The sequence below is a fragment of the Balaenoptera musculus genome, chromosome 11, assembly GCF_009873245.2.
Source record: "Balaenoptera musculus isolate JJ_BM4_2016_0621 chromosome 11, mBalMus1.pri.v3, whole genome shotgun sequence".
Lineage (NCBI taxonomy): Eukaryota > Metazoa > Chordata > Mammalia > Artiodactyla > Balaenopteridae > Balaenoptera > Balaenoptera musculus.
Window position 1 is genome coordinate 60,548,408 of NC_045795.1, and position 72,089 is coordinate 60,620,496.

The following is a 72,089-nucleotide window of genomic DNA, read 5'->3' on the forward strand; positions in this document are numbered from 1 at the left end:
CTTATCCCTTATCATTCTACTTTCTGTTCCTTCACTTATTTTTTTATAATTCCTTACTTTTAAAATCTCCTTAGAAAGAGAAGCTCAGTTAAAATTTACATTTTTATGGCACATCTTCCCTTTTATTTTATCTTTCTTCTTTTACTTTTTAACTAGCTTTGATACTTCTTCACCACATCCTTTTTTTCTGTTTGATATTGCCCACTCAGAGTTGTCTGTTGGTCAGGGTCCACTTAACATTTTGTGACATCTACGAGATTTTCTCCTCTCGTAGTGAGGCACAGTGAGGTCTACCGCAGGGAGAGAGGCTGCTTCTGATTTGCCATCTGAGGCACACAGCCACGTGATAATAAAAATAACATAGAAATAGGATGTAGAGCCCCCACCTGTGCAAAGTGAATCATTGCTGAGTAAATGGTCATAGCAACATGATATAACCTGCAATACTACATGCGTGCTGGCTACTTTATAAAACCTCAGCAGCTTTCAGGGGATGCCTCTATCTGCTGTGCAACCACTGTTGGCAATACTTAGGAAAGATGGTAATTTATTGCTAGAAAGGTAAGAGAAACTACTCTTAAAGGTCATCCCTGGCATCACCAAAAATCCTGATTCCCTTTCGATCCGCTTGCATCCTTTTCTATCAAATAAACCAGATGTCACAGAGATCTTTGGAATATTGATATTGTCCTATGACTGTGTCCTGCTGCGGGTTCATCTCCTTATAGAAAAAGACAGCATGCTGCATTTTCAAACTGTTGCTTAGAAAAACTTAAGTGTAGGCTTCACATAATTTTTATTAATTGATACACAGCCTTTTCAGTAAACAATTTCAGAGACTGTATTTTTCAGGCAATTCTGTTTTATCTTCTCTTTTGCATCGTTATGGATTTATGACTCTCTGATACCTTAATGCAACCTTGTTTTCGTTCAACATCTAGAATCTACAAACTAATCCTGATTTTTTTTTCCCTGCCCAGAAATATGGAGTCAACTGTCCTCCAAGGGCTTTGTTCCTTTCGTTGGAGAATAGTGTTAGAACCCACAAGCACTAGTTCCACAATTAAGCTTGTCCCACATTCCAACTGGAATTTGGCAGATGGCAGCAAAAATATCCAACGGCATAAATCACTGTAGGGGCGGAACAGATAAAGCCTCCTTTAAAAACATGTCCATTGATATTTCCAATTCATCTCAATTTTAATAAGTTCTTCTTGGCTTGCTCTAACAGAAGAGTTTATCAATCCATTCTTTTTTTTTTCAATTTTTGAACAACTGATTTTTCTTGTTTCCATGAGTATTAATTTCTTAAAAGCAATATATTATCATACCAAACCAGAAGTCTAAATATCAGTGTTGCCTCCCCAAATTCAGAAGCCTCCACATCTTTTCTTCTGTCTCCACCCTCAGCTCAGCCATCCTGAAACTAGCTTCACGGTGAGCAGGTCCCATCGATTCTTTGGTCAGCATCGTCTTAGCACCAGTATCTGAAAGGAGAGAAACCCTAGCCTCCATCTAGGGGAACACCAAAGAAACTAAGATTTCGGAACACTCAGGGTGACACATAGATGGCTTGTTTGCTTAATAAAAGATAATAAAATGTAGAATACAAAGTTAAAAAAATCCTCTGTCAATTTTTTCCATTTGAGCTCCTAATTGGAATTTATTTTCCCATTATATTTTTTCTTTCACTAGTGCCTTCGTATATTTACAGGGCAACATTTTTAGTAAAAAACTGTAGTTTCACACAGGCCCATAGGTATATACAGTGTCCTGTACCGACTCACAAGGGTCAACTTTGCACATCTCTTCCCAATTCTGCACTCAGTGATATCATGTTTGTAGCTTACAATCAGCCATAATGGAAGTATTTACACCATGGAAATTGGCAAACACTATCAACCAGGACTTTCCACCCAGAGGGCCGGTTTTTAAGCATATATTAGGACAACTCTGGGTACACACCTCAGTTTTACCAAAACCGGTCAAAATGTCAGAACACAAAATCAATTGATATACTATACAATTCTATATTCTGGTATAGAATTATCAGAATAATATGCCAAACATTATGGTTGAGAATTCCCACTCAAGAAATTTACATAGAGTAGCTTTTGGAGCTTTATGTAATTTTTGTAATATTCACTGCGTAGTGCTCCCCGGAACCAACCCTTGAAAGACAAAAAGTACAATTGGGTTATAGTACATTTCAGTTATAATTCCATTTTGTTATTCACCAGTTTCAAGTAATTTCCAGATATTTTTGATCCATTCCCCAGAGGCCTTTATTTCCACAACAGACAACATAGAGAATTCAGTAATTTCTAGTTATTAACATTTCTGTGCTGATACTCAATTTTTTACATGAATTAATACACATCATGCTCGCTCCTTGATGTCATATTCTGTAGTAACTGTGTATTATCTGGATGATATGGAGGATAGAACCCAGCAAACTTGGAGCATGGGGTCTGGCTTTACCAAAATCTAAAACGAGCTAAAGGAATGTGAAGTTTCCCCATTGGGTCTGAGTGGGGCTGGCCCACTAATTTGTTCTTTCAGGTGGTCTGTCATGGCACCCTTGGTGTTATTCCCAGTAATGTAATGGCCTCAGGTATCTCATCGTTGGAAACTGTTCATAGTAGAGGTTCTCTTTTTGTTGTTCATTTAGCACCTGAATTTAGGCAGGAAACATTTCTACTTGAAGGCTCTGTGTAGTTCGATTCCCTGCCTTTTTATTGCCACTTCTACAGAGAAGTGGCCTCCCCAAGTGAGGAAGCCAGGACACTCTGTCCCTCCAGCTGCCTTGGGACAGTACTTGTCCTGCTTCCTCTTTTCGGGAGTATGGCGTTCTGAGCTACAGCTCATCTGAGTCTAGCACGCTTCCTCCCTACTTCTGGCACTCCCTCTCACCCAGCCCCACACCTCGAGCAGGACTTCCCCTGGCATTGCCCCCAGATTCTCACTTGCCCTTTAAGCTTGGCTAGGTCTGGCTGTGCTCTCTCAAGGACACAGATCCATGGCCTGGTTGGTGCTTCAGGCATCTGCCTGTGCTTGGCCGCCCCAGCTCCCAGCAGAATGCCGGCCCCGATGCCCTCGCTCTCCTGTGCTCTGAGTTTCCCTCCACCTAACACTGTCCATTTTACATCCCTCCACATTCTACTACGTTCCATTATCTTCTACTGTGCTTTCCTACCTGTTACCAAAGGAAAGTTGGGAGAGAGGGAGGGGTACATTCTAACTCTTCCCCCTTTTGCCATGTCAGAAACCAGCAGAAACCACAGTACAACCCAGATAAAAAATTGACTCTGAACGAGTATCTTTGTTTTCTAAGACTTGTAACCTTGGAGAGACCCCAGGTTGATCAGTAGTCTCCCTTACCTCCCCAAGCATGTTTGTGTCTGGCTAATACTGTTGACCATTTCCATATAGCTTTTAATTCCGTTCTTTCTTCAAACCAGGAATTATTTCATATCTTCTTTTTGATTTCCAAGACGATAGGTATTTCTTGGATTATATTTCTTGGTTATATTTTGTTTTGCTAGTACCCCGAGATTGCAGCCCAGAAATGTTGTAATAGTTTATAAATTCTCATAAGTAGCTTATGAGAATTTTTCCCACATCCTTGCCAAAACTTGATAATTTTTAATTTTTGCCATTATGGTGGTTGTACAACAATATCTTTTTTCTGCACATCCCTGAAGAAAGATACATATCTTCGGGTTGAAGAAACTTGAGTCCTGAGCAAAATAAATAAAAATAAATCCATACTTAGTGATGTCATAGTGAAACTTCAGAACACCAAAGACAACATGAAAAATCTCAAAATCAACCAAAGGGAAAATACAGTTTACTTACAATGGAAGGACAAGCAGACTGACAACGCATTTCTCATTGGCAATTATAGAGGTCAGGAGACAATAGGACAATATCTTCAAAATGCTGTTGGGGGGAAAAAAAAACCTGTCAAACTAAAACTCTATATTATTCTCCCAGTGGTTGTGTCTGTGCATCCTCAATTGACCTCCCCCACCTTCTTCAGAAATAGATACTGAGGGTAGGTGTCTGAAGCTGGGCAAATCCTAGAACCTCATGCCTTCTGGTCATATGATTGTTCCCTTCCTTTGTCCAGAGCCTTTTAGCTCTACCCTAGGATTGCAAATACCACTTGGCAAGGCAAAGTGCTTTGGTTAACCAAATATTTCATGTTCCTAAAGCCTGCCCCACCTCAGGGAGCTTTGTTCAATTTGCTTAGCCCTAGTGCATACATGGTTCTAGGTCCAGAGACGGGGACCAACATATCCTTTTCTCAGCCCAGTTTGGCTCCAGACCTTGTTCTATATCAATAAATAGACGCCTAGACTCTATCTGATCACAGTAGTCATCACAGCGGTCAGGTTCCTAGAGTTCTAGATGACTAAAAAGTGGTAAGCTGACCTCTGTCAACTAGCCTCCTTTACAATAGCCTCTGAAAATTTATTTCCATCTAAGTGTGCTAAATCTTTTAGATTCAAAAAGTTTATCTTCTTTGGTCTGCACAGTAGCCCTGTGAGAAAGGGAAGGTGAGGTAGGCGTCATCCTTTCACTCTCACAAATAAAGAAATCACAACACAGATGGGTCAAATGACTTGACCAAAGTCATACAGCTAATGAGAAACAAAACCATGTCTGAGCCCAATTTTTGTTATAATTGCCCTTTCCAGAATCCAGGGATTTTTGCCCATTTTCCTGAAACTTTCTTTGACCTACTACTTTCAATGCCAACAGTTGGAAAGCTTATTAATTTACTATATTCGCTCTTATGTGAAGGTATTATATGTTTGCAAAATAGCCAAGATGTAGATAGCAAGATAGGAAATATCAAGAAATTAAGTGTATGTTTAGAAATCAGCTAATTAATTTTTTAAAAATCAAGATGTATATTATACTGAGAGGTTAGCATATTCAAATGAAATCTTATTTTATAAATACTCATTGCAGATAAAGCTTAAATAGGAATACTCATAGAAATATTGCTCAGGGCAGAGGAAAAAAAGATTTGAAAAATCAAAGAATTTCAGTTCAATAGATTATTATTTTCTGAAAGCTTAAGTAAAATCGAGTACCTTGATCATGAGAGTTACTCTCTGGAATAGTGGCAAGGATCCTTGTGGGATCCTGACATTACATCATTATCTACTTCTAGATACTCTGACAAATGAAGGCAGAAGACCCTGCAACAGAGGAAGGACTCTGCCCATTTCTTTTTTCTGAGTGGATAACATGAGTTCACATTTGGTCTTCCCCTGGCATAGAGTCTGCAACTGCAGCTCCTCAGATGAAATGCTTTATTCCTCACTAGGGCCAAGGTATGGAAAATAATCACATTTTTCTCTCAGACACAGATGTAATCCCTGAGTAAATGAGCTGGAGGATGAGAGCAGCCTGAAACTTTTAGGAGGAAGTGTCTTACAGGAAGTCATACAGCATAGGGGACCTTTTGTGTACAAGCTGTTACTAAGCGCATCTTAAGAAAGACAATGACGTACTTATTTTAATGATGATGCTTTTCTTACTATTATTATTATCTTTTAAAAAGGAATTGCAAACGTGGCACATTTCTAGGTAGAGTCTGCTCACCACAGCAGAGTGGAAAGTAGACCACATCCACTCTCTGCCAAGTCAATAGCATGGTGGAAATGAAGGTTGAAAAAGGGGCCAAAAGGAGATTCAAGGCCATGTTTTCAAAGCTGTTTCCATAAATCCCAGAAAATGACAGTTGTCCATATCATGTAATCGAGGGGAATGAGAAACAACACAGGGATATGAAACCATGGTCCTCGCCCTTTTCAGGACTGCATTCTAGGGGTAAAGACAGGGGATAAGTATACAAATAAGTACATGAGGTAAATAAAAGTAGTGAAGAGAACTATGACTATGAGAATGAGTGTCGTGTTTCCCTGTTTTACTGAGTGAGTACTTTGTACATGCCAGCTCTACGCTGCTTCCTTGCATGTTCTTCCTACTTAATTGTCCTTATCTATAAAATGAAGCCTAAAGAGCTTTCATCACTTATCCAAGTTCACACAACCAGTAACACTCAGACAGGGGTTTGACCACAGTTGTGTTTGTTTTCAGCTCCCTCACTCTGAATCACTGCACACACCACCTTTCCTAACAATGGTAAAGTAATAGCTGCCATGGCCAACTCCCACCTCTGTGGAGAGTGTGAGAGGCGCCCTGATCTGTGCCCTTGGCCCAGACCCATCCCTACACCCTCCCACCCATGAGCCCATCAACCAATAAAGCAAGCGCTCGCCGACCCAGGCTGTGCTAAATGCCCCTGTGAGTCTAGGCATCCAGCCCCATATGGATGGAGGAGATGGTAGCGTACTCTTAGGTGTGCTCAGCTATCCTCTGGAATAGTTGTGTGACCTTGAGCACCTGAAGTTGTCATCTGGACCCTCTGCCTGATGGTTGGAATTCTCATTTCTGAGTCTTTACTTACATACTACTCAATAAATCTCTAAATAATTTTCTCTTCAATATATTTTCATTATTTACTCAGTCAGCAAATATTGACCTTGTTGGCCAGTGACACTGGTGATGAGCAGACTTGTCCATGAACTTGAGGACAGACCCTTTTGTTTTGATCTCTTAGATATAAATTAAAAAGTGCTTACTGCTCCAGGGTCCCATGTGAAAGGAGAGCTCCTAAAAAACTTGGGTGGAAAGCAAAGGTCAGGTAGTCCTCTAAAAACTTGAAATGGGGCCTTAGATTTTGAGACAAAATGAGTTCTCTATTTCGAAAGGGAAAATACACACACACACACACCTGATTTTTCTCCCCTGTGTAAATAATGTCCTGGGTTAAACAATTTCATTGGCCTAATGAATTCCCTGTATGAGAAAGTCACCGTATAACCCTGTTCTAAATCAGTTATATCCCAGTAGGGGTTAGAAGTGTTCAGAAAACAGAGCTGCCTTAAGAAGCAGCTTTATAAAGCTTTGTTGGGTGATACATGTACACTAAAGCTTTTCCATTTTCATAGCAACTGGAGTTTCACAAGTCGAAAGAGAGAGGAAATTGGAATGACATGCCAACCAAACCTTCATGCTGTTTGGGCAAGGAGCACCGCTGGGTTTACCCTGCCAGGAGCCCAGTACCTCCCATCTGCATATGATTTTGCATACAGGGATGACAGGGAATCAGGGATGGAAGGAAGGGAGACGACCTCCCCCAGAGCACATGAAGCAGCAGAAGGAAAGAAGCCACAAAAAGGGAAGAATCTCTCTCTCTCTCTCTCTCTCTCTCTCACACACACACACACACACACACACACACACACACACACACACGTGTTTGGTGCTAAATACTCCCAGCTCTTCAGTAGGACTCCAGAGACTCTCTTATGAGGACTTCAAAAGCTCACTGAAGGGAAACTTACACCAGAAGAAAAGGGAAGGTATGACATGAGAAGCTGCATTCAAGTATTTGAGGACTTTTGGAGACTTGAGTCAATGAAAGTAGCAGCAAATTAAAACTGTAGGTGAAAGCAAGTTACAGAGGTAGATTCAGCAATGACGCAACCATCCTAACTCAAGAGAACGCATCTGCGTGATGTGATGGTACCTTTGCACCAGACCACTTGGGGAAGCAAAGAAAATTGGAATTGGAGAGGCCTGGAGCCAGAATGCACCTGGATGTGGGTCAGCACCCCTCTCAGGGTCATTCTTGGTCACCTGACCGTGGGGACCTGCATGAATCATAGTGGTGGTGGTTTGGGTGGAATCTCAGTTAGCAGCTAAGAACAAGATCTGGAGAAGGCAGCAAAGACAGTGTGAAACCCAGAGCAATAAAAATGCATAAAATTGTTAGTAGCTCTGCTAGAAATCTAAACACCAAGATCTTCTGTGAATTTAAGCTGTGGGAAAACAGATGAGTGAGGGAAAGAGATGGAAGGAAGACAGGAGCTAGAAGGAGAGGAAGGGGTAGCAGTTTGACGGGGGCAGAGTGGTCCCCTTCTGCCCCTAGCTTTTTCTGTGTTCCCAGCCCTACCCACTAGGATGGGTGAGCGAATCATTTAAGATCTCAAGTCTCGGGAAGAAGCTGTGGCTTAGAAAAATAATGGAGTTGAAGTTCTCAATAAATACGCTAGGCAGCTAAAACCATTTAATCATGATCTTTGCATCAGAGGAGGAAAATCATAGGGAATGAAATGAGCAGGATCATTTTAAAAATAGAGATTTGGTTGGCAGATTACCACAGTAAGAAGACGAAAAGTCAGGAAAGTCAAATGCGACCAAAATCCACATTAACAAAAGTTGAAGAAAACAGACACCATTTACATTCCAAGCCAAATAATGAGGTGTCAGCAAGGCATCAGCTGGAAGAAAAAAGTTGGAAAATGATTCTTTTTTTTCACTGCTTGCAGCCAAAGCTCTAGTTGAAAATAAATGCAAAATCTTGCAGCTGGCAATAGAGATCATTAAGGATCTCTTCTGTTAAGGGGTCTGACTCAGAAAACTTATAAGCCAGAGAGAAAGAACAGAAGCTGTCAGCTGCAGAAGGGGATATTCACAGAGAATTCAAGAAACAGAAGATAAATTATAGTGAAGATAGATTATGTAAAAATCTGTTGGATCACCTTGTGGGGAAAAAAAGCCCAAGACACCAGGTTTTTTCTTTTTGATGCATCAAGATTTCTTCCTGGAGAGAAGAGAGATGCTGCCTTCCAGAGACAGAAATTGCAGATAGCAATCCCAAAGATTGGTGTACTTCAGAGATCTCAGAAATAAACCAAATCCAGGAAGATCATAAAGTAAATCCCATCAGTGAGAGGTCCTGGGAGACAGGCTGGCTCCCTGAGCACACTCCCTGGGAGTACTGGGGCCCTCGACCCCACTGTGCCCTTCACCTCCTTCTTGCTATGGAAGAGGCATGCCTACAAGTGAATGCGTTGTGAATAGGCTGCCACCTGGGTAGAGGGACATATGAGGTGTCAGGAAAAACTTTACCCTCTGATCTGCAAGCATGACTTGATGAAAAACTGCCAAAATGTCTACTGAATCCCACGCCCTCTGAATGACAAACTACCCAACCTTCCCTGATGGTGGACACAATCAAGATATCTCCACTTCATCATTCATCAAACAGACTTGCCTGGAGGTCAACACAGGGCTGTACATGGATCACCACCTGGACCAAAGGACTATTTTCAGGATCTGATCAAATATCTGCCTCTAATATTGGCCTGGTATGGTTTCATTAACAAAGAATGGCTCTAAGGGCTCTTACTTTCTCCAGGGAGCGCTGGCTTAGCTAATGCTGATGCCACTAACTTCCTATCTTTATCAGGAATATCTGTCATAAATATAAACCACATAAACCACTAACACTGCCATCAGCCACCTTCTCAAACATGGACCCACACATTCCCAACCTTTCTTCCTGGTGAGCTTACAGCTCCTTGCTAAAGAAAGCTTTAGAAACATAGATCCTCTTGCCCTAAGAAAGTACCTTCTTTCTTGACCCTAATTACTTGAGATTATCTACCTTTCTCTCTCTACAAAATACATACAACCTTTGGGTTCTAGAGAGGAGCTTCTCCAGATATCACTACCTGCTCCCCCAGGCTTACAGCCTCAGGTTATGAATGGACACTTGGGATAGTTCAGGTGCTTCAAAATCCAATGTGAATGTTACTTTGGTAATTAGGTTAACGCTCTTAGATATTAGTTTTGTTGTTAAGAGGTCTTTTTGAACAAAATGACTCAAATCTGATAGGTATTTGATTTACTATAAAGTATGACCACCACTTGAGCTGATGCCTCTCACTTTCTCCACTCGCCTCAAACCTGTTTTATGTACTAACGTAGTTTATACAGTTAATGTAGCTTGCACAACAGATGGGGTTTAATATAATATATGCTGAATATAACACTTTTTCATAAATTTGCTTAAAAGGAAAAGTGTAGGAATAATTATCATGACTGTTTGCTAATCTATGTTCTTTTGCTCATCCATACTTTGCATAAACCTTGATCAAAAGTCAAAACACTCACCTTGGTGGTAGGTGAACTGTTGCCTAAGAGGAAGTAAGTAGTCACTGAAATACCCATCAACTAAACCCAAACCTGCAATGTGATGCCAAAGAATACACTCTTCAAGAAATCACTTAGAAAATTACTAACATAAGTATTCTATCCATGTTTGGGCATTCCCTGGTGGTCCAGTGGTTAGGACTTGGCACTTTCACTGCCAGGACCCGGGTTCAATCCCCTGGTCAGGGAACTGAGATCCCATAAGCCGCATGACACGCCCCCCAAAAAATTTCTGCTCTCAGCCGTGAAAGTGGATTTTGTTGGACTCTTTTACCCCAGTGAGACCCTTTATCTATATAAAATTAGAAGTCAACATAGACCCTGAAAGCTGCCTTAGTTGACATGGAGGTAGCCTGGTCCCCTGTCAGCTCCACATGCGTCTCATCTCATAAGGTGGCATCTTCGAGTGCCCCAGGGCTCCACCAAGCTCAGTTTGGCAACTTCTAGGTCACAACACAATAGCAATAAGGTCAAGGTCATGGTTTCAATGGCCACGGAGGCCATAACCAACTTCTCCCATTTACAAACATAAAACACTATGTGGTATGGGATAGATAACAGTTGATACTCAATAGAAAGAAATTTTTATCAGTATTCTTAACCAGCATTCTTGCAAGTGTGTACCTGTGTTACAAATAAGAAGAGTGAGTACGCAAAATCCCTCCAAATTGCAAATATACACCCTACTATTGGGTCAACAGCATCATCTTTGTCTGTTAAAAACACTTCATTTTATTTCAGCAGAGATAGTAAGTACCTGTTAGTGATGTTATTAATGGGGCCGAGACATGTGCTATGGAGTCAGGCAAGACGCTCTCCTGGGAGAATGAGTTTTCACATTTCTCTGGTGTTAGAACGAACAGCAGCCCAGATGGACGCTCAGCAAATTACTGTCTCACAGCACAGCCCCATCTCGCTGTGATCTGTCAGCATTTTTGCAGCTTCCCACAGTGAAAGCTTCCTCATGATTCTGTATTCCTTGGGAAGATTAGACTCTGCCTTTTTTTTCTCCAACTCTTACATCTTCCATCTGAGACCATGTGGGTCTCAGATTTAGATCTTAGATTTACATTTAAATGTGAAGTTGTAGGCAACGACTTAGTGGCACAATATTGCCTTGAGCTGTAAATTAATTAATTAATGAAAGTCATCTGGAGACAGGTTTTTTTAAGAAGATTTCAAAGACCTTAGATAAATTGGTTTCTTTATAACCCTCTCCACCGTCCTCATATCTCTGACCCCTGCCGCACCGCCACCACCGCCACTCCCATTTGTGAACAGGCCACTTCACCTCCTACTTTAAAAGAAAATCAAAGCCACAGGCAGGAACTGCCTCTAGCTCCTGCAAACCCACAAGAATCTGTGCTCTCCTTTCCTCCTTCCCTTTTTTTCCAATGAGAAGGAACCCCTGCTCCATGCCTGATCTCCTTACCTGTGTCCCAGATCCCTCCCGCCAACCTCCTCAGTCCCTGACTCCATCAGTTATCTCCTCCTCCTCCTCTTACACCCACTCCGCTGCCTCTTTCCCAGTAGCATTCAAAAGGCCCAAGTTTCAACTGGGTTCATGGAGCACTCCAGCTATTGCCCCATCCTCTGCCTCCCTTCATGGTCGAGCTTAGTTGAGGGAGTTGCATCTACCTTCACAAATTCCTCTCCTCACCTCCCATTGACTCCCACGGAGGATGCCCTACAAGGTCGCCCTTCAAGGTCGTTGCCCTATGAGATTCCTTGTTGCTAAACACAATAGACACCTTTGACTTCTCAAAAGTATCTAAACTTTTTGGAAAATTATTCCTATTTAAAAAATAACAAACAAACATCCATTCAGTCAACAAGCATTTATTGAGTTCTGACTAGTGCTGGGAGCTTAGAATGTGGCAGTAAACAGGTGTTGGCAACTGTGGAGTTTACATTAGGAGGAGATGGGGACCCAAGCCATAAACAATTAAACATATGAACAAGATAATTCCATAAGGTGATAAGTGCTAGAGTGATGGGATAGAGAGTAACTATGGAAACCACATTGAGTTCCAAAGGAAGCCTCTCTGAAATGATATTTGAGCTGAAGTCACGAGTACAGAGATCTTGGGCCAGAACGTCACAGGCAGAATAAACAGCAAGAACGGAGCCCTGAGGTTGGCACAAGCACTGAATAGATATGACAACGTATCGTTTACACGTACAAAAGGAGAGACCAGAAAGAGGCAAGAGAGTGTGCTCTTGCTGGGTAGGGAAAGGGCTTCTGAGCCACAAGTGAAGTGGACCAAGTCTGGAAGAACAATGAGCTTTGTACCCTTTTGGGTTGGGGCCTGGCTCCACCTCCCCTCCACGGGCCTCCTGAGTAGAAGTGTTGGAGGAGTGGAGGAGGGTCTGTTGCCCGCCTCCTCCACCCTTCAATCCCAACTTTAGAAGCCAATAAGCAAATCAGCCAGCTTAAAACAAGCTGGAAGAGCTTCTGGAATGGACCCCGCTGGAGCCTGAAGAGAGATGGATCCCCTCACCCCTCTCCTTCGATCCCTCACCTCTGAGCTGGGTAGGGAAAGTAGCCCAAGAGGGGCTCCTACAAGGCCACTGCTGGCTACACAGTGGAACCCAAAGTCAAGGTCAGCCCCTGAAGAGAGTGTGTTAGAGTTCAGTCTTCTTGTGATCAGCTTCAGTGGTCAGGGTCCTGGACTTGGAGGGGCTCTCCAGTATTTGTGCCTGGGAGATAAAATGAGCCCAAAGATATTCTCCCAAAGCCAAATTCCCAAACACACACACACACACACACACACACACCAATCCACAGGAACACAGGTGATCTAAGGGTCCTCTGTCTAACCTGGGGGCAATGACCCCCAGCATGTGTGTGTGTGTATAGCGGGTGTGGTAGAACCAGAGTGGAGTGGAGGTTTAGTTCCTGTGGCCCTGATCGAGAGCCCATACTCAAGATCAAAGTCATTTTCCAGAGCCTGGGGCTGTAGATAGTGGGAGCAAATCAAAAAGAAGAGATGAGAAGTCAACGCCCAACCCTGGTCCATTATAATTGGCTTCAGACCCCCCCACACCACAGAATGTCCTCAGACACAGGGAGGGAAGTCTTGGACTGCTTAACTGGCCTAACTCGCCCCTTCCTTGACCTAGTTATCCTCTCCCCAAGGCCAAGTTCCTCTCCTAGTTTTCCTGATTCCTCTACAGTATGTAAAGGGGCTGAGCCAGGGAGAGTGGGGAGGGGGAGGGGAACCAGGCCTCAGCCCTTCTCAGGAATTTGGGGCTCTATGGCCTGAAAACAGCAACTCTCAGAGCACCCCTCTGGTTCTCTGTAAGTGCTCTGGGGCCATTGCCTGTGTCTTGAGGTGGGGAGGGTGGGACGCAGGGGCCCTCTTAGCAGCCTCGTCTCCAGGAGCCCTTGGGAGAGGGGAAGTGGGCAGGGCATTGTGCGTGAGCCCAGATTACTCACCCAGGGTTACACATTTTGCAAAGCAATTAGTTCTGGAGTTGAGACTGTCCAGATGGGTTGGTAAGAGGGTTTGCTGTCACCAGGGTGAGGATCAGGAGGAGACATTCACAAATCCCTGTGTGAGGCTGGAGACAGGGGCCTAGGGAGTGGGAGAGAACCCCTTCCTCATGACTTTCCTCTCAGCTCCTGACACAGCACATCGACTGCCTCTGACATGTGGAGTTAGACAGCTCGTACCCTCCCTGGGAATCTCCTTGCATCTCTGGACCATTTGGTAGCCTAATATCTTATTACAAAAGAACTTGGATCTTCCCCAAAGCCAGCTGTGCCTCAGACTGTGAGCTAGTACAGAGGACTGATTAAGGAGGTCAAATGGAAACCAAAGGACACAGGGGGAGAGAGGAACCCACGGAGAGGATTAATTACAAAGAAAGAGGTCAAAGATTAAAAGTCAGACTAGGCAACAGGATGCCGGGACGGAGGGGACTAGAGGTTGGAAGACAACACATGGGCTGGCACTGGGGCCATCCTGAGCCAAAGATCCTGGAGACCTGTGCACATCCTGGGGGAGAAAGGTCTGTAGCTGAGACCAGAAGAGCTCTGGAGCCTGAGGGCTGCTGCTGGGACCCACTGCCTGGAGTATAACACACAGAGGTGTCCCCTCTCACCTCCAGGCAGGCTGCCCGGTGGCCCCCACGCCATGGGGACTATGGGCATCGGCTGTGGCCGCATCAGCAGGTGTCTGCCCCTGCATCATATTCAAAGCCAGATAAACTGTCCCAGGGCACGTGGGTCGAGAAGCAGTGAGTCCGGGAGCTGAGGCCGTCCATTCACTTGAAACTCCTCCATCACTTCTTCCGAGGAGTCGGTTTGGTCTTCCTTTTCAATCTGGTTTACAAAGAGAAACATAAAAATCCACAGCGTTACTAAGTGATGTGCTCTTTCTCCATGCTCAGTTAATAGAATTATAAATTTATAGACTACCTATGTGGTTATTACTCTTCTGCTAAACTCAGCCTTAAAATCTCAATTCTGGAAATTTCTCAATTCTGGAAATATCTGGCCAAAATAATATGATAATTTTTTTTCCTGGCCTGAGCCTAGGAAAGATATTCTTTAAAATATCTTCTGTTTTTATGTACAGTAATTATTGCTTTTGTTTCCTTCTTTTCTTTCTTTCTTTTTTTTTAATATATTTTGGCTGCACCGCACAGCATATGGGATCTTAGTTCCCCGACCAAGGATCGAGTCTGTGCCCCCCGCTGTGGAAGCGCAAGTCTTAACCACTGGACCACCAGGGAAGCCGCTCTAACTCCTTTTAATGATTCAAAAAGCCAATTTGGCGAGGACTTAATCTTGTTAAAATATTTTTCTAAAAAGAAAATGTTCTAAGTGAAATAGCAGTTTAAACCATATACAAAAACTAGGCATACAGATCAGAAAGGAAAAAATAAAACTGTCTCTATTTACAGACAACATGATTGTCAGTGTAGAAAATCCCAGAGTCTACCCCCCCAAAAAAACTAGAATAAGTGAGTTTAGCAAGGTCACAGGATACATGATCAATATGTTTTTATATATTGGCAATGAACAACTGAAATTGAAAAAGTACTATTTTTAATAGTACCTAAAAGCATGAAATGCTTAAGTATAAAGCAAACAAAATATGTATGAGATCTGTATGCTGAAAACTACAAAATATAAAGGACCTAAATGAATGGGGAGATATACCATGTACAGTTCTCCCCAAGCTGACTTATAAACTTGACATAATCCCATTCAATCCCACCAGGATATATTGTCGAAATTCACACACTGACACTAAAATTTCTGTGGAAAAGTGGAGGAACTAGAATAGCCAAAGACAATTTCAAAAATAAAAAACCGTGTTGGAGAATTTACACTAAACTGATTTTAACACTTACTGTAAGGCTATAGTAATCAAGTTGATCAAAGAAAAGATATGTAAATTAGTGAAACAGAATAGAAAGTCCAGAAATAAACTCACACATTATGGTCAACTGATTTTTGACAAAATTGCAAAAGTAATTCAGTGGACAATCTTTTCAACAAGTTGTGCTGGAACTATTGGATATCCATATGCAAAAAAAAAATGGAACCTCAATCCATATCTCACACCATTTACCAAAAAATTAACTCAAAATAGATAATAACATAAATGTGAAACTTAAAATTTTAAATTTCCAGGAGAAAATCTTTGTGATCTTAGGTTAGGCAAAGAACTCTTCCATACAATCCAAAAAGCACACATACAATACAAAAAACATGATATATAAAAGAAAAAATTGATAAATTGAACTTTGCCAAAGTTTAAAACTTTGGTTCTTCACAAGACACTATTAAGAAAATGATAAAGCAAACCACAGGCTGGGAGAAAATACTTGCAAAACATGTATTTGATAAAGGACATATCCAAATAATATATTTTTAAACTCTCAAAACACAATAATAATTAAATAACCCACTTTTTTAAGTAGGCAAAAGATTGAGCACACACTTCACCAATAAATGTCTTTGGTGGATGATATATAAGCTCATTAAAAGAACATCATTAGTCAATAGAAAAAAACAAAATTAAAACTACAGTGAGGTACCACAACATACAATATTAGAATGGGTAAAATTTTTAAAGCTGATAGTACCAAATGCTGACAAGAATTCAGAGCATCCCACTTTGCTAGTAGGAATACAACCACTTTGCTAGTAGTGCAACCACTTTGGAAAACAATTTAGCAGTTTTATATTTATTTAAACATACACCTACCATATGTCCCAGCAATACCAGTTCTAGTTATTTACTCAAAGAAAAAGCAAACTTTCAATCACATGAATGTTTACAGCAGCTTTATTCATAATTACCAAACACTGGAAACAACCTAAATATCCTTCAACCCGTGAATGGAAAATTCTGATAGGTTCATGCATACAATGGAATACTACTCAGCAATAAAAGTGAAAGAACTACTGATTCATGCAACAACAACATGGTTCAATCTCAAATGCATTACGCTAAGTGAAAGAAGCCAGACTCAAAAGGGTACATACTGTATGATTCCATTTATGTGACATTCTAGACAAGACAAAACTATAGGGACAGAAAACAGATCAGTGGTTGTCAGGAGCTTGGGGACTGACTTCAAAGGGGAAGTATGAGGGAAATTTGGAAGTTGATGAAAGTATTCTATATTTTGATTGTGGTGGTGGTTACATGACTCTGTGCATAGAACTGTTTGCTGAAAATGTCGAATTCTACTGAATGCATGTAAACCTGATATACGTATGCATGTGTGTGTGTGTGTATGTGCCTTGTGTATTACACAAACATACATGACACTTTTCGTGTCATGGTCCGTGGCTTTCTCCTTTATCCGAATGCAGGTAACTGAACTATGACTTCCCAAAAGAAAACAGTGCTTAGTGATATAATCACCGTAATCCTGCTTTCACCCAACTACTACTGCACTGCTGTGTTTTTTCCCAGTAATACTCAAAACTGCCTGGAAACAGACATGGTGAAGGCAGATGGTTGGATTCATACAAGGCTGGAGGTTTTCCCAAGAATATGAGATAGATATTCAAAGGGTAGGGGAATGTAAGGTATTTTTGAGAGAGATTAAAATGTTGGGCCATGGTTTCTAATTTGGAGAGGGAGGAAAGTGAAGAAAGAAGGAGTCTGAATAGACATTTTTCCAAAGAAGACATACACATGGTCAACTGGTACATGAAAAGATGCTCAACATCACTAATCATCAGGGAAATGCAAATCAAAACCACAATGAGATATCACCTCACACCTGTTAGAATGTCTATTATCAGAAAGACAAGAAATAATAAGTGTTGGTGAGGATGTGGAAAAAAGAAAACCCTTGTGCACTGTTGATGGGAATGTAAATTGGTGCAGCCACTGTGAAAAACAGTATGGAGGTTCCTCAAAAAATTAAAAATAGAACTACCATACGGTCCAGCAATTCCACTCCTGGGTATTTTTGCAAAGAAAATGAAAACATTAACTTGAAAAGATATATGCACCCTCATGTTCATTTCAGCATTATTTATAATAGCCAAGATATGGAAACAAGTGTCCATCAGTGGATAAGTGAATAAAGAAACTGTGATATATATATACACATACAACGAACAATTATTCATCTATAAAAAAGAATGGAATCTTGCCATCTGCAACAACATGGATGGACCTCGAGGGCATTGTGCTAAGTAACATAAGTCAGGGAAAGATAAACACCATAGGATCTCTTCTATATCTGGGATCTAAACAAACAAACAAATGAAAAACAAGCTCATAGATACAGAGAACAGAGGCAGGGGTGCAGGGGGAGAGAAATTGGTAAACTGTTTCCATTTGTTTTTTTACTTTAAATAAATTGAATAATTCATAAGGAAATAATTTAAATTAATAAATAAATAATGATAACTTGAAACATTTTTTAAATCAAACTACCGGGGGTGGGGGGGGAGCGGGGAAAGGAGTCTGATGGATGGAGAAGGAAAAACCAGGGCTCAGAGTACCAGAAGCACCTGGTGAAGTTTAAGAACAGTTGCTATGGGGACACTTAACAAAGCAAGTTGGAAGAAAAGCAGACGGTTGATGTGGAGTTGGATGATTCCATTGGTGATTTCAGAGATGGCAATTTGTTTCCCTCATTGGAGAATAACCTTTGAAAGAACAGATGGTTCATATGCAGCTCCATCAGGCAGAGCTCAGCAAGCCTTCAGCACAGCCTCACGGCCTGGTCACTGGTGTTCTAAACCTACCCTAACCTTCTCAGACCTCCAGCTCTTTCATCCTCGGGGTATGACTTGCCTTCATCCTTTTTTAAATGTTTTCAAAATTTTTTTATTATTTATGTAGTGTTTGGCTGCAAGGCATGTAGGATCTTAGTTCCCTAACCAGGGATCGAACCCACACCCCCTGCATTGGAAGCACGTAGTCTTAACCACTGGACTGCCAGGGAAGTCCCTTAACGACCATTTAATGGGTCTCTCTCTATTTTGCAAAACCAAACGGCTTTTCCTGCTCCCATCAGTGGCCTGTCCCTCCACACGTACTATGAAGGAGCCTTGCTTCTCTCACTCTATCCACGATCTCCATCCCCTCTCCTTTGTTTCCAATCTCACCCTCACTTCTGCACCCTTTCCCATCAGCTCTTAATGTACTTTAAGTTATGGTAAAAAAAAAAAAAAATTCTAGAAAGTAAAATTGGCAGGCATGTGTGTATCTCAAGAGGTTGGAAGTCAGGGTGGGGCTTAGGTTTCCAGTGGGGCTGATTAGAGGGGCTGTGATGTTGTTTGCTGAGCTTGTTAATAAGAGGAAGAGTGAGTGTTCATGGGAAAGAAGTCAAGTGGAGATAAGTTGAGTTTGATAACATCCACGTTGATCTGCTGGGCAATCAGGCCCATATATGAGTTTAATGCCAGGGCTGGAATAAGGTTTAAAAGTCATCACCATGCCGGTTACGTTTAAAACCATAAGAAAAGTCTACAAATAACAAATGCTGGAGAGGATGTGGAGAAAAGGGAACACTCCTACACTGTTGGTGGGAATGTTAAGTTGGTGCAGCCACTATGGAAAACAGTATGGAGGTTCCTCAGAAAACTAAAAATAGAATTACCATATGATCCAACAATCCCACCCCTGGGAATATACCCGGACAAAACTATAATTCAGAAAGATACATGCACCCCTATGTTCACAGCAGCACTGTTCACAATAGCCAAAGCATGGAAACAACCTAATGCCCATTGACAGATGAATAGATAAAGAAGATGTGGTGCATATATACAATGGAATACTACTCAGCCATAAAAAAAGAACGAAATAATGCCATTTGCAGCAACATGGATGCAACTAGAGAGTATCATACTAAGTGAAGTAAGTCAGAAAGAGAAATACAAATATCATATGATATCACTTATATGTGGCATCTAAATACGGCACAAACAAACCTATCTACAAAACATAAACAGACTCATAGACATAGAGAACAGACTTGTGGTTGCTAAGGGGGAGGGAGGGAAGGGAGAGGGAGGGACTGGGAATTGGGGTTGGTAGATGCAAACTATTACATTTAGAATGGATAAACAACAAGATCCTACTGTATAGCACAGGGAACTATATTGAATATCCTGTTATAAACCATAATGGAAAAGAATATTAAAAAAGTGTATATATATTTACAACTGAAAAAAAACATAAAACCATAAGAGACTCTGTAATGACCTATATGGGAAAAGAATCTAAAAAAGAGGGCATATATGTATATATGTAACTGATTCACTTTGCTGTACAGCAGAAACAAATGCAACATTGTAAATCAAGTATACTCTAATAAAAATTTTTAAAATAAATAATTAATTATAAAAAAAAAAAAAAAACAGAAGGCAAAATCAAGGAGAGGGCTCAGAATAAAACCCTAGAGGATCCCAAGGTGAAGTGTTGCCAGAAAAGGAAGGACTCATAAAGAAGACCAAGATGGAAAATTCAAGGGAAGTGGAAGGGCTAGTTTACCCAATCCTGCACAAAGAAAGAGAATTCTCTCTGGTTTTCTGGAAGGTGAAAATGCACAATGTACCTCTTGGCATCAGGAAAGACAAAAGGAGGACAATTCACATCATAGAAAGTGTCTGGAATAAGTTTGGGTCTGCAGACCTGAAAAGCAGGCAGGCTACCTCTATCTAAGAGCCTGAAACTTAGCAGCTGGCCCCGGAGCCTGGGTCTGTTAGTGCATACTCTTGGACCCCTCGCAGTAATTGCTCATGGGTCGGCGCTCTTCTGAAGTAAATCCTAGCTTCTCAAGTATGGAAATGTTTATAATTGCATTTTTCTTTGGCAGTCCTGGTCATTGCGAACAAACCGAAAACTATATACAGGTGCGACCGCTGACTGGGCTAACTCCCGAGCTCAGGGTTGTTACTCAGGGGAACAGCAGCAGCACTGAGAGATGGGCCACTCGTAAATACCATCTGAGCAGCTGGACCAGGGGCATACATCATCCCCCCTGATTGCCCAGAGTTTGGTGCAGTGCTGTGCACGTGGTCTCGATGACCAGGCTTGAAAATACATGTGGAAATAGATTGGTCCTCCAGGCTTCCGGTGTGCAGGGCTCAGTTTGTACAAGACAATGCTGTGAAAGAACGCATCAAAGGCACACACAGTACTGCTCACATATGTGTGACTGGCCCCAAATTAGTCACTCAAAGCCGCAGCCACAGAAGTTTTCAGAAAACCACAGATCTTAGCTCCTGAAAGCAGAGCACCAAGGAGCCAGAAGAGTCTCAGCTCAGGAAACACGTCTTAACCCTAAAGGCCGGGATGACCTGTGAAATCCTAAAACCTTGAAGAACTGAGAGTAAAACAAACTAAAAGGGAGATGCCATGGTTTCTTTCCATCAAATATGAGAATGCTGCCATGTTCAATCAGCATGCAAGGAATCATACCTGTTGGATCCTAAGATTTAAATATTCACTGGTTTTTGAAAAGATGTATCCAAGGGAGTTACTAAGGACACAAAAGTCCTTTGTCAAAATTGTTTGACCTCAAAGGATCAGACCTCAAGAATGGCACCATTTCAGAAAGCAAGCCTGCTTCAGGAAAACTTTTTTGACCCTTTCTTCACATGTAATTTAGTAGCTCTGCTTGAGAGTGAATTTTTTCCCATTAATCTTCCTCCCACCCCTTTGATTTAGGACAGTCACTTAGTGTCAGTAGACTATGTATGCATACCGCATACAGCATGGCGAAGCAATGTCTCTAATGCATTACCTTAGGACCTTTGGGAACCTGAGAAGGGAGAATGAGTATCGTAGGAAGGGCTCAGATGGTGCACCTGTGATGTCGTGGGACATTATGAATGGAGCCTGTCAGGTCCCTTGGTCCCAGGGAAGGGATGACAGCTGAGGAGGCAATGACAGACTATAGAGGTGTCTTCCCTGATACCCACCGAGGATGGTTAACTGAGGGAGTCAAAATACACCAACACTAAAATATCTCTTGAGTTTAAGTGAATTCAGCAAGGCTGAATCCAGACAAATCTGTGGCTCAGATGAAATTGGCTTTCATTGTCTTCCATCTCCTTTCCATGTCCTGGTTCATTCAACTCCCAGCCACCCAAACAGCCATCACATAGCTCACTGGAGATTGTGGGCATGAAGCCACCACCATAGATGACATGCCTCATATACAATTAATTTCCTCTGCTCTGCACATTTCCTAACCACTTCCATATATCAAAGCTTAGCTGTCCTAGGACCTTATTACTCAGGCCCCTCAGGAAGGCATAAATTAACGACCAGGTAACTTGATGCACAACTTCCTATTACAGTTTTAGTGACTTACCAGTCACTCACCAGTCTGTTACTTCCTTCCCAAATTAACCTCACCTGATCTACACTGGGGGTGGGTTGATTGCTTGTTGACAATGCAGATCCCTAGAACCTCACAAGTGACCCAAGGAATTAGATTCTCTGGGAGCACTTTAACATGCTCCCCAATTGATTCTTCTACATACTAAATCTGTAAACATGATGAGACATGCATACACTATCATGTGCTATGCAGGTTCTGAGCATCAAAGTAGATATGAGAATCCCAAATACAATTTATATCCATTGTTAACTTATAAAACAGGTTCATTTTCAAATACTAAAAGGACTAAAGAGTTGGCCTGCCGTGCATGTGGGCAGAGAGTATAAGGGAAGTCTGTGTACCTTCTGCTCAACTGTGATATGAACCTAAAACTGCTCTGAAAAGTAAAGTCTATTAAAAAAAAAAAAAAAAAAAAGGCTGACCTCCCCACATGGAGCTGATAAACATATGCTCTTTGGCTCACCTATTCTCTCTACAGGCAACATCCCCTTTTATCCTCTACTTATTCTAACCTAACTTCTGTGAAGCCCCAGACAGGCAGAGCCATTCTCCAGGCTCCCATAGCCCAATGCACATACTGATTATGAGAGTATTAGAGCGTTTAACCCTACACTGTGACTGCCTATTTTCTTGTTTGGTTCTGGTGAATCGCAAACAACCTGGCTTGTTCTGGCCACGTTCCCATCCCCCAGCATAGTATGTGGAACTCTATACATACGCAATCAAGATTGTTGAATGAATGAATGAATGAATGAATGATCTTGCCACTGAAGTTAACATCAGATGAAGTGTGTTGGGAGGAGGGATGGATGAACTGGCTGAACCTCTCCTTTTGCACATACACAGATACCCCTTAGAGTCACCATTCCTTCTCTCTCTGAGGGACAGGAATCGAGGGCCTCATTTATTCAATCTGTTACTGTGGTCCATACTCCGAATTTATAAATTAATCACTTCCAGTCCTACTAGACAAAGGAAGCAACTGGTGCTGCCATCTGAAGTATTGTACCAACAGTGGCTATGAGGAAAACAGAAGCCACACTAGGTGTTTCAAACAAGGGGATTTAATGCAGGGAATTGATTACACAGGTTTGGTAAGGCTGAAGGAGGGCCATTGAGATAACCTATTGTTAGTAAACACAGGAAGCAGCTACTAACCTTAGGGCTGGGGAGCAAAAGGGAAGAGATGGTGTTACCAGAACCTAGAGGCTTTCTTGGGGGACCCCCCACGGCTGGTGCCTGGCCCTCTCTGGGGGCTGCTGCGCGGCTGCTGCTTGGCCTTCTGAGGGGGGCGCTGCTTGGCTGGTGGAGGTCGGACTTCTGGGCGGGGGCGTGGCTGACGTTCGGACCTCGGAGGGGACCGTGGCTTGGCTGGTGCTCTGACCACCGCGGGGGGTGCAGCTGGCTGGCGCTTGGGCCTCTGAGGGGACGTTGCGCGGCGGCTGGTGCTGAGAGGGCCAAAAGAAGCTGCAGGCTGGAGCAATGGCTCTCCTCTGTTGCTTTAAGGGATGCTGACAGGAGCTGGAAATAGGAAGGCAGCCCTGCTCCTCCCCCCACCCCACCTTCCAGTCTCCCTCCAGTACCTTCCAATGGCAGAGCCTAACGGGGAGCCGACTGTCAGGGGATTGGGGGAAGCGCAGTTTGCAGAGCCTCAGCCCAGCATCGCAGAGTAGAGCAGGAAGGGGGAACTCGGAGCTGAGAGACAGAGGCCAAGGCCCAGCCCAGGCGCCAGGTGGCAGCGCAGACCACTCACCTGGTCTTCTGGCAGGCACAGCAGATCCAGTCCTCCTCTTTCTTCTGGTAGAAGCAGCCACTTTTACAGATGCTATACTTGCGGTCCACAATCTCACGTTTGGAGTTGAGGAAGGTGAACGGCGGGCAGCAATGTATGCTGAAGTGCTCCGAGAACTTCTGGTTCTTGGAGAGTCTGGGGCCCTCCTTAACCACTTTCTGACTCATCTCACTGGAAATCAGTGATGCGGGGGGAGGTGGGGAGACATAAAACAGCACATTCATGTGAGGGAGCTTTCTACTCCAGGAACGCACTCCCTGCTACTCCCATGGTCCAAGTTAACATTCAGAGCTATCCTCCATCCTGAATCTGGAAGGTCAGTTTCCTGCCCAGCTCTATGGAGAGGAACTCAATTAGGAGTTTATTCTTTTTTTGTTAATTTACATACAATTTTTAAAGGTTACACTCCATTTACAGTTATTACAAAATATTGGCTATATTCCCCGTGTTGTACAAATACATCCCTGTAGCCTATCTTACACCTAAGAGTTTGTACCTAGGCAATATAAGGGAAGAGTTTGTTAATTTTTATTTGTGTATTTTTAAATCATGTTTTCTGAAAATGGACTCTTTTTTCCCTTATGTGTTAGCTTCCCACTTAGGACAGGAAAAAATATTTCAAAGCCAAACACATCTATGGCAAAATAATATTCTAGATTTAGGAATGGCCGTTTCTCTAAAAAACCAAGAAAGCTTTGTTATTGAAAGCATAATCTCTATTCATACCATGAACTACTCTACACCAGAATGAGAAAGAACAGACTGTAAGACACAGGTCAACATGTTTGAATCTCACAAACATAACGTCGAACAAAAGAAGCCAAACACAAAGGAATACACGCTATATGATTCAATTTATATGAGGTTCAAAAACAGGCAAAACTAGTCTAGTGCATGGTGCTAGAAATCAGAACATAGTTATATTTGGAGGAGGTGGGGTCTGACTAAGAAGAGGCAGGAGGGAGCCTGCTGGGGGCGGAAAATGTTCTGGATCTTGATCTGGGAGATGATTACACAGGTGTATACATATGTAAAAATTCAGTGAGCTCTACACTTAATTTTTGTGCATTTTACTGTTTACCTCAGTTAAAGAGGAAAAGTAAGAGGAGGAAGAGGAGAGATTAGAGAGTTTTGATTCTTGAAATATTCTGAAAGGCGGGGAAAACTTAATTACTTACTGCAGCATCCTTTGTGGAAATGTGACACATGCAGAAATAGTCCTACCTAACACTCCAAAACATTGAAGCACACAGGGGACTTAAATGACTATTAACCAACAAGAGTCTACAAATATACACAGGTAATGTGCATATACCGGCCACTGAGAATATCCCTCCTCTCAACAAACTCAAGATCAAGTTGTACACACAGACGTGCAGTATGTAATTACAAGACACGGTGACATCGACCAACAGAAGTATGTACAAAGATAAAGGAAACCATGAAAAGGGGATGGATTCTTTGAAGACAGAGAAGATGATCTGGGTTTTAAGGATGAATACATTAAAAACAACTAAGTTACTCTGAGGGGATATTTTGATTTTTTGTTTGTTGGTTGGTTTCTATTGTTTTTTATTGAAGTATAGTTGATTTATAATGTTGTGTAACTTTTTTGTTTTTTGATAGGCTTGTCTTCGGCTACAGGTAGAAGTGAGGGCTGAGGAGCAAGTTGAGTGTAGTTATAAGAAGAAAATACATCCTTTTGCACCTCAGTCTGTAGAGTCCATATTATGTGTTACACCTGTTATGTATGTTGCAAATGCTCTTTCCCAATATTTCACCTGCTTTTATCATGCAAAAAATTAATTTTTATGTAATTAAGTTTCCTAGTTCTTACTCAGGGTTTTATATTTTAGTTCAGAAAGTCTTCCCTACTTCAGAAGCTCTTAATCATACTCATGAATATCCCATTTTGAAAGAGAATCCTCTCTGAATCTCACTTTCATGTCTCTTTTCCTCTCTATAACTCCTCACTTTTATAGGCAATGTTCTTGAGAAGTTATCAACACTCTTTTTCTCCATTTCTACATCTCCTCCCCCTCAGTGCACTCCAATCTGGCTTCTGTTCCTACCTCCCAAAGATACGTGGTTCTCATAAAGACCTCCATGCTGCCAGACCAGCCGTCTTCTTCCTCGATCTCTCTCTCCATGTAAATGCTTCCCTGTCCTGTCACTCCATGTTCTCCTAGATTCCTTCCTCCATCTCTAGCCCTTCCGTCTCAGTTTCTCTTATAGGCTCATCTGCTTTATCCAAAACTTTTAATGTTAGAGTTCTTCAAGGTACAATAAATACTAAATGATTAATAGGGTTACCTTCAAGCATCCACTTCAGCATTTATGATATGTTTAGGTTGTGCCAGGCACAGTGCTCAGGCTCTGTAGGGGATGCAAAGCTGAATCATGTTTAGTCCCATCCTCAAGAAAAGTATCCACCAGCTGGGAAGATGGGCAAGGATGCACATGGTGTACTCATGGCCACAAAACCCATCTATTGAGCCCAAACATGTACAAGTCTCTGAGGAGACTGAGGGGATGGATCAGCTAAACATCCTGCTGACATCCTGTAGATGGAGGAATGTTGCATAAATGTTAGTAAGTGCAATACAAGGAAGGGATGCTGTGGAACATGAGAATGTGCTGAGACAATGGCACGGAGAGTCCACAAGAGCGGGGCCGTACATTGGGCTGGGGAAACAGGTAAAACATGGGTAGAAACATCTGGCCCTGAGATTTGGACAGCAGAGATAAGGGTTTGTGGAGGGTTGGGAGCAGTTGATTCCTAAGCAAAGATACAGAAGGGTGAATTGCAGTCCACCTGAGAGCCCACCCGGTCTGCAGGGCAGTGTGGGAGCGGTGACAGTGCCAGGGCACAGGTGATGAGGTAGCACAGGAGTTACCCATCACTGCGAAGGATCTAGCCCTTGTGACTGGGAGTGTGGTCATGCCATCAGCTGATCAGGAGTCTGAATAGATGAGAGGGAGGGAGATCATCTCATTGGTCTGGGATATCATGAATTTAAGGCGCTCATGACATCCATGTGGAAATGGGCATCCGAAACTCAGGAGCTAGAGCTGTCAGCTCGAGGGTCCTTCACCTCATGGAAGAGACACAGCCTTGGGAGTGGATGTGCTGGGTGTGAGCTGAGTGAGGAGCCAGGCCAGGGACGGCTCCCAGGAGGAGTAGTGGGCCTACCTTCAAGCTCCAGGAAGAAGAGCTAGGGAAGAAGGGGCAGCAGGGGGCAGCCAGGGAGGTGGGAGGAGTAGCAGAGTCTTAGAAGACAAACCTCCAAATTTGCAGGAGGAGGAGATGGTCAGCAATATCAAAAAAAACAACAACAAACAAACAAATAAAAAATGCTTTGTACAAACAAGCATTTTTAGACCAATGAGAAACTAAAGTTGATTTTTAGGGTCTGATTCATTGCAATTACGACCCTAAAGATCTGCCAAAGCCCTACCAAACCCTGCACATGTGGCAAAGTCCAGCTCAAGTTTCTGCTCCCATGGGAAATAATGAAATGAAACACTCCAGGACTAACAAGCAGGAGTCATTTCTTTAGGCTCCCAGCACATGGAGATGATGTTACTCAGCTTTTCACAGGCAACTCGGACAACCCTAATTCCTCCAGCCTTCTGGGGTCATCTTTCCCCAGACTGTTCAGGCACTCATCACAAATAACAGAAAATCTAGCACTTGCCCCAAATTTTTATGAATGACCGGCAGAGGGTAAGAGGGAGATTTTAAGTCTCCTGTGACTCTAAATTTCTGCTCTGACTGAATTCTCAATTCCCACCCACCTGACAAGATGCCTGGGCCCACTCTATGCCTATCTAGACCCCCTCCCAGCCGTCTCTTCCCCAGCGCAGCAGGGGAAAGTTCTCAAAGTATTCCCTGGCAACTCTCCTTACTCTATGCCTTCGCCCACCGTGCCCAGCAGGGAGCAGCCTAACTGCTTGTTACTCATCACATGTGTTCCTAATGGAAAAGCAGTTCTCTGCCCTGGAACCCTGACATTCTTCTAGATTAAACAGCTGAAAATTCATCCAGCTTTAACATAGGATTTCCCCCCTTCCTTTAGTAAAATGTTTACAGTCAGTGGAAAGGCTCTGGCTACTGTTGCCTGTGGTAGCAGAAGTACCGCGTTTAGTTTGGGGTACATTGTAATTGGTTATATATACTCCCCTCCAACTCTGCCCCACACCATGCCCCAGTTTAGAAACGCTAAGGTCCACATGCTGAGCCATAGCAACATACACACGAGCCATCCTTTCCCACCATACCAGGCTTCCTAGTAAATTAGTTGTAACTACAGGCAGATAACTAATGGCAGAAGAAATAATTCACATTTCCTGAGGCCCTATTATATGGTGGTTGTTTTACATACTTTACCTCATTTTTCTAATATGGCATTATCATCAACAAAGTAAAGATGAGATGAGTAAGGAATATGACCAAGTTCAAAGAGCCAGTAAGAGGCAGACGGGGATTTGAACCCAGGTCCCTGTGACTCCAGCATCTGGTGCTGTCTGACCAGGCTCAACACGGTCTGAGCTCCCTGTGCTCAGCCCTCCTCTCCAGGGAGCAGGTGTCCAGGCGATGGGACCAGCCTGGACTTTGGGGAACTGGAGGTGGGCCCAAGGATGGGATAAGGCTGCAGAAGTGCATGGGTCCATGTCCCAGGGTGAAAAAGACTGAAAGTTGGGGAAACAGCTCCCTGAAGAAAGGAATGGTAGAGGATGGAGTGTGGAGACATCAGGACAGTACGGTGGCCAGCACCTCCTGCCAGAGCACAGAGGCTCACAGTGGAGGGCTGCAGTGTAAACTCAGGCAGGGTCCCGAGGGGAGTGTGACCCATGGGTGCTTCCTCTGTCCCTCCCTCACCAGTCCTTAGTAGGTTTTAAGACCTTATTCACTGTTGAGAATTTAAAAACTTGGATGAAGGAAAATGATAAAAATTCCTAAATTCTTATCATAGTTAACCACTTAAAAATATTTGAACATATTTTTTTGCCTTGAGAATATTTACATGTAAATATATAGTTAATAAAAAGTCAGACCATACCTTACATACTTTTCAAATTATATACTTGGAAAAATCATTCACTTTTTAAATAAAGTTTTATAGATGTAGACGTAATGTCACTCATAGCATTTTCCTATAGCTTTTAAAATCTGTGATAAATTTATAGTTGCAGCCCCCTTTATGGTTTATATCATATATTTGCATCTTCTCTCATTTTCTTGATTAATCTTGCCAGAACTTATCCACTTTACGATTCTTTTCAAAAACAAGCTCTTGGGTTTCCTGCTTGTCTTTGTTCATTTTTTTCCTAGTCCATTAATTTCTGAGTGCCTTTATTATTTCTTTTTTTCAGTTTTCTTTAGGCTTATGTTCTTGTGCTTTTTACGTATTCTTGAGACAAACTCTTCTCACATATGCATTTATGACCATAACCTTTTCATACGACTTCAGCTGAATACCACAATATTAACATAAAATTTTCATTTTCTCTTCATTTTAAATATGAATGAGTTCTTCTTTGATTCATCAATTATTTTAAAAAATCTGTTGTAAAATTTCCAAGTGTATGAAGTTATTTTTATTACATTGACTTCTGATTTTAAGGCATTCTGGTCAGAGAGTGGTCTGTATGATAATGACTCTGATATTGGTTGAGCTTCATGTTTCACAGTCAACGTTTTTAAATGTTCCATGTGTGCTTTGAAAGACTGTGTATTTCCAGAAACAATTTGGAATTATCTAGGGAAGATAAGAATGTGAACAAGCTACAATCTAGCAGTTTATTCTTGGGCACAAACTACAATCTAGTGATTTATTTTTGGATCATAGCTCAGCCTTGCAGATAAAGCCACTTGGCGGAGCACAAAGCTGGAGGAGCCTGAATCCTTGATGACAGTGGTTCTAGGCCTGGATCCTTGAACACTGACCACCTTTTACAGGAGAAACAAACTTCTACCTTGTTTAAACCACTATTATTTCAGCTACAAACAGTCAAATACAATTCTGAATTAATATACTCAGTTTTCTCACCTAAAAGAGGGTGTCTGCCTCAGTTTGGGTGCTATAAAAAAAATACCATAAATTGGGCAGCTTGTGAATAACAGAAATTTATTTCTCATAGTCTGGAGGCTGGGGAGTCCCAGATGAAGGTGTTGGCAGATTCTGTGTCTGGTGAGAGCCCACTTCCTGGTTCATAGATGGTGGAATGAGTGAGGGAGCTCTCTGGGGTCTCTGTAATAAGGGCACTAATCCCATTCATGAGGTCTCCACCCTCATAACCTAATCACCTCCCAAAGGTCCCACCTCCAACTACCATCACACTGGGGATTAGATTTCAACATATGAATTTTGGGAGACACAAGCATTCAGTCCATAATAGAGGGGAATAAAAAATAATAATAACATTTAACTCATAGGGGCTTTGATAGTATTAAATAAAATAAAGTAGGTGAAGAACCTAGCACTACCAAATACAAATAACTTGCTTCATAAACTCCATTTTCCTTTCACTAAGAATTCATTCAAATTCATTTGACCTAATTCTATTGACTTTTTCAGACACGCTCTTTATGTATCTCACATGACATTTAATTTAAGCATTAATTAAATGCTTAATGAAGTAAAGACATCACTATTTACTTTCGTGGCTAAAAGCAAATCATTATAAACACTACATGATGTTTTCACAAACTATACTACCTAATTGCAAAGCAAATATAATTATAAACTGCCTGGCAGGATGAAGAGAAAAAAAGTGACTGAACTTGAAACTGTAAAATATAATTTCTTCTAGGCTTTTCAGATGTCTCCATATACTCTAAAACTACAGAGGAGGGGAAAGTGAGGCAGGTATTTGAAGAAGGAGAAAAAGGAAGTGAAGGAGAGGAACCAAAGGGAGAACAAGAACCTCCCCTCACTATTTATTGAGCACCTACTATGCTCCAGATGCTTTATATCTGTCATTTTTAATTCCCAATATAACCCTCCAGGTAGTCTCTACTGTCCCCATGTTAGAGATGAGGAAATTGAAACCTGAAGAAGTTATGTAAACTCAACAAAATCATATAGTAATGATAATAATAATAATAGAAAACTCATAATCGCCAGTATGATTACTGACTACCCAATATCTGCCCTGCCCTTCAATAACAAACCCTGATTTTGTTTGGCAGCATGATATGCCCAGTTAAATATATACAACTCCCTATGTGACCACATTCTGGCCAAGGAGATGCAGGCAAAAGTCCATGGGGAAGATTACCTTTTTTCAATAATAAGGCTTTTATTCAAGGAGGGACTCTCCCCTGGTGAGTGCATCCAGCCCAACCCAGCTTTTCCTGGCCCCCAAGAGGCAGGATTATTTCAGCCTTTGGACCTTGAGCCTTAGGGCTCCTTCCGCCTACTTCCTTCCCACCAACAGTTACACAGCAAATGCTTCTAACACCTTGGGGCTCAGCCCAAAGCCAAGTCACTTGCTGGGGAGACTTTCCAGAGCCTTCCCTTCCCCCAAGGAGAAATGATCACTCCTCCCTCTTTTGTGCCCTGGCCTTGTGTGCTGTATATAATTCTAGGAGAGCATCTGGAACCTGTAGGGTTGCCCTTAAGTGTTCTGCCCTCAGAGCTTTGTTCGATGCCTAATTCAGAACAGGTGTTCGGTAGATGCTTGAGTAACGAGAACATGAACAAAGGGTGCCTCTCGCAATGGCTGCAGGAGCCCTCAGCCTATCGCTGCCTGTCCCCAGATGCTCTTTAGCAGTCCCACGTCCCTCAGGGACCTCTGCTCTAACTCAGGCAACAGAGTCTGATGAATGAAAAAGGCAACACAGGAAGGGACTTTTCCAACTGATCTTGAAAGTTATAAAACTGGGCTCTTTAGGAAAAAATAAGAGACTTTGTGAACCCACTACACTTTTTCGCTTCTTTCTTTTTAAATTAATTTTATTGAAGTATAGTTGATTTACTATACTATATTTACTATACTATACTATAGTGTTAATTTCTGCTGTACAGCAAAGTGATTCAGTTATACATATATATTCTTTTTCATATTCTTTTCCATTATGGCTTATCACAGGATATTGAATATAGTTCCCTGTGCTATACAATAGGACCTTGTTGTTTATCTATCTTGTATATCATAGTTTGCATCTGCTAATCCCAAACTCCCAATCCTTCCCTCCCTCACCGCCGCCCCCTTGGCAACCACAAGTCTGTTCTCTGTGTCTGTGAGTCTGTTTCTATTTCACAGATAAGTTCATTTGTGTCATATTTTAGATTCCACATGTAAGTGATATCATATGGTATTTGTCTTTCTCTTTCTGACTTACTTCACTTAGTATAATAATCTCTAGGTCCACCCATGTTGCTGCAAATGGCATTATTTCATTCTTTTTTATGGCTGAGTAATATTCCATTGTATATAGGTACCACATCTTCTTTATCCATTCATCTGTCAATGGACATTTAGGTTGTTTCCATGTCTTGGCTATTGTAAATAGTGCTGCTTATGAACATAGGGGTGCATGTATCTTTTTGAAGTATAGTTTTGTCTGGGTATGTGCCCAGGAGTGGGATTGCTGGATCATTTGGTAATTCTGTTTTTAGTTTTTTGAGGAACCTCCATACTGTTTTCCACAGTGGCTGCACCAATTTACATTCCCACCAACAGTGCAAGAGGGTTCCATTTTCTCCACACCCTCTCCAGCACTTATTATTTGTAGACTTCTTAATGATGGCCATTCTGATTGGTTGTGAGCCCACTATAACTTTTTTTAATTCATGCAAATTAATTAACAAGCTTAAATCAATTACATATTCTAGAGATGGCACTAGCATCTCTACGTACCTACCAATGTCATAGGTATCTTTAAACACACTTTCACTATTCCCTAAGGAGACTGCAGGTGGAAATGAGAACCGTGAACATAAAATGGATTTTCTTCCTTCCATCCAGACTTCCTTCCCTTCTACCATCTTTTTTAAAAGGCAGTTGGGGTGTGGGGTAATTATTTAATAGAAGCGGCATGTGGCCCTTAGTCCCAGGTGGTCCTCTGGAAAGAAAGACAGTGCAAGTTGTAAGTTGCCGTGCTACATCTCCATGGGGTCACAGGAAGTCAGACATGGAAATGGGTACAGGCTCTACCAAGTGAAGGGTGGATGCAGATCAGTATTTGGAAGACAGTACACTTCTCCAATTCTTGTCAATCAGATCCCTCAGAACCATGAGCAAAGGCTGCCCTTGTCTTGTGATTAGAGAACTCAACATGGGAAGGACAGGAGGCAACTGACTACCTAGGGCCTGAACCCTCTGTGAGAACAATATTCTGGCTTCAGAGATCAAAACTCCAAAGGAGGGCAGTGATCAGTCCCAAGATCTCTTAATACATTACATGGCTTAAGGAAGGGGTGGTTTAATATATACTTGAGAAAAGAATTTTAAGTTAATAAAGCAAGAAATTTCAGATTTATTAAAATTCAGCTCAGTTGTACCAAAAAAAAAATCACATAACTTTTTCATTGCTCTATAATTGTATAATTGATACAATACTACAAGAAAGGAGAGGGGACAGGGCAGGAGAACCTCTGAATTCATACTGCCTCAATTGTTTCTGGCATAAACTGTCTCTTGCTAATAAGTAGTCAGTAAAGTTCAGCTCCTTATCAGGACTATTCCTTACCTCCCTCTATTCCTTCTCAAGGTGGAAAAGAGTATGGGGAAGCCAAGAGTCCTCGTGGCAATGAGGGAAGGGGTGGCTGGTCTTTGTGGTGTCCTTCTCTGCTGGACTCTGCCATAGGTACCTTGTCTGGTCTCACTGGCCCCTTGGCATGAATGACACATGTTACTGCTGACCACTTGACCCACCAAAGCCACCAGTCATCAGGGCCCCTACCCAGCAGCCTCCTATTCTGGTCCAGGTGTCCTCTCAGCTCCTCAAAATTGCTAAAGGTCAGAGTAGAGAGTGAGCAGGAAAGGAAGCCCAGCAATGAACAGGACATGCAGATAGATTGAACGTAGGCAGGAAGGAAGGACAAACAGGATTTCTCCAAGAGAAATTAAGGTAGATGATGAATCATTTTGCTAAGATGGGAACAGGTTTAGGGATGGGGAAAGGGAAGAGTCAAATATTTAGTCTGAGGCATGTTCAGTTTGAGAAACTTATGAAACCTCCAAGCAGCTGTGAAAGGAAGTAATTGGCCACACGGGTCAGGAGATTTCGAGAGAGAGAGAGGATGAGAAATAAATTTAAGTGTGTTTGACATACAGATGAGATTTACAGCCAAGGGAACACAGGAGAACAGCCAGGGAGAAAGAGAGTATAAGAAAGGGAAAAGAATAACTAGAAAAAATTTTATTCACAGTAGCAATAAAAATCTTTAGATACCTAGAAATAAAGCAGTAATTAATATGTATAAATTCTTGTGGGGAAAAAATTCAATTCCCATTCTTGATAAATACCTTTAGCATAGTAGTAAGGGAAAGGGATGTCCTTAACATTATAAGGAGCTAGCTACCAAAATATCCACAATAACAGCTTACTGCTTGTGAAATCTTAGAAACATTTTCATCCAAATCAGACACCCCAAGAAGGATGCTGTCATTACTACTCTTCAACACAGCACCCGAAATCCTAACCGGTACAAAATACAAAATAAAACAAAACAAAAAACTGTGAGACTCCACAAGCTGTTAGAACTTAAAGAAAGTCCAATGAGATTTCTGGACCCAAGATCAATACGCCAAAATCAAAGTCATTTCTGTAGGTCAAGAGGATCCAATTTGAAAATGTAAATGTAAAAGAAGCCATTCATACTGACTACAAAACTATAGGACACCTACAGGTAGAAGTATATCTGATAAAAGAAACGCAAGACTTTCATGAAGAAATTTGCAAATCCTTTTGAAGGCTGCAAAAGAAATAGCCAATATCCTAAGTATGCTATCTCTTAATAAATCTATAAATTTAATGCAATTCCAATAAATATCAGATTTTCATGTAATTCACAAGATGATTTCATGGTTCTTATGGAAGTATAAAGGACCAAGATGAGCCAAGACAATTTTGAATAAGAATAGGGTTTTGCCCTACCAAGTATCAATGCTCATCATAAACTATACTAATTAAGACAGTAGAGTATTGGCTTGAGAATAGACCAATAAATCAATGGAACAGAATAGAGAGCCCAGAAACAGACCCACATATGTATAGAAGCATGGTTCATAACAGAGGGGGCATTTTTTTTTAAATGGAAAATGGTTTAACTACTCAAAAGGGAGACAAAATGAACTAGACAAAAGACCCCAACAAGAAAAATGATAGCAAACACATGTCATGAGATGGAAGCCAAACACTATTCAAGGGCTTTATGTATTTAACTCACTTAATTCTCACGACCTCACAATAGCCCTGCTTTGCAAATGAGTAAGCTGAGATACAGAGAAGTCAGATAACCCACCCAAGGACACAGAGCTAGAACATGGGAGCCCCAGGATTCCAACCAAGGTAGGCTAGTCTGTATTCCTAATCCTGACAGTATGCAGCTTCTAACTCAGCACACGTGAAGAGGAGGGAAGCAAAGCAAAGATTATGATTTTATAGAATAAAAGATACCACTGTGGTTACAAGTTAAAAGACCTGTGCCAGTACAGAAGAAAATGTACAAATACATAAAAGTATAAAGTTTTAATAATCAGAATGTTTAAGAAAAAACAAACTACAAATTTTTTTAAATGGGCAAATAATAGAAAGAGACGAATCTTTAAAAGCTAGTAATCATATACAAATACGCTTAATTCTGTAGGACTCAAGGAAAGAGACAATAGCAGCAAGGGAATGTCAAGCCACGCCCCTTCTGACTGGCCTGAAAAGGGGGTGAGGGGATAACGTTGTTGAAGGAGGGGGAAAGGCAGCCGATCAGAGCGCAGGGAGGGGCACAGGGGCTGGTGCGTTCAGTGCTCAAGGCACCGTCCCAGGCTGCCAGAGGGCACGCTTGCTGCACGTGAGGAATGCACTTGGGTGCTTTGTCGAGGAGCTGTTTCTGGAATAAAAATCTAGGGCTTCAAAAGTTCCACTGCAGGCCCGGGCTTCTTTCACCTAGCCCTACCACATCCTAGCAAAGGCTGCACAGCCCCAAATCCTCTGCTGTGAAAACCACTATCACTGAGGAGCAAATTCATTCCACATTCACCACCTCCCTTAGAGATCTTGAATAGCTTCTTAAACCTTGCTAATTCTCTCTCAGGTCAGGGGCTAATGCTTTCCCCTGAGAGTAGATTTACACAGTAAAAGACAATGGCTTCCGTGTTGATTGGTCCACAGGATGTCTCTAAGGATGGCTTTATCCATTTGTACTCATTTATTCATTTGTCTCCTTGGCAACCAAATTGTTTACTACTAATTGAATGTTGCACAGTAGATTCTTGTTGGGAAACCAGTCCCCCGTCCGTCGTCCCCCCCCCCCCCCCCCCCCCCGGTAATGGAAAGCTTCATACAGATATTTATTTTGAATCAGAGTGCTTTTCCACAGAGAGCAGCATCTTGCCAAGCTCCAGCACTGATTTGGGGAGCTGCTGAAGCTGTGAAAAAATAATAGCATAAGAGGATACTGTTGTCTTGAAGTTGGCAACTCATTTGGCAAGACAAAACAAAGCCCTCATTGCTTTGCTTTGTTTTCAGGTGATAAAGACAAATTAAAGTGGTCCAAGGACCACACTGCGCACAGATAACTATCTCACAGACCCATGCAAAAGCCCTTTCTGATTGAACAAACTCTGCCTAACCCCCGGCTATTGTAGGAAAGGGAACAAGTGTGACCCAAGGTTGGTATCCTTAGCACAAAGGTAATATATTTAGAAAATGTTTTAGGAGTGAAAACCTTGCTTATTAAAGTGGAGCTCGATAAACATGTAAGAAGTATGGTAATTTTCTGGATGTAATTTTAATAACACAATGTTCTTCATTTTCTTACATCTAAAATTTCAAAATACATGGTTTTAGCTTATCAAGAGAACCTGCAGTAGGATTGTAGGTGAATGAATAATCCCATACTTTTCTACAGACAGGGGACAAGAGAGTCCAGGAGAAGGAACCAAAAGCATGAGTCTGTCTCCTCATCTATCCATTCCCTATGCAAAACCACGGAGACTCTCCCCAGTTACAGAGCAAAGTCCTTGCTTCTTTAATAATATGGCACATAAGACTCCCCATGATTTGGTCCCTGTCCACCTTTGCCCTTTGTCTCCCACCTCCCCCAGCCCCCCGCAACTGCTTTAGGACAGAAGCATCATCCCATGATCAAAAGATATGCCCCTGAACATACTGTTTCCTTTTCCTGGAATGCCTTTTCCCCATCATGGTTGTGTAGTAAACTCCTATTCATCCTGAACAACCCAGCTAAAGTCTCACCTCGTCAAAGGATCCAGCCCTCCTCTGGGCTATAATTTGGACATACTTCTGTTGGTGAACACATCCCACTATGTTATAATAATTGGCTGTAGGTCTGTGACCTGAGTTTGAACTCTTTGAGGGAAGGATTTCTGTCTGAATCCTCAGGGTTCTGCTGCTTCTTCTACTCTATGAATGAGTATTAAGCGTGATTGAATTGAAAGTGTCTTTAAAATTCCCAGGTGCTTCTGTCCCCTGGGATGTCATGTAGGACTCAAGCTGCTTTTGTCAGATTCCCAGCAGGGCTATTCTAAGAATTAAGGTTTTAACATAAAATGATCTCTCCACAGAGACCGTCTTATTATTTTGTTATTTTTTCAAGGTGCGAAAAATTAAGTTATTTGTCTTTCTTAATCCAGTGTTTGTGATGTAAGAAATAAGGATAATATGTTTCTCTTTCTCTGTGAAAATGGTGGGTCTGGAATGCACACATATGTAGGTTACACAAATCCTCTCTCTTATAATTCCTTCCTGAATGATGGAGAAGGAAATCAATCTTCCAGATTTGCATTGTCTTATAGAAAAACCTAAATGTTAATTTGGCCTACAGTCATAGCAGGGTGGGAGCGGGGGCTAAAGAAGAGAACCTAAATTACCTGATGGACTGATTTATTGCTCCACTGACAGCTATTGTACGGTGAGAGCTTCTAATCTGCCTTGGGTTCTGCCTTTGTGTTCTCCAAAGGCGTCAGTCTCAGGGAGACAAAGAGACCAGGCTAGAGATGAGCTGAAATAAGCACTGATTGTCAACCACATCTTTTCCCAAATTTTGTGTCCAAGGCCACCATCTGAGTCAGCCAATAGCAGTGACACTGGTAGACTTCCTCAGTTTGATGAAATCCCACTTATCTTTGTTCCATTTTGCAATTTGTATTTACCATATTTTATTGAAATCATTCACCTACTCAAAGAAGCAAGAGTCGTCAAAGGTGACTCCAAGGTATATAGTTTGAGCAACTACGTCGGTGGTGGAAGCATCCACTGGAGGAGAAGCTTTGAAGGAAGAAGCTAAATCATGAGTTCAGTTTTAGATGCATTCGAGTTGAGGTGTTTGAGGGACATCTAGATAGAGACATCAAATGGAGAGTTCAGAGAAGTGTGGGCAGGAGATAGAATTCGAAATTTGTTGGAGTATAGGTGGCAATTGAAGCTGTGGGGATGGAAGGGATTGCCCAGGTGGCAGAACGTGGAATGAGAAGAGGGTATGACTATGTCCTGGGGCACTCCCACATTTGCAGTTTAGGTGGAGGAACAGTGATTGGCAAAGGAAAAAGAGAAGAATCAGAGAGGAAGGAGGGAAACTGGAGCATGTGGTATCGTAGAAGCCAGAGGAAGGATTATTTCAATATAGGGAGTGGTCAAAGTTGTAGAATGATTCTGAGAGGTGGTGTGATATGAAGACTATAAAAAGTACATTAGCTTAAGTGATATGGAAATACTTGGTGAATTTAACAAGAATTGTCTCCATGGAGTGGTTGAAACAAGTTAGATTAGAGGGTTTGTGGAGGGAAAAGGGGCTGAGGAATTGGAAAGAGAAACTATAGGCAACTCAGGCCAGAAATTTGAGAGTAAAGGGGAGGAGATTGGTGGAAGATAGAGAAGCCTGTGGTTTCCAGGGGGCTTTTTTTTGGGGGGGGGAGGTGGGGAACGGTGATTTGTTCATTTGTTGATTTATTTTTTGTTGTAATGAGACAGATGAGAACATGCATAAGTGCTGATGGAAGAGGGTCTAATAGAGAGGAAGAGATTGAAATAAAATAAGAAAGAGGTAAAATAATCAGTGTTCTTGAGTGAAACCTGAGGAGATGGAGTTCAGAGCACATGTAGAAGGGTTGGCTTTTGTTGGAAGAGGGAAAACACTGGCTGTATGAAGTTCCCATCTAATAGCTTCCATTTTTCCAGTGAAACAGAGGCAAGGTTATCAGCTGAGAAAGAGAGAGTTGGAGATTTAAGAAGAATAGAATGGGCTTAAAAGAGATTTTGCAGAAATTTTTAGACCAAGCTACCGGGTATTTTTGATGGCCTAGTTGAGGTCACTGATCATTAATTTGCAGTGGTACCAATCTGCTTCATTGTGTTTTTCTCCAGATGTTCTTAGCAGCCTGGGTGGAGACCTGGAGAAGACATATAGGTTCATCTAGGATTGGAGTTTGCCAGAGAATTTGCAGGAGAAAAATTGAAGTGATAAATCCTAGCATCTATTCATAATAGGAAGAAAATAAAAGGTAGAAATGAGTGATTGATGAATGGATGGGTGAATGGATTCATAAACGGATGGGGAGGTGAAGGGGCAAGTCAATCAGAAACACCTAGTGAAAGAACAGTCATAGTGGGGCACTTAACAAATAAAGTTGAAAAAAGGAAGGTTGTGAATGAGATGCTAGATGTTTGCACTGTTTGATTCAGAGATTGAGTAGTTTCGAGTATTGCTAAGTTCCACAGCACGACGGTGGATGGATGAGACAGAGTGGATAATTCACTAGAGTAGTGATAGTTTAGTCACATGGACACTAAAGTCATCTAAGTCGATGGATGGAGCTGAAGTGGAGAGGGAGTGAGGGAGTACGGAGTCTGGTTACGAAATTATCAGTGAAAGAGGAGGAGTGACTGGGAAGTCAGATGCAGACTGACACAGGAAATGGAGCACAAGCTTCAAATTATGGAGGAATAACTAGAGAGTGAAGGAGCAGTGGCCTGAACGTGGCAATGGGGAGAACATTGCCCCACTCTCAGATCTGGAGCTACTTGGAGTGTAAAATGGCCCTCACTTGACAGGCTGACAGATGAAGCCTTGTTCTCAGAAGACTGGCTGGATTCAGTTAAGATAATGAGATGGAAGGAATCTCCTGAGTAGAGTTTGAGGCTACAGGGGATGATGTCTCCTTTTCCATTTCACTACACACTGTGGTACATGGGTTCATCAAAGGTGAACAAATGGTGGCTTGGGTCATAGTCCCTCCGATTGATGCAGGGAAGTGTTTTTTCTCATATTTCTATACCCCAAACCTAGCATACTGTAAGACACCTGGAATAGTTTTTTAAAGTGTGTAACTCTTATTGAAAGTTTGATTGCCCCATCTTTTGCTGATTCTACATTCTACTTTGACATTCTGAATACTACTAATCATTATACCAGAATTTAGATGCTGATCCAAAAGAGTATAAGAGATTTATTTGTACCTGTATTTTCATCCGTACACATCTGGTGAATAGATCTCTGTTATGAGCTTTTCTTGGTATCATTGGCTTCTTTTTTCCCTAAAATTGAAGCAGTAGAATGTGTTCTGGTTAATTTAGTATTTTGATTACTGAGGTTGTAGTTAAATCAAGTGTCTTAATCACCAAGCTTCACACTCATAGCCCTAGGAAAGATCATGATGTAGTTTTTGCACTATAAACTCAATGAAGGATCCGCTTTGACAAGGCATCAAATTGAGAACTTCTAGAAAATATCAATATTGGTTTCTCATGCACTACGGAGATTTATGTGACTATTCATACCATCTGTCCCTTCTTTCTTAATACATCTCAGATCTTGGAAGTGTTGTTTAAACAAAGCGGTCTTATATGCCTAGGAGAAAGAGCAAAGATGAAGTAAGTCTGCCCTAACAAGGCCTAAAACCAAGCCTGGACAGGATCAAGGTGATCCTCCAGTAATTTAGCATAATCCAGAACCTCTACAATCTACTATCTACCGTGTTCAGCATACAATAAAATTACAAGATAGGAAGATATAGGAAAATGTTCATCATGGGAACACATAACCCTTTAAGTCAAAATACTTCCTCAACCTCCAGAGTGACTTCTATGGCCCAGATAAAGCAATCATAATAAGTAATGCTACATTTCCCAAAAGCTGAGTTCCTCAACATTAAATTGCACCACGTGCAGAACCCCAAACTTCTAATCTAACTCCATGTTTAGGAAAGAAAATAGTTATCTACCTCATCCAGGGAACAGTTCTGTTAAAACCATAATACATTCACTTGACCACAGAGATCATATATCAAGTTTAATCAATTGCCCCACATTCAGATTTATGATGACTTCAAAGTTTTCTCTGAGAAAAAAAAATGGATGCTTTATATTTGCTTATCTAAGGAATGCAGTTTAGTAATACTCCCCAAACAAAGGAAGTCTGCTAGGAAATCAAAGTCTCCACTTCTGGAACGATAGCTGCCAGATACCTCCAAACAGAAGTTTTCCCACTTACAAACAAACAAAATGAAAGTTCTTTCTCTACCAGGTACCCTGTCAACATGCTAAACGTCAGTGAACCCAAAGTTGCTAATCAGGACAGCTCTTTATTGAAATCTATTTTTAGCAGATGCTTTTACTTAGAAAAGAATGATCACATTGATGAAATGAATACTCAGAGCAGTAGACATGAATCCAACACACATGAAGAATCTTGATAAATACTTCGCTACATGCCTATCAAGTTCATGTACACATCATTGTGAGTACCATTTATAATTCAAAGACAACACTTATACACTTTTGGTGAATACTTGAGAATTACATGTAAAAGCTCTGGATTTTTAATTTTTTGTATTTTCTTGTAAGATTTTAGGTACTCATTTAAAATCCTAGTTACCATTAGCTGAATAAGACCTCGAATTAAAAATTTGTAAAATTCAAGCTTCAAGAATTAATTTGGCTATGAATGATCTAAAATGCAAGCCTAGGGGCTTCCCTGGTGGCGCAGTGGTTGAGAATCTGCCTGCCAATGCAGGGGACACGGGTTCGAGCCCTGGTCTGGGAGGATCCCACATGCCACGGAGCAAATGGGCCCGTGAGCCACAATTACTGAGCCTGCGTGTCTGGAGCCTGTGCTCCGCAACAAGAGAGGCCGCGATAGTGAGAGGCCCGCGCACCGCGATGAAGAGTGGCCCCCGCTTGCCGCAACTAGAGAAAGTCCTCGCACAGAAACGAAGACCCAACACAGCCATAAATAAATAAATAAATAAATAAATAAATAAATTTAAAAAAATAAAAAATAAAAAAAAAAATAAAATGCAAGCCTATTCCTTCCAAAACTGCATAATCCTGACCTCATCATGAGAAGACATCAGACCAAACCCAAATTGAGGGCATTTAACTAAATAACGGGCCTATACTCTTCAAAATGGTCAAGATCATGAAGGAGAATGACTGTCTCAGGACTCTTCCAGATTAAGGGAGATTAAAGAGACATGACAACTAAAGGTGATGGGTGATCCCATCCCGGATCAACTCCTGGGACGATTGATGAAATCTAGATGTCTGTAGATTAGACAACACCATTTTCTCAATGTTAATTTTCTGATTTGGATCATGTCTGTAATATAGTCTCAAAAGTCTCAGAAAAAAATGTATAAATGTGTATACAGAGAGAGAGTGATAAAGCAAATGTGGTAAAATGTCAACATTTGGCTGATGAGGGTACATCTGAAATTTTTGTACTGTTGGTAATTTTTTTGTAAATCCGAAACAATTTTAAAATCCACCCACCAAGGCATTCTCTTGTTTTTCTAGATGAACGTAAAATGGCATAGCTGCACATCTGACGGCGGTCTGTTCTCTGTCTCCCTGTTTTATTCACAAAGCATTCAAAATACTTTCCCCCATTTTCCTCCTAGTATTCTAGCCAAGTTCATTACTTTATTCCCCTGACACATAATCTTTTCATTCCTTTTTCTATCAGCCACAACATTGAAAAACTCTGTGATTTTCAGGAAATTCTGTACAAGACAAAGCATTAGCGTCCTTCCATTGAAGGCTGCTAGTCTACAGGGAGCAAAATTCTAGCAAGATTTAGGCTTTGTTGTTCCACTAGTACTCCCCACACATAAACCCAGCTGTATGAGGAAAGAAGCTCTTCCTACATAAGAAGGAAAACTCTTTTTCAAATTATGACAAGCAATAAAAGAAGAAATAGGGAAAAAAAAGAAAAAGCCAGTAAATGCTATTGATCTAGCTCCAGTAACACGAGACTTTAAACCCAGGAGAACTTGGATTAAGGTTCGGAGACTCTCCTGAGTCTCAGACAATCCCGAACACTAGCCAGAACCTTCCAGGAAGGCCCTCTGCCCGCAGTGGAATAACCTTGGTGTCCTCTGTGCTTATCTCCTCCATTCTTCTATCTCCTCCCAATCTTGACTGTTGTTACCTCGTTTCCCCTGGGATATGAAGAAACAGCCCATACAAAAATGTGCACTTGCTACCTGAAGATGAAGCAGAACATGAAGTGAGATGAAAACCAGTGGCATCACCTTACCTTCAAGTAGCAGTTGTGTGAAACAGGTTCCACGTCTGCACCAGGTTCCTGGGGGGGTTGAGGCTACCTAATGCATGCAGAATATATAGGGACAGATTATATATCCGGGGTTTTCATTACACAAGGCGTTTTTGATGAGTTCTCAGCCAAGATCCACTTGAAAACAAAAGCTGCACAAAGACTACAAAAAGGCCACACAAAGTTTAAACAAAAGGCTAAAGAAAGACCAAACAAAAGCCAAAGAAAGTTTAAACAAAGAATGAAACAAAGACAAAACAAAGGCCAAACAAAGACAAAAACAAAGACCAAAACAAAGGGCAAAAGAAAATCTAAACAAAAGCTAAGCTAAGCTACAACTGTATCACACACACACACACACACACACACCATATCTACAGGCTATCCCCACACACACTCGCATATTCTGGTCTTCCACCTCCTACAGCCCACATAATTAACACCCCATGCCAAGCCCCTCACTAAGGCTCAGTCCACACCAACTGTACCCCATCAAACCACACACCAGGTCCAACCACACCACACACCAACTCACCCCAGCAAACCACACACCCTTCCACCAATGAGCCACCCCAACACAGCAACCATCTCACCCCACCATGCTATACGCCACGCCACACACCACATGCCAAACCCACAAGCCATGGACAGAGTTGGAGTCACACTGACAAATCTCTATTTTTAGGCTTCTGTTTCCATACTCTATGCAGATTAAATACCCATCCACAATCCCCTCGCTCACACACCTACATACACACGCCCCCAAGACTAACATTCACACACGCCTACCCTCATATACACATACCCTCATAACAAGACTACCTCAGTCTAGTCACAATTGAGATTGGATTTGGAAGATTCTGTGACAATTACCCTTTGCATTCAAATTTATGAAAACTTTAAAAAAATCATCTCTTTTGGTACATGATTTCTGTAAATGATGAATCTCATTCAATTAACATGATAATATTGGCTTCAGTCTTAGACGTTTGCATTTTCTTATCATTGTCCTAAGATTTGGGGATCACACTATTGAGTCCTATAGCTCTGTGCCTCTGTTAAATTTCATGGGTCCTATAACCCTGTGCTTCTACAAAACTTCATTTTATATATGCAGAACTACACGCTAATGATTTGAAAGATGGAAGGACACTTCTGAAACTAATCCAACCAACAGCAGCCTTGCCTCTTTTTTTTTTTTTAAAGCATTTCTTTTTTTTAATTTTTTTTTTTTTTTTTGGCTGTGTTGGGTCTTCGTTTCTGTGCGAGGGCTTTCTCCAGTTGCGGCGAGCGGGGGCCACTCCTCATCGCGGTGCGCGGGCCTCTCACCGTGGCGGCCTCTCTTGTTGCGGAGCACAGGCTCCAGATGCGCAGGCTCAGTAGTTGTGGCTCACGGGCTTAGTTGCTCCGCGGCATGTGGGATCCTCCCAGACCAGGGCTCGAACCCGTGTCCCCTGCATTAGCAGGCAGATTCTCAACCACTGCGCCACCAGGGAAGCCCAGCCCTGCCTCTTGAATTCCCAGAATGCCCTGCTTGATGGTGAGGTAAAAATGCCAACATTGCCATCAAGTTTCCTTTTAGGCTCTCGTCTCATTGTATGCAAAAAAGAATCACCCAGGGAACCCTGAAAAGGCAATCCAATGAGACTACAAACAGCCAGTAGAAATCTCATTGTACACTAACATCTTTCTCTGAGTAGCAAGTTAACGAGTTATAAATGTGTGCTGGCTGATTCACTCCTATGATGAAGCCAGGGCTTTGCTTGTGCTGCCGTGGATGTGCTTGAGGGCTAGGTAGAGTGAGGTGGTTCAGAGCATGGGCTCTGCTGGTCCTGAACACTTGGATGGTCACAGGACTATGGCTCCAAGTACAAGCCCGGGGCTTGTTGATGAGTGCTGGAATGGGCAGCCATGCTGGCCTTCACATGGGCAGACCTCAAAATCCAAGTAGCTGGAAGATTTTCCCCTGGGGTCATTCAGGTTCTTCAAGAAAGAGCAATCCATTTTCCAGCCTGGCAGGGTAGGGAAGGTGGAGAAGTTTGAATATCTTACTACTGATATTCTGTGATCAGGGTGGGCAAGGGACCCACGTGAGTATGCGGATGTTTCCTTTTCTAAGCCCTGCCCATCACGCTGCTCTCCACAGTTTCTGAGTCTAGAAATTTCTCCATAATAAACTTCCAGGAACTAGGACAAGCTGTGCAGTGAAGTTGGAAATTTGTTCAGAATGTGCACCTTCCCCACACCTTATCCTGCTTTCCACTATGCCTGGTCCCCCAAGCCTGTAGACGCTTGGTCTTTTGACATGCTTTTGTCGGGCATGGCGCCTGCCAGCTCTTAAAATGGAACTTCCTCCAGTCGGCCAAGCCATTTATTGCCCTCCACTCATTTCAACCCCCCAAATTGTGTTATAATCACTCATCTTTTGGTGTCTCCTTTTCTTTGATGGGTTAAAACCTTTTTGAAAATTCTCTACTGCCCCTGTGGGAGTAAAAATTGTTTTTAATTCTTTACCTTTTAAAAATATTTTACTACTATAATTTTAGTAATTTGGGGGGAGATAAAAGTAGATAAAATAAGCACGTGTAGTTAAACTGCCACTTATAATCAAAAAAAAAGTAATTGTTTTTTATTGAGATATAATTTGCATACCATAATATTCACAATTTTACAGTGTAAAATTTAGAGACTTTTAATAAATTCACAGGGTTATGGAGGCATCGCCACTATCTAATTCTGTAACATTTTCATCACTCTAAAAATAAATCCATACTGTAGCAGTGAAACATAATACTAGTTTATATCAGCACATAGAGAGAGTCAAGCATAAATGGGGTTAGAGGGTATGGCGAACATCGTGTTAGGGGAAATCACTGAAAGTTAGTACAAAGTGAGTGAATCATCCACAGAAAAAAGTTACCTTAGGAAAGACACTGGTGAGAGAAGGACATCTCCATATTCTCCCTAGAAAGTTAAATGTGCATAAACTCATATCCGCAATTAGACAATTGTTGTTTACCTAACAAAATTATGTACCAAAATATGTGTTGTAAATGTTGTTTTTTATTAAAATTTAAAAGATAGGCCAAGAGATGTTCAGATTAATGACAACAATCCTATTTTTCCTGTAAAAATATGAAAAAAATGACCTTTATAAATAGCTATAAGACCATTTAATTATTGCAAGGTAAATAATAATGAATTGATCACATCTGAGAGAAACCAAAACGTTTCTTCATTTTTTGCCCTTCAATCCTCACTTTGAGAGCAAATCTGTCTCCTCTAAGACTTTGACCTGGATCTCACAGATTTTGAGCTATACAGTCCCCAGCTTTCAATGGTAATCAGAGGAATAGACACCCTCTGAGCTGCCAGCCATTCAGACAAAGCCTCTGTGTGTTCCCCAGCTCCACAACCGCACCGAATCTCTCTCTCTCTCTCTCTCTCTCTCTCTCTCTCTCCCTCTCCCTCTCCCCCCCTCCCCCTCCCTCTCCCTCCCTCCCTTTCTCTCTCTTTCTGCTGTGCTTGGGCTCAGTTACAATTGTGTTCTGGCCAGTGGTGACCTGTGTAAATGTACATTATGTTCCATACTTAAGGGACTGGGTTTTATCCAACTTGCTGTGTTAAAACTCAACTCCATAGAAGACATGCTTCTGCTGTTCAACTTTCTGGACCTAACCCAGGGATTTTACCCCTTGTAATATTACCATTAGAAAAGGAAAGGGTGGACACAGGGTAGCAATATGCAAGGATTCTATCAAAAGGAGAGATTCAGAATAAGAATATATTGTTGTGATGTGTTAAAGAAAGCCAAAGCTGAATAGTAATTAAAGTGTTAAAAACAGATTTTATTCAGGAACTATTGTAATAGGAAAAAAGAGATCTCACTATAAAACTGGGCTCAATTCCAAATACAGTATGGACACATGGGGATTAATAGCCAAGGAGCAGGTTGGAGGAGGAGGAGTTGGTGGATGGAAAATTACTAAGAGGAAATATCAGTGGTATGGAGGGGATTTCTAGCTAAACTGACTTGACAGGATTCTTGCTGAAATCAGGCCAGGGTGACCAGACATCATCTGGTGGATGGTGAGGGATGAGGAATTGGACCAGATGTTGAGAATGATCTGATATTGAGGGTGGGGAATTCTTGCTAAAATGACTTAGCAAGATTCTTTTTAAAACTAAGTTATACAAAGACAGACATTGAGGTCCCAAGGTCAAGGCCGATTTGGGAAGAGGGTTCAGAGTTGGCCTGACTAAAGTTGGTCCAGGAGGGTCTTTGTCAGATGTCAGCATGTTGCAGTGGCAGAACCTTTTGATTCTAATTACTGATATCAGTTACCCAGAGACAAGAGTGAAGTGAAGGACTCAACTATTATATTAATTATTAATAATATTAATTATTATTAATGGAAATAATCTTTGAAAAAAGAGAACTATCTTTGTTTTAGTTCTATGCTTACCAAGCTGCCAAGCACCTATCATTATGTTATCAAAATAACTCACAAGCCAAAGTGGCACATTTTAGAGTGTCATATTCTGCTCCCCTTCATCATGAAAGTGCCTTGAGAAAAGCACAGATCCTGGGTAATCTGTCGCCATTTGAGTTAATAGATTGGAATTCATTATCAGGCTCTGTTAAAAAAAAAAGTAATAACAATGCCCATCACACTGCCTGACACACAGTAAGATCTCTATAATAGAAGCTACCTTCTCTAATTTATTGCCCCTTCACAAACTAAAACTCTGATTCCTGATCCTGTTAATCTGAAATCCATAATAAAGTGTAGACAGCACACATGTGACTAAGCTGAAAACAGCCTGTTTTGTTTTTGTTTTTGTTTTTTTAAGAAATTTAAATTTATTTATTTATTTATTTATTTAGGCTGTGGTGGGTCTTCGTTTCTGTGCGAGGGCTTTCTCCAGTTGCGGAGAGCGGGGGCCACTCTTCATCGCAGTGCGCGGGCCTCTCACTGTCGCGGCCTCTCCCGTTGCGGAGCACAGGCTCCAGACGCGCAGGCTCAGCAGTTGTGGCTCACGGGCTCTAGCCGCTCCGCGGCATGTGGGATCTTCCCGGACCAGGGCTCGAACCCGTGTCCCCTGTATTGGCAGGCGGACTCTTAACCACTGCGCCACCAGGGAAGCCCCAAACAGCCTGTTTTTAATGTAACCTTTATTGAAGTTTTTACCCAAAGTTCCCATTGACTCTCTTCCTCTTATGCCAAGTTCAGCTTCTCGGCTGGTGTGGTCTGGTGTGAGAAAGATCTGCATCCTGTCCTAGGGTGAGACAGGACCAGTGCCAGGCTCGCTCTCCAGGGAGAAGACCATCTCACTGTGGGAATCCTCCGTCCCACCGTCCTCGTCTGCTCCCTCTCAGGTTCCCCCTCCTCTCAGCAGTGCCTGCCTTATCAATTCCACTGGGCAGAATTCTCAAAGAGGGCTAAGAGTATGACAAGACTCCTGCAAGATTTCTTTTTAATAAAAAGGGCCCCCGCCGATAGAAATTGTTCTCAAAGTTCAGTGCCTGGTGAGGCCAGTTACCAGTGGGTTTTCATTTCCGGTAAATTTGGCTGAGTCTGCCCTGAATCCCAGAGAGGGTATTAAATCGACCATTACTGGGAATTCCCTGGCGGTCCAGTGGTTGGGACTCCAGGCTTCCACTGCAGGGGACACGGGTTTGATCCCTGGTCAGGGAACTAGGATCCCGCAAGCCCGCGGCACCGCCAAAAGAAAAAAAACAAAATTAAATGAACAATTACTTATAAAGTGCTTTGTGAGGGGAAAATGTTCAATCATTCCTCACAGATCGTGTGCAGTAGTTATTTCACCATAACTTTGAGGGAGGTAAGAGCTGGGAGCCTGACAAACCACACCTTGAACTCATTCAGCACCTGAGAGAATTTCACACAGTATTTGAGGTAAAGAGAAGAGCAACATCTCTCCACTTCATAAAAAGAAATCGTAGAATGAAATTCTGTCCTTGATCAAACCCATATATTGAACATTTGTCACAAGCAGCTGTTGTTTGTAAAGAAGAGCCTCATTCACTCCAAGTAAAATAATGGTGGGGACTTAACTCCTCTGGTTTTGTCTGAGTCCCGTCATTGGGTGGCATTTTCTTCTCTCACACAGTGCTGTCCACATCTTCACAGTGACAAGGGCAAATGGAGTGAGTGTCCAGGTTTAGAGTTGTATTAGAAAGTACAATAAGTTTGTTTGGAAAGTAAAGTAAAGATGTTATTTGCACACGAGTGCATTCATGGCCACGTCCTGTTCACCTCTCCGCGGTGTGCCCTCTATTCAGGGTTTGCTCCTCCAAAGCCAACAAGCTGTGATGGGCCACTGCAGGAACCCAGGTAACACGTCACAGAGCACTTCTATGTATAAAACCCATGGTTCTCAAACACTGCAGGAATCCCTGGTGTGCACAGCAGGCTCACAGTGTGCCATGGAACATTGAAAATGTCAAGAAAAACTCAACAGACCTCTGTCCGACACCCCATGGACCAGCAGCTTGAGATAGTTCACCATTTTAAGAGTACATTGCACTGTGGTGTTTTTTGTTTTTGGCCACGCTGCGCGGCGTTCGGGATCTTAGTTCCCCAACCTGGGATCAAACCTGCGACTAAGATCCCACAAGCCGCTCAGTTCAACAACACAGCAACAAAACAACAACAACAACAACAACAAAAACCCCCAAAAAACAACAAAGGAGGACCCTGGAACACTGAAAGCAGCCAGACAGAGCCTCCAAACAATCTCCAGGTTGCCTAGCTCTGGAAGTCACTTTAAAAGAGTGAAAAATATGTCCCCATCTTAATTAAGGCACAGTTATTTGAGGCCTCTGTAACTAGCAGCTAAACAATTTCTAGGTGATAGAAGCTGGTCTCCACGGGGAATGGAAGAGAGGCAACATGGTTGGAACTGACTCCTATGTGTAATAAATATTCATGTTATAAAACTTAAACAGAGAGAGTGGCATGAACGTATATACAGTACCAAATGTGAAATAGCTAGCTAGTGGGAAGCAGCTGCATAGCACAGGGAGATCAGCTGGGTGCTTTGTGTCCACCAAGAGGGGTGGGATAGGGAGGGTGGGAGGGAGACGCAAGAGGGAGGGGATATGGGTATGCATGTATACGTATAGCTGATTCACTTTGTTACACAGCAGAAACTAACACACCATTGTAAAGCAATTATACTCCAATAAAGATGTTAAAAAAAAACCAAATTTTTTCGTGTTATATAACTTTAATACATCAATTTTTAAATTAAATGTATCTCACCTAAAACTGTGATCTGCTTCAGCAGACAGAGTCGATGATGAAAACACTAGCAATCACAAAAATGTCAAATATATTTCTGAAGTGATTTTCATATATACTATGTTAGCATGTTATATATATATTTATATTAGTATAGATTATAAATATATAAAATATAATAGTGATCTACTCTGTATACATAGTATTTCTTTTCTTATCATGTGATTAGGAGTTTATTAGTTTCCTAATCCTAATGTAACAAAGTGCCTCAAACTTAGTGGTTTAAAGCAACACAAATCTATTATCTTACAGTTCTGGAAGGCATTCCAGAGTTCTCCATTCCTTTGGAGACTCTAGGGAAGAAAACGTTCCCTTACCTTTCCCAGCTTGTGTTTCTTGAGGAGGCTGCCTACATTACTTGTGTAAGGATAAATACAAATTAAAAATAAGAAAGACTTTTTTTTTTGTTGCCTCGTTGTGGCATGTGGGATCTTAGTTCCCCAACCAGGGATCAAGCCAGCGCCCCCTGCAGTGGAAGCATGGAGTCTTAACCACTGGACTGCCAGGGAAGTCCCAGATTATTTAAGATACTTAATTCTACTTGTTGAAAATAAAGGACTCTCCCCACCCCTTCTTCTTAGAGCTTTTACTTTAGAAAATGTGTAAATATACATTCTTTCTCTGTCTCTTCAAAATGTATATAAATCCTTTTAAAAGCTCACTAAGCCTCTTGCCAGCTTTCCAGCCCAGGAGTGTCTTCCTCGGGGACCTGGGAGCCGACTCTTGAAATATCATCACCAAGGAAGATGGCGCCCCAACCTCCTCTCATAAAGATACAGGAGGTCTTATTTTTCCTTTGGATAAAGCCAATTAGCTGATACGGTTGGTCACTCCAATTACCAGCTGAATATACGATGAACTGTGTGTGACAAAGTCCACAAACCAAATGCGCCTGTGATATCTTTGAAAGTTCTGGGACAGTGTCATTTTCTTTCTTCTAAAATATTTCACCCCTGAAAAGAATCAAATGTCCTTTTTATCAAATGTCTGTCTTAAGAGGTGCTGGCAAGCCCTCTTACTTGAGGACCTGTTATCATTTATCTTGGGAACATGGCTATAATAGGTTGTATCTGCCTGGCTATATACACGGGATGTGGCCAGGCCAAGTCAGCAGAAACAGCAGAAAGTCATCACTGCCAGGAGGATGGTGATAAAATGTATGGAATAAGGAGTACTTATTATTACTGGCTTGGGAATGGGATTTTTCTAGATTGCAGGCTGGCAGAAATGGTGAGATGTTAGCCAAAGCACCTTCCTCACTCCACCAAGGCTCACAAGCAGCTGTAGCTGGGTGACATGCCTGACAGGTGAGCAAACATCCCCACGGGCCTGGGCAGGAGTAGTTTGTGTCTCCCTGTGTCTCCTGTCCCTTCTGGTTTATCATGTGTCTGAAATTTTTATTTTGTAACAAAATATTATTTTTAATCACTACACTGGAATAAGCCAGGACGAGTTTGGTAGGCCTCCACTGTGTACATCCGATTCTGCCATGATCTCTCCTGCTGGTGTGTGAGACACGCGTGCAGTGAAAGGAACTCTCACTTAGACGTGCCTAAGTCTGAAAGATGACCCCAGTAACTATCTCTCTTTTCTCTACTCTTTCCAGAAACAGCAGCTTAACTAACGCCTCCCTTTCAAGAACAGCATCAGGACATTTGCTAAAAGTATAGTGAGCTGGGACTCGAGGACCTGGGGACAGTCAATGCCTACTTATCTCAGATGGTGAGAGAAGTACTCCAAGCTGCTGCCCCTGCGGGAGACTTGAGTACCAGCCAGATGCACAGTGACAAAGAGCAGTCTGATGGCTTTTGCTACAGTGGTTTTTAGATTTCTTTGTATGATATAAATATGCAACTATTTAACTAGTTGGCAATGTTTTTTGCATTTTGCAGTAAAGTTTTTGATGACAAAGAGCTCAAATAAATGAAAGCCAAGGTTTAACAGAAAACTAAGCATTGAATCTTAGTTTCTCCAGAAAGGTGGTGATGAATCTGTAACTTGCACAAAATGTATATAAGAATTTACATACCACTGTAGGCTCTGTGGTGATGTTGGTGATCTTCTCACACCCCCCAAAGAAGAGAGAAATCCGCTGACAAAGCATCAGTGTCCACTTCAAAAGTAAGTATTTTAAGAAGACTGCGTCCTAGAATGGCAGTTCAACAGGTGCAGCTACAGGACGTGCATTTACAGAGCATTCTGTGAAGATCAAATGACGGCCCTTTTAAGTTTGCTCATTTTTCATTTGAAATTTGCTGCTAATCATCAGATTTTAGAAAAGTTTGAGCCTTTGAAAAACTACTTTATAAATCAAACTGTGTCCCTACTCACTTTCGTAAATGAATTACTTTAAATTTTGGTTGCGTTTTGTTCAAAATGATTAGAACTCCTTAAGTAAAATATTCAAAGAATGGAGCACTGAAAACTTGTCTTTGAAGTTTCAGCAAATCACAGTTATCGTTAAACCCGAGAAACTTGTTAATCCCCCACGCCACCACCCTTCCGCTGAGATACTTGTGTTCTGCGCTGCCTCTCAGTTCCCAGTGGCTGCAGCCCCAGTTGCCTGCTCAGTGAGGCGCCCAGCTCCGTCTCCCTTCCCCGCTCCCCTACTTGTGGGGGCCCCCTGCCATCACCTCCCCAATAACTTATTTGTACTAGACTCCTTGTCCCTGGGTCTGCTCCTGGTGGGACCCAATCTAAGGCTAGACCACAGGACAGTCTTCCTGTGAGCCTTGCCCTTTTTTTGTTCATATAATGGGGGGCCTCATCGAACTTGGGATCTGTATCTACCTTGTATGGGAAGTCAGATTTCCCCATCCGGAGCCCTAAACTAGCCCCAGGTCATCCTGAAGTCTGGCATGATTTAGCCAAGTGTTTGCTGCCAAATCAGATGCCTTGTTCCTACTAGCAGCTTCTGCTTTAGCAAGTCCATTAACAGTTGCTGAAACTCAGGACATCTCCCTATGAAAGTGCTACCCGGCCACTCAGTTTTAGTTTATTAGCGTCAAGATATACTCTCTTTTTAAAAATAATATGAACAGATTATACATACAGTATATACTAAATTGTATAGTATATATGTAAATATATAACGTATGTATGTAAATATGTAACGTTCATTTTGATTATTAAAGGAAAATAACTTTATGCTTGACCATTTGGAGATTACAAATAAGTGCATATCCAATTCCAGTGATACAAGTAAAGCAGTTAAGTCCTCACATGTGAGGCTATAGACTTGGTCTCCTGGAACCAGTGATTGGAAGAACTGAACACTGAAAGGCCGGGTATCCAGGCTTGCAAATAAGGAACTTGTTGCATCTCTCTGCATCTGCAGTGTCTTTGTTAATCATACGAAGTGTGATTTTGCATTCTAATTACAAGTGCCATCAGCCTTTGTACAGATTTGAGCCCAGCAAGTCACAATCATAATCATTTTATGACATGGGATTCTAATCTCTTCACAAATTATTACCATTTTGAATATTATTTAATCGCAGTGGTTGATTTTAAAAAACACCCACAAGGCCGAAAACCAAGATCCCACAAATACTTTGGTTGAAAACAGAATATTTCAGGAAACCCACTGTGCAGGCTGTATTTTATGGTCAGTATTTTTATTTAAATACTTGATATTGGTTAATTCTATTTTTTTCCGTAGGAAATTTTAGTGAATGACAGTGTTCAACATAACTTGGTAGTTTGTCTTTATGATGAAGAATTTTAAATGTACACAAGATTAGGAGGGGAATTTTCGTATTTTTTTACCTAGTTTCAGTAACTATCGACATTTGCCTTTCTTGTTTCATTCATACCTAATCCTCACTCACCCTCTCCCCCACCCACATACACTTTTTTTTTTGCTGGGGGTGGGTCAGAAGTTTTAAAATCAAATCTCAGCCATCATATTATTTCACCCACAGATCTGCACTATGTACTGTATGTATCTCTAACAAATTATGACTTTTTAAACTGACCACAATGCTATTATCACACCTAACAAGTTAATAGTAATTCCATAGCTAACATGATAATTCATTAGTGATTGTTGTTGATATTCAGTAATCCAAATTGGCATTGTAGGAAAGAACTCAGCTGGTAGTTTATTTGTTATTTCAAAAATACAAATTGTCACAGGATTTTGCTTCTGTTTCAAATTCACCGTCTAATCTTTTCTGCAAATTCAGTGAATCTGGGGGGAAAAAAACATTGACCTTCTCCTCTATTTAGTATTGTTTAAGATGAAGTTACATAAAAAGAAAGTTTCTCCTATCCCTGATTTTAAATAAGATGTTTAAGCTATGTTTTGTAAATTCTCAAACAATATTAGGATTCTACACACAGTTTCCAGAATATGTTCGTGCTGTGTTTATTGTGGTGGAGCATAAGAGGACCCCAGGAGTATTTGGGATTTCAGGAATAAAATGATGCATTTGCATGCAGTGTCAATTTTACTCAGAAGTATTATGGAGTAAATTTTCATATTTTTAAAAAGAAACAAGAGCTTTTAAAGAAATACTATTCTTCTTTATTTGGGCTGCTTTCCCAGACCCTGTGAGATTTGAGTGCGGGCTCCTCTTTTCCTCCCCGGCTAAAGGGGAGGGGTTGCTTTGCTGGAGAACCTTGTAAAGAATACTGAGTTACGGGATAAAGAAAATGCAGCCCATCCTATTGAGGGATATCTTTATTAGCCAAAGCATTTCAACATGCTTTCAGATGAAAAACCTGCCTTTGATTATACAATCCAAATTCCAGCCTGCAAAACTCAGAGCAAAATCCTAACTAGCGCATTTAGTCATGCCAGAACCAAAAGGTCTTTATTATGTTAACAAAAATAATTACAAAATCCAACTGTCCAGAAATTAGCAGACTATCTAAAATATATCCACCCTCATTTAATAAGCATAAAAAATACTGTTATGGATTTTTTTTTGGTGCAATGAGTCCCAGCTTTCAAATATTTCAGAACTTATCATTTCTGCTTGCTGTTCACAATACCTGATTGGTATGAATTTGCAATTATCCACAAGATAAAGGCAAAGGAAAACACAAGGGAGGATCAAACAGTGATCTAAACTTCTAAACAGTGGAGTAAGAGGCTTAGGCCATTATTCATCATAAGTACTTAGAAAAAAATTGTTGACTTTCAGTTGTATCACTTTTAATTATACCAGTAACTTATATTTGTCTTTTTTCTTTTTTTTTAACTCCAAGTTCAAGTTCTCTTTAATACCACTCCCAACCCCAGAGCCCTCAAGTCCTTCTCAGTAGTAACTGCTACGTGGTGGATCTCCAGTCCTTTCATTACACATTCAGATTTGTATGTTTATTCCTTAACACACGTGAGGTACTGCCTCTTAGTAGGGGTCAACATGAATATATTCGTGCACTTTTGGCTTTTTCAGCAGTGTTTTTAGGATCTATTCAGATGTACAGGTATGTGAATTCCTTTTAACTGCTGGATGTCCTGTGTCATCACATGTAGATATCATCTATGATTCTGCCTTTCCCCTATGGATGGACATGAAGGTTTTCCCCCAAGTTCCTCTATTATAAACGATGCTGCAATAATGCTGGTACCCAGTGCCAGGCCAAGCTGGAGGGGTGTATGGCAGCAGGTGGCTACAGTGGAGAGAAGTAGTTTATCAAGGACTTCTAGAATTTCTTTCTCATGACGATAATTAGCGGAAAGGCTTTAAGTGAGGTGACTTTTTAAAGTCTGCACCACGCACTCCTGTTGCCGGTGGGAGTAGACTGCTGCCCTCCCCTCCACCTCTGCTGTTACGTGCCTCCTACTTCCTGGTAGATACGGAAAAGTGGGATCACATTTCAGTTTCCATGAGTGTTGCCAAATGTTTGTTCCAAAATTGATGGTTTTTTCATCAGCCTTTAAGACAACTTTACTTAGGATTTTCTTCATTTTCTCTCCCCTGACCTCCTCAGACTCCGACGAAGTTTCTCTCCCTCTACCTGGCCCTGGGATGGGGCTGTCCACCAATTTCTGAGCTCACCTCTCTCAGATCTCATCCAGTTCCGTGGCTCCACATTTATGTTGATGAATCCAGCCCATTTCTGATGCCCTGTCCACACACTGGACCTCTCCCTGTGAATCTTGGGTGAGCCCAGGGTATCTCTGTTTACAAATGAAGCATCTCTCAAATTGAACTGTACACACCCCTTTCTCTCCAGCATACCCTTGACTTCCTTTACCCCTGCCTCCCCATCTCAGTTAAGGGCAGGGGATAAGCCAGCTACTAAACTCAGCCATCTTCACCCTTGGCTGGATGTCCTCCCAGCCCCACCCCCATCAGAATGATTGGTCTGTGACATACATTCATACTTCTTGTTTATAGCTTAAAAAAAAAGAAAGTCGGCCATTCTGCACCGTAAGGGCCATCCCTAGCCCAGGTCGTGCTCCCCTCTACCTAGGTCACCCACACAATCTCCTGGCCAGCTTCCTGTCGCAGACTTGCCCGAGAACTTTGTCCATTGCCCTCACTGTTCCCAGAACTTCCTTCTACATCACACATCTGATGGCACCCCTCAGCCCTCTTCTTTCCGGACATGGAGGCCTCAGGATCTAGCCTCTACTTTCCTACCCATTGGTGTCTCTCTTCACCTGCTCCTCTGCTTCTAAGGTCCAGCCACACACTAGTGACCAGAAAGGTTTCCAAAGTCACGACCTTCTCCAGGCACCCCTCCAGGATATCACGCCGTCCTCATCCTTAGCTTACAACACGACACACTGAAGACCGTCTTCACTTGTCAGCTTCCAGCCCCCTAAACACTGCCTCCTCTAAGGAGCCCGCCCAGCATCAGTGCCCACCCCGCCAGAAAAGGAGGTTAAGATCCAGGGTCATTGAGAGTCGCTGGGGGCCGAATGCAGGCCTTGGGGTTTGGTTGGGGCCGTTGGGGATTGGCTAGAGCTGTTGTTGATTGGCTGGGGCCGTTGGGGATTGGCTAGAGCTGTTGTTGATTGGCTGGGGCCGTTGGGGATTGGCTAGAGCTGTTGTTGATTGGCTGGGGCCGTTGGGGATTGGCTAGGGCCATGGTGAGGGGTTGGTGGGGCCCTTGTTGTTTGGCTGGGGCCCTTGTTGATTGGCTAGGACAGTTAGGGATTCGCTGAGGCCCTTGGAGTCGCAAATAGTTGCTGAGAGAGGTCACGCCTGTGTCCAGGGTAGAGAGCTGAGGCAAACGGAACCAGGAGGCCAAGGAGTAGGCGCCCTGTCAGGCCAGGACCTGGAGTGAGGGAATCCGACAGGGAGTCCACCCGCCCGCCAGCCGCGGAAAGACCGAGACCAGGAGATGAGCAAGAGCCAGGGCGCTCCTGAGCATCCTCCAGGCCGGCTGCGGGCAGCGGCCGCCGGTGAGGGGCAGGTCTGGTGTGCGGAGGAGGCCGAGGCCCCTGGACTGTCTCCGGGAGAGTCGAGCCCGCAGGGGGTTCAGCTGGCTCCCAGGTTCGGGGCCGCACCTGCTGAGAGCCCAGAAGCCCCAGCTGCCTCAGCCCTGCGCCCGCGGGAGCAGTGAGGGATCCTGGACTGGACCCAGTTCTCCGTCTTACTGTGGCTCTTTCAGACCTGTTTGAATACAGGCTCCAGTTTTAGAGGCTGTGGAGGACTGGGGGAGGGAGCTTCCCTGACTTTAGGCTCCCATAGCTCTTCCTCCAAACCCTCACTCCAGTGGAGCTGGGCTCCAGGTGCCTTGGCCGGTACTCTTTCTTTCTGAAGTCAGGGTCGAGATCACCTGACCCACTCAATCTCAGGAACCTCCTATTTATTTTTATTTTATAATTAGTTGTCTTTTGTGTCGTCTCATTCCTCCATTGGGTAGACTTCGGCCCCTGTGTTTGCTCATGCCTTCCTATATCCACAATCTTGGGCAACCCTCACCTCCTGAGGCTGGGCTTGGACAGGTGACTTGTTTTGGCCAAGAAGAAGATATCAAAGGTGAGGCAAGAGGAAACTTGAAAATCTCTTGTTACTCCTGGAATCTGCCTCCATGTGCGCAAACCCTGACTATTCTGCTAGATGACATGGCCCAGGACCCCCAAAGACCCAGCTGAGAGAGAGGCCGTCTTGAATCATCCAGCCCATTGGCCACCTGACCCCAGACATGTGAGTAAATCCATCGCAGCTTGGCTGAGCCTAGCGCAGGTGAAAAGAATCGCCCAGTGGACTCGAGCTAAATAAGTGTTGTTGATTTGAGATAGATTGTTATATAGCAATAGATGACTTATATGCTACTCAAATCCCTTTGTTCTCTCCACCCCTCCCATCTCTTTTCCTGATTCTGTCACTCTAGACAACAAGCCTGCAGGGAACCCCATTAGGGTTTCTAAAGAAATGTTTCCCCAAAAAACTTTTACATAGACCCCCCCAGCATCAGAATCATCTGGAGAATCTTTTGGAAATAGTCCTGGTAATTGCTGGGAATCTTTGGGAGTGCAGGATGAGAATCTCCAACTTATAAGTCCCTCTGTCCCACTGGACACATTTTAACAGTTCTCTTTCCTCATCCACAGTTGTTGCAGTGTCTTTCCTTGCCCTAGTCCCTGTGTAATAGGGAAAAACCTTTGTATTCTATACAAGTTAATCAGTAAAGGGATGTTGCCTATAAGCTTAAATTAAACATTCTGGCCCATCTCTGGGAACCCTGTCTCCCAGGTAGGTAACAAGCATTAAGCTAAAATACCCTTGTTTAGCTCACAGGAATCATCCTGACCAGGCCCACCTGTGAATGACTGCAGGGAGGAAGAAAGTAACACATCCCCACCAGAGGCTGATGGGAACCAGGAAACATTTGACTTGACTCCCTCTCCTTTTAGTTAAAAGAAGCCTGAGTTCCAACTCAGGCAAGATGTTTTTGGGGGACACAAGTCCACCATCTTCTCAGTCTGTTGGCTTCCCTACCAAAGTCGCCATTCCTTGCCCCAGCAACTCGTCTCTCGATTTATTGGCGTGTCCTGCAGCAAGCAGTAGGAGCTTGGACTTGGAAACAAATGTTGGCCAGCCAGCCAGCCAGCCTTGCTACTCGTGGCTAGCTGGCCCTGGTTGGGAAATTTTCAGATAAGGCCCTAACAGCTGCCGGGATCACTTGTCCTGAGGATCTACCCTTCAAAATTCGCCAAAGCAGCACCAGCTGCCCCGGCGCTTGGCAGTTAGAGCAAGGAATCGACATTTGGGAACTGATGGGCTCGATACAGTAGGGTAAGTCGCTCCCCTGTGTACAGCTGGGAATTTTATGTCCCTTTCGTTTGGGGCTTTTTCTCCGGAATAAGCCAACTTGTTTGAGGTAACCTGTTGGAGGTAGTTGCATTTCCTCTCTGTTTGAGGCTTTTTCCCCAGAATAAGTCAGTTTGTTTGGGGTGCCCTGTTGGAGAGAGGAAAGAGTTGGACTTTTAGCCGATTTGTGAACCAGTTTGTTTGTTTGTTTGGATGCTAGCATTTGTGTGTGCAGTTTGTGTTTTGTTTGTCTTGAACTTCTGTCTTTAAAAATGGGGAATGTTTCAACTATCCCTGAAGTGCTGTGAGGCACATTTTGGGTAAGTGATCTGATTACAGCCATGAACCCGTGGGTGAGAGGAAGATGATATTTTATTGTAACCGTGTGTGGCCAGAGTACCTGTTAGGATCTCCAGAAGGGGTTTAGGCAGGGTTACCTTGGGACCCTGTGCACCATGTACTGCTACCCTTGCTGTGTTAATTCCGTCATTTATGGCCTCCTGTGTCCTTGGTATATGTAAAACCCGAAGACCAAACCTGAGGGTTCATTTAGGATTTTCTGTTTGTCCTTTGGGTTTTTTCGTTTCATTTCGTTTGGTACTGTTTCTCCATTTACATCCAAATCAGTTTTTTGATATTTAAAATTTTTACTGATGTCAAATGGGGGAAAGGAACAAAAAACCCTGTCTGTTCTTGGCTAAAAGTGGGACATTCCCAGGAAGAAGAGAAAGGTTCCACTTGGTTCCCCAAATCACCAAATGCTACAAATAGAAATAGAAGTGCCTTTTCCATAAATATTAGTAAAAAAGGTTTAGCCATCTAGACAGGTGACCTTGATTTGTCCCATCTGCCAGAAACCCAATTTGAATCCAACCTCTTTTGTAACTGATGGATTTTATATTGTTGGACCTGATTCATGGCTGAGATTTTGGAATGGGAACTGAGAGGTCCCTGTGTTTGAGTTTGTACGTGAGTTGTAGATGTGCGACTTTGCCACAATTGATTTGGGGTTGGGGTGCGGGCTCTGTTTGATTGGCTTGAAGGAAATTAAGTGCTTATATTCATGTTCAAATATGGAGGAGACCGACCAGAAAGACTTTTGGGTTCACATGATCTAGGAAATATTCAGTATTGCATTAATATCTGGTATTAAAGTTAGCTTAAGCTTGTTGGTGTGATTAATACAGACATGTCTTGAGTAATCAACATTAAGTATAATACTTTTATTGTGCCTAGGTTTACTAGAAGTTAAATAAGACCTTATTCCTGTTACAAAGTTTGTCAGCAAGAAAAATAACAATATGACAAAGCTTTTAAATAAACAAAATAGAGGTAAATGAGGTAAGAGTTTTAGGCAAACTCTCTAGGAATACTTATGCTTTGGAAATGTCTATGTAAAATAGTCTCTCCAGATTTTCACAACTTGAAATTTTCAAACTAAGTTCAATGAAGAGAATTCATTGACTATCTGGGTCATTTCAAATAGGATAAAATATTCAAACATTAGTTGCTGGGCAGGGAGGAAGACTAAAGCATAAGTTTGTCAATCAGGAGATACTGGTATGATAAACAGTTTACAATTACTTGCCTCTTGGTTTTCACTGAGAGTAAAATGATGAGGGAAACATTTCAGTATGCAAAGAGGTAGGATGTGTGTTTTCAGCAAAGAAGGTATGAGGAATGAAAATGTATTTTGTTAAAGGGAAAAAGGTGGTTTTGTCCTTGAGCTGGTTGTTTCTGAATGGAAAAGAAAGTGAAGGACAGATTAGTATGGATACAGAAAATTGTGGAAGGTTTGTGGAGGAAGAACACTGAAAGGGTTTTGTGCATGGTCAGGATTGGCTAAGATAAGACTGAATTTAATTAAGAAAATGAATGTTAAAGGTCAAATGGTACAGAACCTGAATCTGGTTCTCTAAGAGGACAAAGTTGTTTTAAAGTATTGAACCACTTTTGGTAATTGTGGAACCACTTTTGGTAATTGTGAATTTCTTTAAGTGATTTGTATTTGCCATTAAGATCTTTTATTACCACTGGTTTAAGCTTTTTTATATTTTGACAAACTTCCCCAAAATCGAATTCCAAATGAAGTTCATTTGACCTCTAGCTAACTTTGAGGTTTTCCAAAGGGTCCCTGGAACACCTCAAATTGTTTTCTCTCCATCCTCAAGAGAGAAATACTAATTAGGCTTATTTAGTATGTTAAATTACGTGATAAGCAGTGTCAAATAGGTGGTGAATAACACTTTTTAAATTGTATCATGTGGGTAAATGTTATTAATATACACATTCTAGAAATTAGATGGAACTCCTAAAATGCTAGTATATCCTGATAAATGATATCAGTCATAATTTTAATAATTATCTTAAATTGTTGTACCTCAATGCAGTGACCAAGTTTCTTTTCAATTGCATTGTCACCAGGTTGGTTGACGCCAAAGCAAAAAGGCATCCTTTTAATGGTTAGAGGTGATCAATTGCTATTCATGGTTTTACAGTGGCTTTTGAGTGACTCTCTAGCTATTTTGTGAGGAAGTGGGGGAGAATGATGAAATCCTTTATGTGCAAGCACTTGTGCTATAACATCAAGGAAAATAAGAAAAGGGAATGAGAGTGAGGATATGTTGCTTCAAACCTTCACTCCTCCAGGTGAGTTCACTGTCCCAGCCACTCTGGCCGCTATGCCAATATATCCACCCCTTCCACCACCTTCCGTTCCTATCCAGCCCCAATTCCCGACATTGGGGCTCAGGACGGTCCCTCCTTATAAGGATCAATTAGAAAATCCTGTGTTATTTTCTGGAGTATGGGGACTTGGTCTGGTATCACCATCTAAGACCCGAAAGGGCACCCAGCTTGGTCCAGGATCCACTCCCAGGGCAGGGCAGTTTTCATTGCTATTGCCTCATATAGGGGGCTAAATGCAAATGACCAGCCAGCTGAGTTTCTCAGACTTCTTTAACTGAAAAGATCACAACCCTTCTTATAGGGAGGATCCTCTACACCTGAAGCCCAATTGGCAGCACCCACAGCTGAACCAAATTGTGGCCCCAGTGAGGGAGGACTGCCTTTATTAGAGCATTACATGTTAGTGCATCTTGGCTGGGCTTTGAAAAGGGAACCAAAGCAAGAATTTGAACAAAATCCAAGAAATTCAGCAAAACAAATGAATACCTCTCTGAATTTTTGGAAAGGATTTATCAGGCCTACAGATGTCATACTAATGCATATCCCGAGGCCCCTGAATATATTAGAATGGTAAATTTGACCTTTTTTTGGGGGGGGGGGAAGTGCCTCAAATATCAGAAGAAAGTTGCAAAGATTAGATAGTGCATTTGGAATGAACCCTTCTCGGTAGATGTTGCTTTTCAAGTGTTCAACAGGGAACAAACAAGATGCAAAATGAAATGCCAATTTTTTTGGCTGTAAGTCACCATTGGGGAAGGAAAACAGATTGCCCTAGGCTAAAACATAAGAAAAACAATAAGACGAGCCTCTCATGTGGTGGAGAGGAACATTCTAAAGAAGAGGCCCAGGGGCGCCCTTGGACTTGAGGCTCCCTCGGACTTGAGGCACCTAATTTCCCACAGGAGCCTTGGGTAAAATTGACAGTGGAGGAATGAGCTGATTAACTTTCTGATAGACCTCACCCTGAAGTTTTTCACCAGAACAGCTTGACATCAGAGTCCCAGCAGAACAGGCTTTAAGCCTACAGATGGCACTCATGAAAACCCCAGGAAAGGAGACAGAGCTCTTTCCCCCTGACCCCCCGAGGTCTACAAAGAGGTAAGACCAGAAGTGTGTGCTAACAGCGTCCCAGGTAAGGCCAAAAGACATGGCCAATATGAATCCCATTAAAAAGGGACGCTGGGACACCTCATCTAAAACAGCCTCCTCTGAGGCAAGAGGATCCCTTCTCCCATAGATTGACTCGTCAAAATGCCAGCCAGTGTATTCCTTGTGTCTGCCCCTCCAGGACGTCTACACAATTGGTGGTATTTGTACTGTCCCTGTGGGTCCAGTGGAGACTGGTGTTCTCAAACCTGGCATGGTGGTCACCTTTGCTCCAGTCAGTGTTACAGCTGAAGTAAAGTCTGTTGAAATGCACCATGAAGCTTTGAGTAAAGCCCTTCCTGGGGACAGCGTGGGCTTCAATATCAAGAACGTGTCAGTAAGAGCAGTACAAACTTGGGCTCGGTGACACGTGATGTTGACCCAAGAAGATAACCTTAGGGAATTTGGAAGAGGTCATCATACAGCATGTGCTGGATAGAGCTGGGGAAGTCCAGTTTCCCCATCTCCTCCTGTCCATGGGTCAGTGCTCTCCTTCAAGCCACCCCAGGGCTGACTCAGGGCCAGCCTTCTCTCAGGCTGAGGCACTCAGCCCAGGGACTTCTGAAGACTGAAAATGAAGCTGGAGGAAGAATCAAGGTGAGATCTTGGAAAATGGTCTTCACCTCTGACTTTGCATTGAGGAGTCAACTAAGGGGAAATTAATTTTACAATAATTCCCTCGCTGCAGTGCTCCTGAGCTTGCTTTTCTAAGAAAAAGAGCCCAGGATTTGTGCCCTAAAGAGAATAAAGTGTACCATTTCACCACTGTATACTTTGCTATCCCCCCTCCTCTAAAAAGTGAGTTCCTAAGAGAGAACTGAGTCTGTTACCAAATAAATAGGGTCCCGCTGCTCGCCGCTTACAAAATCAATTACATACTCATAAATGGTAGAGAAGAAAGGTGCCTTTAATCAGAATGCCAGCAATCTGGGGAGATGGTGGACTCAGTGTCCCCCAAAAACCACCTCCCAAGATTCTGCTCAGCCATGAAGCTTTTTTTTTTAATACATCTTTATTGGAGTATAATTGCTTTACAGTGTTGTGTTAATTTCTGCTGTACAACAAAGTGAATGAGCTATATGCATACATATATCCCCATATCCCCTCCCTCTTGAGCCTCCCTCCCACCCTCCCTATCCCACCCCTCTAGGTGGTCAGAAAGCACCGAGCTGATCTCCCTGTGCTATGCAGCAGCTTCCCACTAGCTATCTATTTTACATTTGGTAGTGTATATATGCCAGTGCTACTTGCTCACTACGTCCCAGCCTCCCCTTCCTACCCTGTGTCCTCAAGTCCGTTCTCAATGTCTGCATCTTTATTCCTGCCCTACCACTAGGTTCATCAGTACCATTTTTCTAGATTTCATATATATGCGTTAGCATAAGGTATTTGTTTTTCTCTTTCTGACTTACTTCACTCTGTATGACAGACTCTAGGTCCATCCACCTCACTAAAAATAACTCAATTTCATTCCCTTTTATGGCTGAGTAATATTCCATTGTATATATGTGCCACATCTTCTTTATCCATTCATCTGTCAATGGACATTTAAGTTGCTTCTGTGTCCTGGCTATTGTAAATAGTGCTGCGATGAACATTGGGGTGCATGTGTCTTTTTGAATTATGCTTTTCTCAGGGTATATGCCCAGTAGTGGGATTGGTGGGTCATATGGTAGTTCTATTTTTAGTATTTCAAGGAATCTCTGTACTGTTCTCCATAGTGGCTGTATCAATTTACATTCCCACCAACCGTGCAGGAGTGTTCCCTTTTCATGAAACTTTTTAAAGGAAAACAGGGAAGTTATCTCAGTTAATCATTGAGGTAGGGGGTCAGAGTCGTCGCCATCCCCCCACTGTGTGTAGGCTTGCCGACTCCTCGTGATCTTCCTCTAGATATTATCTTTTTTTTTCTTTTTTGGCCACACCTCAAGGCTTAGTTCCCCGACCAGGGATGGAACCCGGGCCCTTGGCTGTGAATGCGCTAACCACTGGACCACCAGGGAATTCCCCCTCTAGATGTTATCTTTTTTTTTTTTTAAAGCTCTTTTGTGTTTTTTAAAATTAATTAACTTACTTATTTTTGGCTGCGTTGGGTCTTCATTGCTGCACGCAGGCTTTCTCTAGTTGCAGCAAGTGGGGGGCTACTTTTCATTGCAATGCGCTGGCTTCTCATTGCGGTGGCTTCTCTTGTTGCAGAGCACGGGCTCTAGGTGTGCAGGCTTCAGTAGTTGTGGCACGTGGGCTCGGTAGTTGTGGCGCATGGGCTTAGTTGCTCCGTAGCATGTGGGATCTTCCCATACCAGGGCTCGAACCTGTGTCCCCTGCATTGGCAGGTGGATTCTTAACCACTGTGCCACCAGGGAAGTCCCTAGATGTTTTCTTATTCACACAGTTTGTTTGGGAGATTACTGAAAGGGAAGCTAGGGAAGAGATCTGGTCATCTATTAATTACAAGTTAGGCCAGGTATTGTGTGTGACTGAAAGATTTGAAAGGTATGCTTGGGCCGGAGATGAGTAGATCATGGGGGTGCCTGGTTTAAAAGTTAGTTACGGGCTTCCTTGGTGGCACAGTGGTTAAGAATCCGCCTGCCAATGCAGGGCACACGGGTTCGAGCCCTGGTCCAGGAAGATCCCACATGCTGTGGAGCAGCTAAGCCTGTGCACCACAACTACTGAGCCTGCACTCTAGAGCCTGCGAGCCACAACTACTGAGCCCACGTGCCACAACTACGGAAGCCCGTGTGCCTAGAGCCTGTGCTCCGCAATAAGAAAAGCCACCGCAATGAGAAGCCCGCGCACCGCAACAAAGAGTAGCCCCTGCTCGCCACAACTAGAGAAAGCCCGCGCACAGCAACGAAGACCCAACGCAGCCAAAAATTAATAAATAAAATAAATAAATTTATAAATAAATAATAAATTTAAAAAAATTTTTAAATGCTTAAAAAAAAAAGTTAGTTACAATACAGCTTTGCTAAAGTTACAGGAAAAGGGGCTTCCTACTGAGGGTGGTTTCCTGTAAAGAGCTGCTTACAAGCCCACTGCTTTCACCTAACACGGGCTCTTCCCAGCACTAGCTAAGGGTGAGTGCTCAAAAGGCCTTGCCAGCTGCCCAGCCAGTTCTCACCCACAGGCTGCGTGCTTATGGCTGGAACACTGAAGACCAAGCCTGACCTCAGTGATTTGGAACGAAGGGATGATGTGAGCCTATGAAGGCCCTGAGATGTCCTAACCCCCCAAACCAAACTCCTGGGCAGGGTTTCCCCATGTCAGGCTGAGATCAGCTAGACTTGTCCACTTTTCCCCAAAGCTTTCCTGACAAAGGCCTTGACAGACCAGAGCTGTGCCTTTTACTGCTAAGAATGAGCCACCATGGAGGTGGGACAAGGCAGCTTCTTAAACCCAGATTGTTAAAATAGACAAATGCATAAAAATAAGCAAGGAAGATAGAATCGTGAAGGCCTGGTTGTGATGGTGGCCAGGACCAGGGACTACTTTAAATCTCCCATGGATGGCCCAAGGCTAATTGCCTTAATCCTATCAGTCCCAGCCCTGTTTCTGGATGAAAGAAGAATTTGCTGCCTAATTCCTTTAGTGGTTACAAGTTTCTCTTTCCTTTGAACATTAAGTATCCCGCCAAAGTGACTTTGTCCTACTCTGTTTTTTTCTAGCAATGCCTTGAACTTAAGATTTCTGTGGTATTTGAAGGTTCTCTGCTCAGTAATATTTATGGGACCATCATCCACAGACAGATGCCCTTCTTTTAAGTTTTATTAGACTATCTGAGCTCAGAGAAGGGGCCAAAAGAGAACTGGGGCTGTGAAATGTGAACTCTTGAGACCATTGTTCGTGTTCCTTGAGAAAGAAGAGGAGAAAGGAGGGGAACAGTCATTGTACAGCAACTGTGTGCTGCCAGAGGTCAGTCCTTTGTCCTTGAACGATCTCAGGTACACGTTTCCATCCTTGTACCTGTGAGGACAGGCGTATGAAATACAATTCTTTCTCTGTGTGAGATTATTGCCAGTGTGTACTAGTGGGGTTACAAGTGATTTTAGTTAAATTGCCTCAAACTAGTTCTTGTTCTTCAAGTTAGAAGATCCACTGGAGGGCTTCCCCGGTGGCGCAGTGGTTGAGAGTCTGCCTGCCAGTGCAGGGGACATGGGTTCAAGCCCTGGTCAGGGAAGATCCCACATGCCGTGGAGCAGCTGGGCCCGTGGGCCACAACTGCTGAGCCTGCGCGTCTGGAGCCTGTGCTCCGCAACAAGAGAGGCCACATTAGTGAGAGGCCTGCACACCGCGATGAAGAGTGGCCCACGCTTGCCGCAGCTAGAGAAAGCCCTCGCACAGAAGCGAAGACCCAACACAGCCAAAAATTAATAAATAAATAAATAAATAAAGGAGTTCCTTTAAAAAAAAAACTTAAAAAAAAAAAAAAGAAGATCCACTGGATTCTACCCAGGTTTTAGCTGTCCTGCTTGGGAGGGACAGAGGTTGACCAAAGGACAAAAGCTGCAAAAAAAAAAAAAAAAGGGAAACTCACCTAGTGACTTTCTTCCTATAGGGGTCTGTTCCGCTCCAGAACTTCTGCTTTTGTTTTCTGTTCAGTATCTTCCAGCAATAGTTTTTTTTAAAAACTTTTTTATTGAAGTATAGTTGATTTACAACATTGTTTTAGTTTCACGTATACAGCACAGTGATTCAGTTATACATACAGATTCCTTTTCCTTTTCAGATTCTTTTCCCTTATAGGTTATTATAAAATATTGAGTATAGTTCCCTGTGCTATGCAGTCGGTCCTTGTTGGTTATCTATTTTATATATAGTAGTGTGTATATGTTAATCCCAACCTCCTAATTTATCACTCTCCCCCACCCCCCTTTCCCCTTTGGTAACCATAAGTTTGTTTTCTGTGAGTCTCTTTCTGTTTTGTCAATAAGTTCATGTGTATCATTTTTTTAGACTCCACATATAAGCGATATCATATGATATTTGTCTTTGTCTGATTTACTTCACTTAGTACGATAGTCTCCAGGTCCATTCATATTGCTGCAAATGGCATTATTTCATTATTTTTTATGACTGAGTAATATTCCATTGTGTATTTTGTGTGTGTGTGTGTGTGTGTGTGTGTGTGTGTGTGTGTGTGTGTGTGTATATACCACATCTTCTTTATCCATTCATCTGTTGATGGACATTTAGGTTGCTTCCATGTCTTGACTACTGTAAATAGTGCTGCAATGAACATTGGGGTGCATGTATCTTTTTGAATTATGGTTTTCTCTGGATATATGCCCAGGAGTGGGACTGTTGGATCATATGGTAGCTCTTTTTTAGTTTTTTAAAGAGCCTCCATACTATTCTCCATAGTGGCTGTACCAATTTACACTCCCACCAACAGTGTAAGAGGGTTCCTTTTTCTCCACACCCTCTCCAGCATTTTTATTTTTGGTAGACTTTTTGATGATGCCCATTGTGACAAGTGTGAGGTGATAACTCATCGTTTTGATTTGCATTTCTCTAATAATTAGCGATGTTGAGCAACCTTTCATGTTCCTCTTGGCCATCTGTATGTCTTCTTTGGTGAAGTGTCTATTTAGACCTGCCCGTTTTTTGATTGTTTGTTTTTTTGATACTGAGCTATATGAGCTGTTTGTATGTTTTGGAGATTAATCCCTTCTCGATTGCATCATTTGCAAATATTTTCTCCCATTCTGTAGGTTTTCTTTTCATTTTGTTTATGGTTTCCTTTGCTGCACAAAAGCTTTTAAGTTTAATTAGGTCCCATTTTGTTTATTTTTGTTCTTGTTTCCATTACTCTAGGAGATGGATCCAGAAAGATATTGCTGAGATTTATGTCAAAGAGTGTCCTGCTTATGGTTTTTGTTAGGAGTTTTATAGTATCTGGTCTTACATTTAGGTCTTTAATCCATTTTTTTAAAAATTTATTTATTTATTTACTTATGGCTGTGTTGGGTCTTCGTTTCCGTGCGAGGGCTCTCTCCAGTTGCGGCAAGTGGGGGCCACTCCTCACCGCGGTGCGCGGGCCTCTCACCATCGCGGCCCCTCCCGCTGCGGAGCACAGGCTCCAGACGCGCAGGCTCAGCAACTGTGGCTCACGGGCCCAGCCGCTCTGCGGCATGCGGGATCCTCCCAGACCAGGGCCTGAACCCACGTCCCCTGCACTGGCAGACAGACTCTCAACCACTGCGCCACCAGGGAAGCCCTTTAATCCATTTTTAAATTTTTTATTGAAATACAGTTTATTTACAATGTTGTGTTAGTTTCAGGTATACAGCAAAGTGATTGTTATACATATATGTATATCTCCACTCTTTTTTAGATTCTCTTCCCATATAGGTCATTACAGAGTATTGAATAGAGTTCCCTGTGCTATACAGTAGGTTCTTATTAGTTATCTATTTTGTATATAGTAGTGTGTATATGTCAATCCCAATCTCCCAAATTATCCCTCCCCCCCTTTTCCCCTTGGTAATGGTAAGTTTGCTTTTTACATCTGTGACTCTATTTCTGTTTTGTAAATAGGTTCATTTGTGCCATTTTTTTATATTCCACATATAAGCGATATCATATGATATTTGTCTTTCTCTGTCTGGCTTACTTCACTCAGTATGATAATGTCTAGGTCCATCCATGTCACTGCACATGGCATTATTTCGTTCTTTTTTATGACTGAGTAATATACCATTGTATATATGTACCACATCTTCTTTATCCATTCCTCCATTGATGGACATTTAGGTTGCTTCCATGTCATGGCTATTGTAAATAGTACTGCAATGAACATTGGGGTACATGTATCTTTTCGAATTATGGTTTTCTCTGGATATATGCCCAGGAGTGGGATTGCTAGATCATATGGTAGTTCTATTTTTAGTTTTTTAAAGAACCTATATACTGTTCTCCATAGTGACTGTACCAATTTACATTCCCACCAACAGTGTAGGAGGGTTGCCTTTTCTCTACACCCTCTCCAGCATTTATTGTTTGTAGATTTTTTGATGATGGCCCTTCTGATCAGTGTGAGGTGATAACTCATTGCAGTTTTGATCTGCATTTCTCTAATAATTAGTGATGTTGAACATCTTTTCATGTGCCTCTTGGCCATCTGTATGTCTTCTTTGAAGAAATGTCTATTTAGATCTTCCACCCTTTTTTTTGATTGGGTTGTTTGGTTTTTTTTTTTGATATTGTGCTGCATGAGCTGTTTGTATATTTTTGAGATTAATCCCTTGTCAGTTGCTTCATTTGCAAATATTTTCTCCCATTCTGTGGATTGTCTTTTCATTTTGTTTATGGTTTCCTTTGCTGTGCAAAAGCCTTTAAGTTTAATTAGGTCCGGGCTTCCCTGGTGGCGCAGTGGTTAAGAATCCGCCTGCCAATGCAGGGGACATGGGTTTGAGCCCTGGTCCAGGAAGATCCCACATGTCACGGAGCAGCTAACCCTGTGTGCCACAACTACTGAGCCTGTGCTCTAGAGTCTGTGCTCTGCAACAAGAGAAGCCACCGCAATGAGAAGCCTGCACACCACAATGAGAAGTAGCCCCCGCTCTCCACAACTAGAGAAAGCCCACGCACAGCAATGAAAACCCAATGCAGCCAAAAATTAAAAAAAAAAAAAAAGTTTAATTAGGTCCCACTTGTTTATTTTTGTTTTTATTTTCATTACTCTAGGAGGTGGCTCAAAAAAGATGTTGCTGCATTTTGTGTCAGAGAGTGTTCTGCCTATGTTTTCCTTTAAGATTTTTATAGTATCCGGTCTTACATTTAGGTCTTTAATCCATTTTGAGTTTACCTTTGTGTATGGTGTTAGAGAATGTTGTAATTTTATTCTTTTACATGTAGCTGTCCAGTTTTCCCAGCACCACTTATCGAAGAGAGTGTCTTTTCTCCATTGTATATTCTTGCCTCCTTTGTCATAGATTAGCTGACCATATGTGTGCAGGTTTATCTCTGGATTTTCTGTACTGTCCCATTGATCTATATTTCTGTTTTGGGGCCAGTACCATACTGTTTTGATGACTGTAGCTTTGTAGTATAGTCTGAAGTCAGGAAGCCTGATTCCTCCAGCTCCGTTTTTCTTTCTCAAGATTGCTTTGGCTGTTCAGGGTCTTTTGTGTTTCCATACATATTTTTAAATTTTTTGTTCTACTTCTGTGGAAAATGCCATTGATAATTTGATAGGGGTCGCATTGAACCTGTAGTTTCCTGGGGTAGTATGGTCATTTTG

The 72,089-nt window shown here is 42.2% G+C and overlaps 1 protein-coding gene across 5 annotated transcripts; it reads right to left on the bottom strand.

Annotated features, from left to right (window-relative positions):
* Positions 1–795: 795 nt before the first annotated feature.
* On the bottom strand, positions 796–43,516 carry LOC118903066 (myelin associated oligodendrocyte basic protein). Of its 5 annotated transcripts, XR_005021704.1 has the most exons (7): positions 43,444–43,516; positions 40,365–40,442; positions 23,681–23,890; positions 23,086–23,375; positions 14,191–14,410; positions 3,859–3,942; positions 796–3,740 (listed from the first exon to the last, which is right to left on the bottom strand). XR_005021704.1 is itself a non-coding variant. In XM_036867738.1 (4 exons), exons 3-4 carry the CDS (start codon positions 23,884–23,886, stop codon positions 23,120–23,122), a joined length of 462 nt encoding a protein of 153 aa, XP_036723633.1. In that variant the 5' UTR covers positions 23,887–23,890; positions 40,365–40,442; positions 43,444–43,516; the 3' UTR covers positions 22,976–23,119. The 5 variants fall into 5 exon arrangements, 1 of the variants encoding a protein (XP_036723633.1); XR_005021705.1 differs by lacking the exon at positions 23,086–23,375; XR_005021706.1 differs by lacking the exons at positions 23,086–23,375; positions 23,681–23,890.
* Between the last annotated feature and the right edge of the window lie 28,573 nt (positions 43,517–72,089).

Excerpts from the sequence above, each read along its gene's own strand:
- LOC118903066 (XM_036867738.1), bottom strand. The coding sequence starts at position 23,886 with ATGAGTCAGAAAGTGGTTAAGGAGGGCCCCAGACTCTCCAAGAACCAG. Across the intron at positions 23,376-23,680 it reads TGTGCCTGCCAGAAGACCAG|CACCAGCCGCCGCGCAACGT; the intron begins GTGAGTGGTCTG and ends TGGCCCTCTCAG.